The sequence below is a fragment of the Pseudochaenichthys georgianus genome, chromosome 13 (genome assembly GCF_902827115.2).
Source record: "Pseudochaenichthys georgianus chromosome 13, fPseGeo1.2, whole genome shotgun sequence".
Classification (NCBI taxonomy): Eukaryota; Metazoa; Chordata; class Actinopteri; order Perciformes; family Channichthyidae; genus Pseudochaenichthys; species Pseudochaenichthys georgianus.
The window spans coordinates 28,125,081-28,196,390 of NC_047515.1; the positions used below are offsets into that span (position 1 = coordinate 28,125,081).

The window sequence follows — 71,310 nt, forward strand, 5'->3', positions numbered from 1 at the left end:
TCAGTTCAGGAAAATAAAATCAGTTTTCAACCAGACAGCTTTGTACTTTTATCCCCTGCCATCTCAATAAACTTGAGGAAGAATAGTACACACATTCATGCTTATGGGTACCAGCTGAGAGGAGAATGAAAACCGTTGTCACATTTGCATTTTCGCAAACAGGCTACATTTTCACCCAGACAGTCTCATGTGGCATAAACATATGCCCCTTTGCTTAAAACTGCTTCACATGCACCACTGATTCCTCACTTAAATATGGCTCCCATAAAGTGTAACATATCAATAATCATTTAAAGATTCAGCAGTGACAATCAACAAAAACAATTCAGAAAAATATTAAGCAACATATACTGGGCTCAACTATTACAAAATACAAAGTTAAACAATCATAAAATCTAATTTCATACCTCAAGAGTCCTTAAACTGGCTGACGTGACATACTAATAATATATAAATATATTGATATATTGCTTTGTTGAGGTTACACTGCTTAAACATAATGCTAAACTTTAATCAGTAGCTGCAGAAGGCAAGAAAAGCCTCACAGCAACTAAACACAATTAAATTCATCCTTGCAGGAAGGCTCATTCAAGACACTGATGCTAAGTTGAGTCATGGCTCAAGAATTAATCAACTGTGACACAGCTTCAAAATAACTGAGGTGCCACATTATATAGAGTAATAGAGTTTATATGCAAATCCCAAAGAGTCTTATAAAAGGGTTTCTGAAACAAAAGGGCACAAAACTTTAGTACTTAGAAATGTTCCACACTGTATTTCTAATATCCACAGCTCCTCTATTATAAGGCATTCATTACATAAGGGTACTGAATGGAGAAAAAATAAATAACTTTAAAAAGTATTTCCTACATTAAAGTATAGTAATCTAAGGTGATAATTTGATCTCTATACTGCTTTGTTTTCAAGTTGCTATTCGCTCATTGTAACGCTAGGGGCCACCATATGCATGTGTTTTGATAACACACACACACACACACACACACACACACACACACACACACACACACACACACACACACACACACACACACACACACACACACACACACACACACACACACACACACACACACACACACACACACACACACACACACACACACACACACACACACACACACACACACACACTGCCTGCCCTCATTTACAGTACACAGTCACTCTATAGGTGTTCATCTTGGGTGTGTAAAAGGGGAAAAGGAACAGAATACAGATAGAAAATGTCAATCCCACTTAAAAAACACACATAAACCTGTAGTCAAGTTTGTGATTATCTGTTTTGCCTGAGGTGAAAAAAGAAACCCCAACAAAATAGCCAAACACAAACTAGTTGAAGAAGTAGTGCTGTGTGTGTTTAGTTAGTATACACACCACACCTGAGTCTAACGCATGGTCCAACACGTCACAATCTGTTTATAGAAAGCAGTTACTGCAGAAAAATAAAGCAGCGTTTATGTGCCTCTGTGTGTATATTTGAATAAACAGACGGTCTCAATAGTGTAAGACGGAAAGTTTACACGTGGCCAAAATGACTGTCTGATCTGTCCTCCACGATCCAATGCACTTACAGAAACGCAAATAAAACAGGTTTTGTCAAAGTATAAAGTGATTTAACAGCTGCTTTAATAACCACATTTCAAGTTGTGAACGTTGAATGTTAAAATACTCTTTTTTCCTTTTCAGATAGACCTAGAGTCTAAAATAAAGTATTATTGATCTATGGGCAACAGCAATGACTATAGTTAGTAGAGTTCAAATTGTACCAAGTGTTAGTTTAGTTGCACCAAGGAAAGCTAACTGAAGCGTAATTATCTGCAGTTAAAGACATGAACACTGATTTTAAACAGATTTACAGTAACTGTTGGCAGGGCTCGTGTCAAATCTGTTTCTAAAAAAATGTTGTTTCCTGAAGCGTTGCTCTCTGCTGTTGGGTTTACAATAACGTACAGACGGAGATAAGCAGTCCAGGTTAGGGCAAACGACAGGTTCTGGTTCATTTAAAAAAAAACAAAATGGTTGGGGATATTGCTGACAACACCCGAGTTGTGTCCTTATAAATAAATTGTCATGTAAACCTACTGGAAAGGTATACATATGTGTAATAAAGATAGAACTGATCTACTGTTGTATTGGAAGTTAATCGACTGTCCTTTGTATTTCTACTCTTTGTATTATCACAGGAACACACCTCTTTTCAGTCAAAAAAATCGGGTGATTTATTCACCGGGAGGAGTCGAACATACCGCTTCAGATATGTCAGCTGTGCCTCAGTCAGGGGGGGGCAAACAAATGTTTGGTCACATGTTTGATTTGTGGTAGGCCTTGAAAGCTCACAGCTGGGCCGTTTCTCAATGTCGAGTAAAACTGCTGCAGAGCCACTATTTCAAGTATACTACGTCATCGAGTGGCACAGAAGGACTGTTTAAATGCATGTTAAATGCCCAGCATTCTGCGCCACTCTAGAGTGGCGCAGAATGCTGGGCATTTAACATTAATTCTTACCGAGAAGACCAGCCTCACACTTGTCAAAGTTTGCTTCTCTGACTTGGTGGAGAGGCATGGGTTGTAAGTATATGAATGTGAAATGTGTTTATATATAGGGGTTGGGACACTTTTCCCCTTAATTTCATTGCCCAACCATTTCTGTTTCGGGCCTGAAATTGTTCTTGTACATCTTTTACATTTAAGTTATTCATATTCTGTGAACAATGTATTTTATTTTGTTAATAAAGTCCCTATCTTTCAAATTGAAACTGCTCTGCTTGCTAACTTGTATTTGTTGATACCATACTTACTATAGGGATGAATACATCATTATTAAAGCTAATTAACTATAGATTCACTATAAGATCACCATAGCCAACTCTATAGTATTACTATAGTAATTTTCTGTAGTGTGTTCCAAAAAACCATAGAAATAATATATAAAGCACTATAGTGATACTACATAAAACTCAATAGTATAGCTATAATAATGTCCTATAGTGGCTGAAAAACCATAGAAATACTACAGGAAACACTATAGTATAACTGTAACTTCACTATAAGATCACCATAGCCAACTCTATAGTATTACTAAAGTAATTCTCTATAGTGTGTCCCAAAACACCATAGAAATACTATCGCAGTTTTTTGTGGTATTTCTATAGTAATTCTCAATAGTAATACTATAGTGTTTTTTCGTAAGGGCTATGACGTAGTATACTTGAAATAATGGCTCAGCAGCAGGTATACTCGACATTGAGAAACGGCCCTGGTTGGGCTTGTAGTCCTTTTAAAATGGCCGCTCACCATCAACAAATGTCCAAAAGGGGTGGCTTTGAAATAAGGCCCTACACCACGTATACTGAGCATGTGACACCAGTGTAAACAGATAATTCATCTAAGACTGACTTAAAGTGACACTTTCTGAGTTTTCTTTGCAAGTTATTTAGGGTTATATCAAAGTCCATTTAAAAAAAGTGACTACAATAAGTGTAATATAATAATTCATGAGCTAAAACTAGTCGCAGTATCAATTCAGTCAAGGTGCAGAACAGTTACCAGCATTAACAGTCTCAGATGATCATACAGTGATCAAACTGCAGTTTAAAGTGCAGGCTTTAGTACTCGCTAGTCTGCCTTTGTCTCAGCAGCAGGGGGCGCTGCCGCTGAAGACAGCAGTCTGGCAGCTCCGCCCTGAGGCTCCATCGGCCCTTCGCCACCTCCTTCCTCCTCATCCTCCCTCTCCAGCCCCAGTGGAGCCTGTCTTTGTGCCACAGCGTGCCTGGAGCGGGCCCTGTGCCTGCGAGGGTGGAGGAAGAGTGCCGGGTCCGGCATGGCTGTGGGCTCAGCGGGGCCCGTCACTTTCTCTATGGGAACACACTCCCGGGAACGCTCCACTCTCAAAGACGACCTGACGCTTTTACGCTTGGGTTTAACCACGGGAGAGGAAGGGGAGGCTCCCGAAGGCCTCTGAGGAGAGACAGAGATCTGCTCGGCACAGTACTGGGCCCCCTGACTGTTGGCCCGTGCGAGGAGTCCCTGCCTCTGCTGCATTCGCTGGCGATGCAGTTTCTGGCGGGCACCATGCAGCTGGAAGGAGAGGTACGCTGCTGCCTCTGTTTGTTTCTGCAGCTCCGTGTTCAGGATGGTTGAACAGTGGCTGCGGTGTTTCAGCTCCTCCAGGAAATGGCGCTCCTTTTCCTTGAGATTGGCTCTGAGGACTCCCACCAAAGTCCCTTTGTGACTCAGCTCCTGACTCAGCTCTCCAAAGGTGCACTCCTCCTCGTCCAGACGGCTTTCCACGTCCCAACAACGGTTCTCCAGCAACTCCTCCTCCTCCTGCAACTCTGACACACAGAAGGACCAGAAATGTAAACAGACCTATAGGTCTAAAAATAAGAGTTTCTATACATGTGTAACTGAAAAATGGGCCTACATTTGGGCATACATAAATACATTGTGTACCTATCTTTCAAGAGATGAAGAATTACCGAGGTGTAAAATGAGTTGAATGCTCTATCTACAACCTACTACATTTTACAACAAAATCAGCACTTGTATATAGAAACCCTAGACAGCAGCACATACAGTTTAAACACGTGTATGGTATTACCCTGGAGCAGTTTATGGTATTAAACTGAGCATTTGTCGTGCCGCACAAGCTCTAATCCCATGCACATATGATTATAGAGGCGATGCCTTCTGTGCTAGAAAACAGATAAACGTTGGAGTCACTGTTGACTGGCTCTGGAAATGTTCAGCTAAGAGATTCATTATTTTAAATTGGAAGGAGTGTAAACCATGTTCTTATATGGATTTGTGACTGGAGGAACACACGTATCTGCTGAACATGGATCGGCCACATTGCCTGTTAAAAGACTTTGATATTGGTATTGCTGTCTTTTGAATGTCTTTGCATAATGTCTGATCAAATAGATTGTCCTGATCATATGCTGTCTTTGAGTCACGCTATAAAAATATGGAGTAGTTAATGAGGCCAAGTCTGAGAATTTGGGATATCACCAAATTGCTCACATAGTCTGAAACAGATACTCAAAAAATAGAAACATTTAGTTGCATAAGTGCTGTTTAGGAGCTGGAAATGACACATTTATGAAAGAGTAATCTCTATCCCACTCCAAAATGACAGCCCGCTGAGCAATATTTCATCTTAATTCCCTTCATGCTTAGGGATTTGTTTTAAGATGGACTCAAACTATACGCATTCTTATTTTAAATTAACAAAACTGTCATAGTATCCAAAATGATTTCTAAAATTCTTTGGAACAGCAACTCAAAAATCCTTTCAATTTGGACTTTGCATTTCTGTTCTCATGGAAATGTTCAATATCTAAATACATTTCGCATTATGGAAGGGGGAAAATGTGAAAACATGAAAGCATTCATATAGGTTGAGGGAGACCAGCTAGCCAGAACAATTTTGTTGTAGACATCTATTATTTGTATACATAGAGCAAGGTGTAGGCATGCTGCACCACAGATCAATAAGACACCATACTGTGTTTTATATATTTATATATATGTGATACAAACAAAAAATTCCACTTCCTCAATTCCATAACATCAACTACATTTCTCTAAATAGGACAAACCATCACATGAGGCTTCCTTTCACCATGAACTTCAACCTCATCAAGGTCAGATTTAATGCTGAAGTCTGCTTATTATTTTTGCTTCTGTAGACAACATGTGTGCTCTGAGGCATATCCCCCAGAGGAGAGGGAAGTATGAATGAAAAGCCAATGCAGCAACCTCAGGGCTGACTTAGTGGAGGATTACATCCACAGGAGCTGGCACTGAGGCCTCTGCAGATAGAAATAGGTCAGGTTTTCAGGGCAGGAGACTCCCAAAGGCTGCAGGGAGGTTTGGTGAGGCCTGCAGGTGAAACTATGATCCATATTAGGCTTCGTACATGGATAACATCTTTGAGTTTGATGCTGCTTTATCTTATGCTTCATGATATTTCCCTTGCTCTAGCTGTCTCTTATTTTCTGCCTATATAACTTTTCTTTATTGTACCGAGTGATACTTTAGCGTGTTCTATTTCCCATATCCATCCTCAATCTCCAGGATGAATCCTCTGAGGACCGATCAGTCTCAGGTTTTCTGTCGCCCATCACCACACCCAGGTTGAGCTCATATGCTAAGTATAGACTACAGTACCTAATGTGATATTAATATCCTTCCATACGTCTCCTCCACGTCTGCAGCTGACCGCATCCTGCCGCTTTGTCTTTTCCCCTTAATTGCCCTCTTTGCTACCTCTTAATACCTCTCTCCTTCCACCTCTTCCTCTCTCCTTTTCCTGGCTCTACGTCTCTATTGTTCTCAGCAAAGTCTTGTAAATGGACCCTCCCTCTGGGACAACAAGGAAAAACGAGAGCAGGGAAAGAAAAAGAGGATGAATCAATTTGTCAGGGTGGGAGGAGAGCAGAGCGCTGTGCTGTATTGATGGATCTGGGGATAACCTGTCCTGGAAAAGGAGATGGGGTCTAATGGCTCAGTAATGCAGCCACACACGAACCCCCCACATTCATTTCTACAAGCACACACACATTCACACAGCCTTTTGACTTCTCTTCCCCTGCTCTGTCTCTAATTTGGTGTGACAAAATGGTGCCTACTGCTTCCCTGCATCCAGACAACACTGACAGTCTTTGCAGCTGTCTGCATCGGCGAGGGTTGACTGATTTTAAGAGAAATATTGAATAACTGTGAATATTTTTGACTGATGTTGCAATTTATTTACAATATTTGGGGAACTTATAATATATTTTTTACCAAACATTTTAGATTTCTTTAGACTGTTAGATTAGAATATACGATGTGTGTAAAGTATACTCCATTTCCATAAATTCTCATACATTTTCCGCCCTAGCCTTTTTATAGTGAGAATGTGCAGCTCCCCTTTAGCGCTGACAAATCATTTTTTATTTAAACCAAAGAAACACAGATACAGCCATGAGAGACAGAGAGATAGACAGAGAGAGAGAGACAGAAATGGAGAGGAGGGTGGCTGACAGGGATCCATTCCCTGGGGGATGGGAGGGTGGAGAGGACAGAGGTGGCAGAGAGGGATGCAGGCTGTGGTGGATAGGGGGTTGAGGTTGAGTGCGGCCAAAACAAACAAGCCCAAAGAGATGCAAACATGTCTGTTTTTCTATCTTAAGTGCAGAATGAGAGAAAAATATAAACATCAAAGTTTTTTTTTTTAACATACCTATTGGATTCCTTCCTTGAGGCTTCACCTCTAGATCGCTTGTCAACTCTGAAAAACACAAAACCACAGGAGAGAGCCGTTACATAAGACAGAAATACAGTTACACTTAAATGCAGATGTTGAGATGTCTTATTAAAGCTGTATGCTGATATTTTTTTGTGTGCTGCATAACAGATGCTTGATGCAGTTTTCCAGCATATTTTAATAGGGCTCTGTCGTGCCGAGAGATAGGGAGTCAGAGGCGGTGCAAGGAAGAGGAGAGTAACTCAGGTCATGTTGTCCGGTTGCAGTCCGGGAAGAAGAGAGAGAAGCCAGGAGGGCACACAATATATATAGACAACACCTAACATGTCCGTGTGGAAACAAAACTCCAACTGTAGTTCCATGTGTGAATTATGAACCCCAGTGTATTAATGAGTGGTCACTACAGCTCATACATGTGAAGCTAAATCTGAAACTTTACATCATTAGGCGCTTTCACACCACAGTACTTTTCCAACAAAGGTTCATGAGAACTTAGTTCATGAGAACTCTTTAGTTTTCTTTTGTCTTGCCATAAGTTAGTGTCTCTGAATTGTGCACTGGGCTAATGCTAATGCTAATGCGAGAATAATAAAATCGCGGCTTCAGAAAACTTTTTTGGAGTTTTACGGGAGGTGGTTTGCATTCCGCCCAGCCAATCAGACATAGGAACCTTTTTCTCCCACGAAAGTCCCTGCTCTCTAGCAGGGACGGAAAAGGGGGTAAAAAAGGTTCTCATTAACTAATTTTAGTTCCGGCTCTTTTTGGTGTGAACTTCGGAACTATATCGGAACTAAAGTGGGAAAAGTACTGCGGTGTGAACGCGCCTAAAGACTGTAAAGTCCTGTTAAATTACTTGTCACAGTCTGTGGAAAATCTCACTTTACTGCAACCTCAATACGACATAATACCGTTAGCTGTGCAATCCTTTTCAAGAGGAATGCAAACCAAACAAATACCCAAAAAAAAGAAAAAAAACTAGTCAAGCAGAGCTGCTTTTGTCACAACATCTGTTGACACTGGAACATACTGTAGATGAAGTATGTGGTCATAGCCTACATGGCGTTTGTCTGAGAACCAATAATAATAAATGTGATTTATCTTATAGGAAGATATCAAAATGTTATGTCAGGATTATTCTGACCAAAATAATAGTAATATAAAAGTATCCCAATAATCATCAAAATATGGAATCTACTGAAATTACTTTACTTTACATGTTTAACAAACCAATATGTTATTGAATTCTAAATCGGACACACATATTTTTTTTGTGAAAAACAAACATTCTAAAAGTCATATTTCCTATGCTCCCCATGCAGAAAAAAAACCAAAAAACCATTGTGTGAGTTTGTTCTTTCTTACATCATGTAAGAAAGAACAAACTCACACAATGGTTTTTTGTTTTTTTTAATCCTGTATTTTTTTTTAAATAAACCTCTTTTTAGTTTCTATGTTATGAAAGCTAACAACACAGCTTTTACAAGACACACATGTGAAGGATATTTATGTTCATCCTGATCAGTTATAAAATCATACATCGTCTCATGCCGAATTTCTTATAACATTTGTGTCAAAAGTTTTTACTTTCCTTTGAGTGTCGTGTTTCTTCTGATATACTGTGTGTCATGTTGACGACTCACATTAGTCGATGGCCTTTGCATCCATTTGTCTTGTGCAATGAGAAAAAAACAACACTCAGCAGCTTGCTTGCCTCAATGCTAGATTGGAAAATAAATCCATGATTATCTGACTTTTTTTTTAGAGAGCTCAATGAGAGAATCTCCTCCAACATGATTAGGATTATCCAAATATTCCATGATATGATATCTGGCATGCTGGCATTTTTAAATGCTGAATGGATTATATCTCATGTCAGTGCATTACATCAACTAAAGAGTTTAGGTTTTTGAGAAGATAATGTACCAGACTGGTGCTCAGTTTTTCGAAGGGTTGGATTGTCCCTGATAAAAAATATATATATTTAGCTTAAAGTGTATGACAGGTTGTCTGACTGCTGGTCGTGACTGGCCTGTCGGTCATTTCAAATGTCATTTAGGACTACAGGGAAATCTCTACATTTCGCATTCAGCTCACACTCAAACAGCAGTGTTTGTGGTTCCAGATTAGATTAATGAAGCATGGATTTGTTCATTTCAGAAACTTGAGTGTTCAATCAGCCATTAAACTAGTTTAATTAAAAACATCCTTTAAATCTATGAATATCAACTAAATATTTTACTTCTAATTTTACTGGTGATATAAATCAGACTCTAGAACAGCATGTGTTATTATTCCCAGCCTTTCTGCTCCTATTGTCACACCCTTTCTCTCTGCAGTCAGCATTACACGCCCACCCATGCAGCTGGCATGAAGAGAAGAAGACAGATAGGGAGGAAAGGGCGGATAGAGGAACTCCGACAGGCATAGAAAGAAAGCCTGATTGCTGTTTATGTAGTGAATTGATTGCAAAATATGGGAGACTTTGAGAGGTCCTGTCATCTATCATTATCCTCTTTCAGAACTGCCCTGACACATGTCAATCAATCAGAAAAAGAACAGCATACTATAGAAATACAAATCATAGAAATGAGAAAAAGCTATAAAAGATGTCATCAATTGACTGTGAGGAAACACCAGATACAGGATTACACATTTTTATTTAAATCTATACTTGCTAAAAAACAAAAAAGACTAAACTATGCAGACATTGAAAAACAAACAAATAATGTGCCAATTGTGCTTTATTAAAAAAGCTTTATATCAAGCAAGGCTAAAAAGGTAGGTGTTGACTTGATGAGGGTAATTTAACTGCAGAAAGTCGGCTACAGGAATGATGTCTTGAAGAAACAGTTTCACAATGAAAAGGAGGAGCTCAGCACATCCCGAGCTTGGTATGTTTGGTAGTTCTGTCTTATCTCCGACAGCCTCACTGAGCATTCAAGGCTCTGTTTCGTGGTTCGACCTTGAATGTTGCATATCTTGAACGACACATACACACACACCTCATTGATTTCTATGACGCACAACTAACACATTATATTAAAAGAAAAATGACCAAAACAAAGACAGATATTGACTTCCTGATTGTTCAAGGAGAGAGAAGTATAAGAGCCTTTAAGTGGATGAGAAGGAGAGTTGAGGACAATAAAGGCGGTCAGCGGTATAGAGGCAGAGCTAATATGCTCGGCAACATGGGCAGATCAACCTTGCCGTCTCCTTCCAGGCTGCACATTATTGAGCTGGCAGCAAACGCCTACCACAACTGCTGACTGCATTATCCTATCAGAAGCTCCTAGCCCCAATACTGTCCAGCATTACCGCATTGTATATCTTTGAACCTCTTTAAACAGTTACAAAACTGAGATAATTACAATTATATGTGAACCATGGTCTCAAAACTAACACATCCTCAAGTAGGCCTCTCTGGGACTTAAGAATAAATACTTAATCTGGGAGAAAAAAGTGATTGGCAGCATCAAGCGAGATTTACTCTGAAATACTGACTAGCTCTGCACTACCATCAGGCCTCAACAAAATCCATGCTATGCTAATTAGACACAAACCCAACAACAAAGTGTACAACTTAAAAACCTAAAATGTGTAAAAGATATGAGCAAGAAAAAGTATATGGTCTCTGAAGTAACAGAGACTCCCAAATGTTCTGGCTTCACTGTCAACTGTGAAAGAAACAGCAAAGTGTGCATATGCACATATTATACTGTGAAATAACAATCAGAAGTACTAATACAAGACTTTACTGATGCACGTTAAAGAGGACCTATGCATTCTGGGCTTCCTCCTTTCCTGTAGTGTGTTATGTGGGTTTGTGTGCACGCAAATGGTCTACAAAGGCTCAAATCCGAAGGATACAAAATAAAATGCAAAGAGTAAAAAGTAAGCAGTTTATCTCCCACAAAGGAGTTTTTACTTGTATGTGGGTAGAGTCGTAGGACAGAGGGTGTCGTATGCTGTACACACTGTTGAATATTTGTTGTTGAAAGGGGCAAAACACAATAAACTCCCCTTACCCAAGCATATAGTGGCGATTTAATCTTCATTTGGACACAAAACAGTCATTTGCATGCAAAAGCTTTTAACAGATGTTCCCTGAGCATGATCGTTTCATAAGAAGCTCTAAAGATGCTCTGCAGAAAGAGATGTGGTGTATTGATGTCCCTGCTTAAGAAATCCCATAAAAAAACCTTTGAGGAATGTGGAAATTAAAGGCTGTGTTAGATAAAAACTCTGCAGTGCAGATTCAGGATTTCAGCGGCTTCAGGACAAAGATTTATATTTGTGTTGGAGGTTTTTTTCTAAGGAAATATGTTTTCTACTAGGAATATGTAGTGAACTCTCTTGAGACATCTCAAGACACACTTTTTATTACAAAAAAGATTGTCTTTCTGAAGGTCAAGTTCAGACAAACATTGCTTTGATTTTTTGGATATGAACACTCACATATACATGGATAACAATATAAAAATGTGTGACATGAATCTGTCTTCATGTGTTAGTCCCTTTCTCTCCACACACATAATACACGTATTAACGTGCACATTATTATTTTTGGACCAGATGTGATTGTGCAGCAAAGCTACAAAGTGATTGAGGGGGTCGTTTTCTACATAACTGGTCGCATTGGCTCTGAGCCAGCTCGCCCTATCCATCTCCATCACACACACTCACATACAAACACCACACACACACACACACACACACACACACACACACACACACACACACACACACACACACACACACACACACACACACACACACACACACACACACACACACACACACACACACACACACACACACACACACACACACACACACACACACACACACACACACACACACACACACACACACACACACACACACACACACAGTAGCAGCAGCAGTGTGACCCTCGGCCTCACCTGAGCATCGCTTCTGCAGGGAGAGGATCTCCAGGTGGAGGCCGTGCAGTAAAGTGAGGTGTTCCTGTCTCAGGAACACGATGCTCCTCTCCACACTTCCTATCTGCTTTGACAGGCTGTTCTCTTCACCCATGGTCGCTTCTGCAGGGACAGAGGGAGAAAATCAGAAGGATGGGACTGAGAGGTGTTTGTGTTAGCTCCACCATCCATTTCAGCTTCAAAATACTCCCTTTTCCAATCCAACAATAAACTGTAAAACTGCTGAATGTCACTTTCCCACTGGGAACATTGCTTATGTCAGCCACAGAGAGGGAAGTTCTGTATTGAGGTCAAGTGGAAGCTATACATAAGGTAGACATAGCAGAAAACATGCACTAACAATCAGGATGCAGCTTAGTAGACAATGATGACGACTTATCATTAGGTCTGTAGTCGTTGCGAAAATCTATTTTACCGTGTTACGTGCCAAAATCGACTAAATATGGTTAGCAGCTGTTATAGAGCGTCCTCGGATCCGGGCATGCTGGCCTCCACTGCTGCTCCAAATCCTGTGGGCTGCGGCATCCACCCAAACACATGTTATCTGAAGCCTTAACGCGCTTTTCAGCAGCATGTGACGCCGCTGCATCAGAGGACGGAGAGGCTGGAGAGCTGCGTAAAAATGCAAAACCAGCTCGCTGCATGGCACCGCGATCCTCTGGCGAAACCGCTCCCCGCTGCAACCCCGAGCAGCATCAGGAAGAGGAGGATTTGGAAACGCAAAAATCCCACCGATAAAGTGCGCAGATCATTATTATTTTGTTAACAATGAGCACCTTTTATTCTTCTTCCTCGGCCCCAGACAGAGGCATGGAGCTGCTGTGGACGGATGCTGAGCTGGGGATGATGAAAACAAGAGACCGTGGGCAGAACACGCGAGATCATCGTACGACAGACTAAAGACAGCTGATTGGAGGAGCAGCCCCCTCCACCACCCCCCAACCCCCTCCATCAGCTGCACCCTCACCCTGAAGAGGATCAATATAAAGCAAGGGACATTCAATACTGTTATAAGTCATTGGGAAACAAAGGACAGAATTTAAATACAATAAAATACAAGGTGACCTGTACATTTTGGTTTACTTACTGTAATTCAGTCAGCTATAAGACTGTTGGTGTGATTTTACATTCTGTCTGTGTTGGAAAAGGGTCCTGATTTCCAAAGTAAAAGTACAAAAGTATTATTATGAAAATGTACAAAATGTTAAAGTACTCATTGTGCACAATGACGACCCATTACAATATAATGTACATTTAGATAATACTACACTTCTGCATTATACCATATTGTATAGGCTACGTACAAAGAAACGAGTGAGTAGTGGACTAAAAAGTACAACATTTGAATCTGACATGTAGAGAAGAAGTATAAAGTAGCATTAATGGAAATACAAAAAAAAAAGTAATATGTAAAAAAATAACTGATGTACAATACTTAGATGTACTTAGTTACCACCACTGCATTCTGGTAACAGTACTTTTACAATAAGGAGTAGGTTCACTCCACCGCTATTTAGTATTCACAAGTATTTATTAGTCTAGACCTTTTTGACTTGAGTATTGTTCATTACATAAACCTAAAAGCTGCTTACAGATGTCAGACAAATGAATTTAACTGAAAACCTTCTGCATGTGTCAATGACAGAAAAACACATTGTTGTTCTTGTGTGTATTTTTAATTTTGACATTGAACAAAAAATGTTAATATATAAACATATAAATTGGAGCTTTAATTACAAAACAATCAGCCAAAACATGAAAAAATAAAAGCTGTTATATTTACAATTCAAGGCATAATTCAGTAAAACGTGACACTTTAATGCTCTGAGTAAAGAGGAGGATTTTGCTTTCACAACCTTACAGGGTCGACTGTTTCAGTATTCGGATGTTTCAGGTCTTAGACATGAGGCACAGTGTCAATAGTCTTCACTGTTGTTATGAATTTTCTTTTTTCATACTTAACAATAGACAATATTTCACCAACCACCATAAAGTTAAAAAGAAGCCTATAAATGAACAAGCAACGGCATAAAACTGGTATGATTTGTTGGGTGTGATAAAGAATCAGATTCTGGGAGATCAATGCAGTCAACATTAACTGTGTATAATGAGAAATGGGGATATGGCAACACAACTTAATAACTGCTGCCACTTTCTCCTAAAATGTTCTTGTGTTCACTACCCACAAATATAACACCATATAATAATCCTGCGGCCTGGGGCCAATCATAATTTAAAGTTCAGACTTCATTGATATATTTCATCACAATTCCTAAAATGCACAACATCGTGTATAATTCCAATTCCAATACAACTTTAAAACATTCACAAATATGAGCTCAGTTGTGAGAAGGAACTTCAAATTTCAACTGGTGTCTTCACTACAAACAAAAAGTAAAGCTGCCTGAAGCATTGAAAAATTATTTAAAAAAACGAAATTGCAAATCCACATTCACAATATAATTTCACAAGGCAGTTACTTTTGATCCTAATATCACTCACGACAACACTAATCAAAATGTAACGCCTCCCTCCGAATCAGTGCCGTTTCTTTAGTGAATTGATGTCTTAATTTTAACGTTGACAGATTTAAAGGCTGTGTGTGTCATTTTGTGAGCTATATTTACAACATGTTTCTCAGCATGACCCTCTCGGTCATTATGTTTGCAATGTGATTGGACAGGCTGGATTTAGGTGTTTGAACATGATCGGTTCAAAATGACTATGAGCATCCTCCATTGGACGTTAGTTAATGTAAATGTAAGACCCACATCGGCACAGTGCCTCACAAACAACACGACTCACGCAATCATGTCAGTTTCACTATAATCAAAACATTCAATAACTTCTTTTTAGTACAAATAAATTACAAAATACCCCCAAAACAATGATTTCACAAAAAAAAAACACAAAGCAAAACATAAATGGCTGCAGATTTTTTTCATGCTGTATGAGCACTGGGATGCTGTGAATAGTGGTTAGAGCAGCCGTGTGTGAGGTTTGCTGTAATCACAGATCTCAGGACCAGGATTGATTTCTGTATTTCTTCAGGCATATAAAGAGGCAGGAGGCCCACGTCTACAAAGACGTTACGAAACAAAGACACCTCTGATGTTCTTGAGAGGGGATGTGGAGGAGTGTGCTGTCCCCTAAAGGCCAAATGAAGAAAAACATCTCCGCCTGTCTGAAAACTCCTACGGCAAACTCACTTCACCAAGAACACCATATATTAAAAACATTCAAAACATTTGTGTCAGTATCTTGGAGCAATTCTTATGGTCATTCAGCGTCTACTGTTTCCATTTCACAGGTTTCAAGGAGTGAAAAATACAGCAGATTATATTTTAAGAATGAGGGTTATACTGGAAATATATGTATAATATACATTTAAATCCTGCTAATCTTTCGTGCTAACTTCTTTGTCTTTTATTATGCTGCTGTAACACTAAAAACAATAAAGATTTATCTTATGCACGACATATTTGTTGCTGTTTGGTTCATGATTTTTTATTTACTTTTCCTATTTTAATACAATTTGGCAAAAGCATTCACAACCTTAAGTGTTTGGTTACAATATAACAAGCTGTACTGCATTTTGTGATCGATCCTGATCTGTTTTATGTAGGCCTACATGTTACTTCAAAGTATTCACCATATTACTGTTTCTATCCTGCTTGATATGCTTGCAGAGAAATACCGTTTGTATGTACAATTTGTTTTTGTTTTAAAAAATAACTGAAAACTGACAGCAAACTTGTGTAAGAATGAGCCAAATCATTGTTAAAAGCTTTCTGAGGTAGCAGGCAGTTTTTCGGTAGAGGACGTGTTGGATTAAAAAAGACTTTTGCGGAGAGAGATGTGAACAAACCCACAACAGTATCATATAATGTATAAATAAAATGTTATTGTTAAGATATTTGCTATGGAAATATAAAGGATTGTTGGCCGGTTTGTGTAATGAACAGTGTGTCTTCACTTAAGCTACATTTTAGAACAGATTTAGCTTAAACACTCTGTGGGAAATAAGGCGTTGGATGTTGTTTTTCAAGGCATGACATAAACCTCCATTTACCTTTAGAGAGCCAATACTGGCACAGAGATGATTAAACCACACATAAATACACAAGCCTACATTTAAAACAACAACTAAATGTTTCTTTAACATATTGACCTGTGTAATCTGTGTTTGATGTCAGGACATTTAAGTACTACTTGTGTGCATGTACCTATACAGTATCAGAGATTAAAAATATTTCCTATAGCTTTAGGTATATTACACACAAACTGCCAAATCTCAGCCACAGGGCGTTAACATACAATGAGTCTGTGTATTTATCATAATCCTTCCCCTCTTCTCTACATATCCTTCTCCTTCTTGTTCTCCCGGGTGCTGCTCTTCAAAAAGTCGCTCCTGAGTAGCCGACAGAACAGCACGATATTCATGACCGTCATGACGGCCATGCCGACGCTGCCCAGAGTGTAGGCCATGAGCGGCACGTTGTCCCTGTTGAGCACCAGCCAGCGGGTCATCCAGGCCAGCGTGTTGATGCGGAACACCACGTACGTGCCCAGGTTGATGATGCTGTTGACGCGGTACAGCGTGCTCGTGGCGTTGCCGGCCATACGCAGCATTTGCCTGAGGTGGAGGAACACAGAGTTTATCTCCACCATCAGGGCCACCACGGAGAAGCCCACGTAGCGGCAGGTGAGCACGGAGAAGCCGAAACAGGTGATCACCTGCAGAGGAAGAACAGAGGAGGAAGAGGAAGGTTAATATTAGTTTGGCAGAGCATAGAACCAAAAGTGCATACATTTTCTATGTGTATAATGCATTATAATATTTTGATAGCACTGTCAAAATATAGTTGTCTTGATTAAAAAAAGCGTAAATTATAAATATTCATAACTCTTTATAACAATATAAGAAAGATTTTATAATACAGATATATGTTTTTTATATAATTGTGATACTTGACAAAAAAGTAATAATGTCATGATAATTGTAATAAAACATAATGACGGAGTGACCCTCTGCACTTATCTAAAGGTTAGTGATATAAGAAGATCATAATGCATTATAAGTACTTTTATGATGCATTATGGGCAAATAAAGATGCGGGTATGCTACTCCATGCTTAGCCTCCCCGTCACCGGACACCTCTATTTGGTCGTTTTTTTTTCTCCTCTCTTCATTTTCCCCTCCTTACTTGTCGAATCCCACTTCTGACACCACTTGTGAACGACGTCACTTGAGCGGCCCGACCAAGTAAGGAGACAGAGGCAGAACGTCTTGATACAACCCGGTGTGGGTATTTATTCATCAGTTGGTGCCTGGTCGCCCACATCAATATTTCACAATGACTGTCTCCCACACTATTTCCCCCCAAATGAGCCCAACATGCCACCCTTTATAGCCTCACCCATCGGCCCGTACCATCCAAAAGGGGTGGCATGTGCAGAGATGGTCAGCTCAGATAAGGACCGTAGTTATTCACAAAACATCCTTTACTGGAGAATGACAAACATCCTTTACTTACATTCTATTTAATTACGGTATGAAAAGAAAACCCGTTCTAAACTAACACGCCAAATGTACCTAATAACAAATCACCCCCGCCTCCAACCTGCTCCTTTGACCCCATCCGGAACGATAAAAAGGACCCGCTGTTTCCCCGGGGACCCTTTACGATGACGGACCTTGGGACCGGAGACGGGAGAGCAGGCGGAGGTGAGTGTTATGATGTTGACTGTTATAGGAGTAACCTGTACCATTAATGCACCTTATATATCGTGACCTTTACACACTAAACATATCCCTTGCACATAATCTCAACCGCTGTCAATCTACACAAACCAACACTTTTGGCGCTCTTGCTATAACTCCCCTTTCTTTCCAGGTGGAGCCGAGAGCCCGACCAGCGTCTGCCAGACGACATCACAATTTAATACAGTTGACTCATTTAATACCCACTACATCAATGAACAGTATAAAATGTGCAAATAGGCAATGTTTGACTGTACTGTGCAAATCCCCATGTGCAAGATTACACAGCCCGAAGCCGTGGCGAAGTTACCTTCGTCACATTTCCTTCCCCCTCTCCCCAGGAAGCACAGTGTTCTAACCGTTTTGGCTTCGGGACAACCAGTCAGCTACCAGGTTTGACTTCCCCGGCCGGTACCTGACCGTAAAGTTATACGGCTGCAAGGCAAGGTACCACCCGGCGATACGCATGTTTGCGTCCTTCATCTTGTGAAGCCATTGAAGTGCACGATGGTCTGTCTCCAGGATGAACTGCCGTCCGAGAAGGTAGTACCTCAGGGAGTCGATGGCCCACTTCATCGCCAGGCACTCCTTTTCAATGGTCGAGTACCTTGTCTCCCTGTCCAACAGCTTCCGACTGAGGAAAACCACCGGTTTCAGCTCCCCATCCACTTCCTGTAGCAATACCGCTCCAAGGCCTACCCCTGAGGCATCTGTCTGAAGGGTGAATAGCTGTTCAAAGTCTGGTGAGTGAAGGACCGACTCAGTGGTAATGGCTTGCTTCAGATCCTTGAAAGCTCTGTCACAGTCCTCGTTCCAGCGGACTTTGGCTGGCACCGAGGCCTTGGTGAGGTTGGTCAACACCACTGCTCTTTCTGACAGCTGAGGGATGAACTTCCGGTACCAATTGACCAACCCCAAGAAGGACTTTACCTTCTTCTTTGTGGTTGGCACGGGGTAGGCGGTAATCGCTTCGATCTTACTCAGTTGTGGGCGGATGACACCTCCCCCAATGACGTAGCCCAGGTACTCCACCTCTTCCTTGGCAAAGGCGCATTTACGGGGGTTGATGGTCAGTCCAGCAGCTTGGATCGCATGGAGGACCTGTTGTAGGTGATCCCTGTGTTCTTCCCATGTTTGGCTGAAGATCACGACATCGTCCAAGTAAGCTGCGGAAAATGTTGCAAACTCCCGCAGTACTTGGTCCATGAGCCTCTGGAAGGTCGCAGGGGCACCATGCAGTCCAAAGGGCATTACCCGGAACTGGAACAGTCCAAACGGGGTAGTAAAGGCCGTCAGCAGCTTGGCCTCCGGTGCCAGTGCCACCTGCCAGTACCCCTTGGTGAGGTCCAATGTGGTGATGAACTTTGCTCGTCCCACCCTCTCTAACAACTCGTCGATTCTTGGCATGGGGTATGGGTCAAACTTCGAGATGCTGTTAAGATATCTGAAGTCAATGCAAAATCGTAACGAGCCATCTTTCTTTGGTACAAGCACCACTGGACTGCACCACTCACTGGTTGACACTTCGATGATCCCCAGCTCTAACATCAGCTTTATCTCCTTCTTCAGGGCCAGCACCAACCGTTCAGGGATACGGTAGCTTTTCTTTCGGCTGGGAGCAGTCTCCCTGAGGTAGATGTTGTGCTGGACCCGATTGGTGAAACCAGGCTGCTCGGTGAAAAGCTCTGGATCCAATAGCTCTTTGATTTCTTCTTGCTGGACCGATAGGAGATGTGTTACATCCAATAGACCTGGTTCAGGTAGGTCCGTGGGGAAAAACTGCTCCTCCACCTCCTCTTCCCCCACTGGCTGTATGAAAAAGTGTTGCGATGCGGTGTCTGGTGGATCTTGGAATCCTTTTAGCAGGTTGATATGAAACGTCTGGTGCTTCTTGGTTCTGTCCGGCATATGGATTTCATAGTTGACTGTTCCGACCTGTCTGGTGACCTCATATGGGCCCTGCCATCTAGCCAGCAGCTTGCTCTCACTGGAAGGTAACAGCAACAGCACCTTCTGCCCAGGTTGAAACACTCTTTCTCTGGCCTTCTGGTCATACCAGGTTCTCTGAGTCTTTTGGGCATTCATCAGGTTCCCCTTGGCCAGGGCTGCCATTTTCTCCAACCGCTCCCTCATCTTGACCACGTAGGATACAATGTTTTCACCGGCAGGCTTCGGATTCTCCCAGTGGTCTTTAAGCAGATCCAGGGGACCTCTCACCTCATGTCCATACAGCAGTTCAAAAGGTGAGAACCCGGTTGAGGATTGTGGCACCTCCCGGTAGGCGAAGAGGAGGTATGGCAACCACTGGTCCCAGTCGGCACCTGTCTCTGAAACAAACTTGCGCAGCATGCTCTTCAAGGTCTGGTTGTATCGCTCGACAAGGCCGTCCGTTTGGGGGTGATAAGGGGTGGTCTTAATGCCCTTTACTCCTAGCAGCTGATACACCTGCTTCAGTAACTTGGAGAGAAAGTTTGTGCCGCAGTCCGTAAGTATCTCTCTGGCTATGCCTACCCTAGAGAATAACTGTAGTAGGCAATTCGCCACATACCTGGCTTTAACAGATCTCAGGGGAAACACTTCGGGGTAGCGGGTAGCATAGTCACAAATTACCAGTATGTAGCGGTTACCCGCTGCACTTCTCTCTAAAGGCCCAACTACATCCATACCTATTCTTTCAAACGGAGTTTCAATTATGGGCAAGGGCTGTAACGGGGCTTTAGCTACCCTTTGCCTAGATGTAATCTGGCAGGTCTCACAGGCCTGGCAAAACTGGGACAGCTGGGTGTACAGGCCTGGCCAGGCAAACCGACGACCCACTCTGCACAGTGTTTTATTAAATGCCATGTGCCCTGCCCAAGGAACTGAGTGGCCGAGTTCCATTACCGTGTTTCGGAGTAACTGGGGTAAAGCTAATGCTTCAATCTCACCCTGACGGCGGTACATAATACCCTGTTTAATGAGGTAAATAGCATCCTCCTTAAATCCTGCATCTGCTGTTTTTACACCATCAACCTCTGACACTTTCTCAAACCACTGTGTAAGGGAAGGGTCCTTCCTCTGTAGCTCACCTACATCGGGGGGAATCTGAATGTCTAGCGGGTGACTAGGTACAGGGAGCTCTATGCTTTCCCTAGGGGCCGCCAAAAATTTGTCCCTGCGTTTCTGCGCTTTGGACAGGCGCTGCTTGTTTGTACCTGCCTTGAGCTCAGAATTATAAAATGGTAGCTCACCAAGGGTCGCCTTTGCCGTCTGCGCCCTTGTAGCGACATTACACATCCTAATCTGGGTGTCTGAGTTTACCTTGAACTCCCCATCGGAGGGATTGGGCTTCCCGGGCACTTCTACACTCTGGGGATCCAAGGGAATGACTGGTGGAGGAACTGATAGGGCACTTGGTGATGGCTGTTCTTGCACAAGATCTAGCAATGTTGGAACATCCAGGCCTAAAATGACTGCATAAGGCAGCTTGGGTGCTAGTGCCACCGGAAGAAGGAAAGTCTGCCCCCCGACAGTCAACTACACCTCGGCGGTGGGGTAAGGCTTTTCATCGCCGTGGATGCAACTGATGGTAGCTTTATCAGGGGCCCACTGATCCCTGCCAACAAGACTTGACCTCACCACTGTCTGGAAACTGCCACTATCCACCAGTGCTTCCTCACGCTGACCATTGATGAGTACCGGAACTATCCGTGCTTTTTCCTGCCTAACTACTGGCTTCCTGGTGGGTCTCGGAACAGTGCAAAGAAGAGAGGGCTTACTCTGCCTAGCCACTGGGCATGTGGGTCGTGTGTGGCCCACCTCATTACAATGATAGCACCTTACTTCTGGCTGAACCTGCCTCTTAGCATAGGTCATTCGACTTGGCGTGGCTTGCTTGCCGCTGCTATTGCTACCATAGGTGTAACCACTACCCTTTTCACCCCCAAAAGCATTACTTTTGCCCGACGGGTATCGGTTCTGGCAGTTCGCAAAGCTTTTGCTTTCTGTCCTTGCTGAATGAAATACTTCAGCGAGGCGGGACGCTTCCTCCGCAGACTTAGGATCATGTTCCCGGATCCAAACTTCCATCTCTGGGTTCACCATGCGTAGGAACTGTTCAAGGATGAGTATCTCACAAATGTCTTTGATGCTGGACGTCTCAAACCTCACCCACTTGCAGAAGAGGTCCTTCAGTCGGACGTACAGCTCACGTGGGGTCTCGTCCTGTTGGATGTCGAGGGCCCGAAACCTCCGTCTATAGGTGTCAGCGGTGATTTCGTACTTGGCCAGGATTGCTGCTTTGACTTGCTCGTAGTCCTCAGAGTCACTAATGTCCATTAGCACGTACGCACTGCGTGCTTTACCAGTCAGCAGGGGAACCAATCGGACAGCCCATTCTTCTTGGTCCCAACGACAGACCTGGGCCATGCGTTCGAAGGTGGTTAGGAACTGTTCAACGTCTTCATCTGGCCCCAGTGGCCACAACTTCGGCTCGCGGTGAAGCGGTGGTTCTCTCTGACGTCTTGGCGACCTTCGCCTGGATGAAGACGTCTGCTCCCGATCATCACCGAAGTCCCCTCTTCTTCTGGGCCGCTCCTCATCACTGCCTTGCTCTGTTGGCGGCCCCGCTCTCATCTCAGATACCTGGTCTTGAAGCTGCTTCTGAGACTGCATGAGTGCTTTCATCATCTCAGACAGTTCCTCAAACCTGTCCCTTGGTTCACCAGCCGTGGCCCCCTGGTCAACTCCATGCTTAGCCTCCCCGTCACCGGACACCTCTATTTGGTCGTTTTTTTTTCCTCTCTTCATTTTCCCCTCCTTACTTGTCGAATCCCACTTCTGACACCACTTGTGAACGACGTCACTTGAGCGGCCCGACCAAGTAAGGAGACAGAGGCAGAACGTCTTGATACAACCCGGTGTGGGTATTTATTCATCAGTTGGTGCCTGGTCGCCCACATCAATATTTCACAATGACTGTCTCCCACACTATTCCCCCCAAATGAGCCCAACATGCCACCCTTTATAGCCTCACCCATCGGCCCGTACCATCCAAAAGGGGTGGCATGTGCAGAGATGGTCAGCTCAGATAAGGACCGTAGTTATTCACAAAACATCCTTTACTGGAGAATGACAAACATCCTTTACTTACATTCTATTTAATTACGGTATGAAAAGAAAACCCGTTCTAAACTAACACGCCAAATGTACCTAATAACAAATCACCCCCGCCTCCAACCTGCTCCTTTGACCCCATCCGGAACGATAAAAGGACCCGCTGTTTCCCCGGGGACCCTTTACGATGACGGACCTTGGGACCGGAGACGGGAGAGCAGGCGGAGGTGAGTGTTATGATGTTGACTGTTATAGGAGTAACCTGTACCATTAATGCACTTTATATATCGTGACCTCTACACACTAAACATATCCCTTGCACATAATCTCAACCGCTGTCAATCTACACAAACCAACACTTTTGGCGCTCTTGCTATAACTCCCCTTTCTTTCCAGGTGGAGCCGAGAGCCCGACCAGCGTCTGCCAGACGACATCACAATTTAATACAGTTGACTCATTTAATACCCACTACATCAATGAACAGTATAAAATGTGCAAATAGGCAATGTTTGACTGTACTGTGCAAATCCCCATGTGCAAGATTACACAGCCCGAAGCCGTGGCGAAATTACCTTCGTCACAAACAATATAAGAAAGATTTTATAATACAGATATATGTTTTTTATATAATTGTGATACTTGACAAAAAAGTAATAATGTCATGATAATTGTAATAAAACATAATGACGGAGTGACCCTCTGCACTTATCTAAAGGTTAGTGATATAAGAAGATCATAATGCATTATAAGTACTTTTATGATGCATTATGGGCAAATAAAGATGCGGGTATGCTACTATTTGGAGTTTTGAAACTGACAAATTTAATTTGAATTTTTTTAACCGATAACACTATACCATTATGCATTTTTGTTAACAGAGATCAGTTTGACAAGTGGATCAAATGAAAAATAATCAAATATAATATCCTTAAATGAAGGGAATGGTCTTGAGTTTAGATGAAATTGTGACTTTAGGAAAATGTAAATAATTTCCATATTTTAATCATTGTATGCTTTATCTCACCTAAGACAGTAATTTACGTAAGGACCTTGTGGAAGGACACCGCCCACATAACACATTTCTGCTGAGCAGTGCTTATGAAAGTTTATGACTAACATACAAATCTCCACAAGATGGCAGACATCCCTCAAACACAGTCTGACAGAGGCAACTCCACTACTGCCTGCTGCTGACATTACACTGAAGGATCACAGGCGTATGATGTGTGGTGACGATGACGACAGAAGTGAAAGCTGCCGTCTAACACTCACACTGCAGCTGTGTGCAGGCCTTAAATGTGTCTGACAGAAATATGTTCACACAAAAACAGCCTGTGCAGCCAACTCTTCACAGGAGCCGGGACCAACTCTGCACAACACATTCAGCAGCTTCATTCACACTCAGAGCACACTCGCAGTGATGCGGGGGGGGTACTCTGTTCTCCCACAAAGTACTTCTGCTACCTTCTTACAGGACGGCAACTAAAGATTGTTTTTTAAATGTCATTGAATCGGGCAATTAATTTCTAGATACATTGATTAATTGTTTAGGTAAAAAAAAGAGAAAAAAACTCAAAGTAAAGTCAAAAGTATCCAGATACTCAAAATACTCAAGCCTTTGAGTATTTTGTTTCAAAGACTCAAAGGCTTTACTATTAGATGCACAACAGCTACAGTGTAGTTTTGGCAGTATACATCTTAGTTCCTTCCAACAATGCAACAAACAATACTTAAGACATAAAAGGAGATACACAAATAAAATAGTGCAAGACAAAAAGGGTTGCAAGTAAGTAGCAGGAATAGGAAAGAGTATGTAAATATAAAATTGAATAAATAAAACAGAGTGCCAAATTAAATACTGAGTGATACTTTTTTTCTTAAGTATATGTGTAGGAGCCATGAAACATGTTTGTTTTAATATAAGATATTTGTTTAAGCACGATTGATTGATTGTGGCTTGGGTCACATGGAGATGGGCGGCACTCATTATAATCCTGTTCACCTGCGTGAGGTGTGTGTGGAAGAGAGGGTGACACAGGGTCGTTGTACTTTTTGTTGACCGCAAGTTGAAATGATTAATATGATCAATGCTTTGATTAATATAACGATGTACATGTCCAAGGAGAATAAGTTGATCATCCCAGTTTTCATTAAACCACATTATTTTACAACAGAGTGTTTGATCTCAGCAAGTACTTTTTTGTAGCGTGTCACACAATATCAAACAGGCCCGGCCTCAGCCTCTCAGCGACTTTGTTTGTTTCCTGCTGTCGCTATATTTTGTAAGAAACTCAAACACTTAGTTTAATATGATATAAAGCAGGTCATCTCCATATGTGTGAGGATTACAACAGCGGATTTTTCAAATGTAATGATTCTTCTTTCCAATCGGCTAGTTTGATTAGCTAATTTAATAGTTTAAGATCTACCATCTATGCTGCCATGTTTTAAAATCGGGAGTGAATTGTGGAAGTGAGGATAATGAAGATGGGAATTGAAGGAGGAGTGAGAGACTGACCATGAACCGTCAGTCATGGCTCAGTTTTAGAAGCATCTTGTGTGTTGTGTCAGTAGAGATTGTGTGTTGTGTTCAGGTCACCGGATGCTCTCTCTAATGTCAGTCATGCGATACACTGTTGTGCAACAGACCATGTGAGGAAAGTCTGGAGCACAATATCTTGCTACAAAGTAGTCATTATAGTCATTTTTATCCATATAGCGATACATCTAAATTCCCAAATATCTTCAGGGGGCTATAACATCTGAATCGCAGATGTAACCCTCTGTCCTTACAACCCTCACCTACACATAAATAAAAACTCTAACCAAACATTTTTCCAATTGCTAACAGTAAAGTACCTTTGAAAAATCTAATTCAAAATGTCATCACAAGGGTTTGTCGTGGCACAGATCAAGCATGGGGTCCTGGCCACGTCTTGTCAGAGACGTTATCTTGTCATAGACTTAAATGTAAGTCAAGGGGAACATTGAAGTGTATTGTATGGGGTGCTACAGGTCATACAAATTACACATATTCTTGTGTTGCACAGTCAGACATCACCGGCCTCATAAAAAAACATAATTTCATTGTGGATTCTTCTAATGAATAATAAAAACGGATATGAGGAAGGGCAATGACTCACACACACACTCCCAAGATAATAACAGTACCAATCAAAACCTACACCTGTCACGTTATAATGACAGTGATAATGAACGCTTCAACGAACACTTACAGTGACGACAGTGAACGCACCGCACATTGCAAACACAAACCGCCTGCCTCATCAAAATCAGCGTGTTGGGAGGAAAACAGTTATGTCAACAGAACATGTGGCTTTTCAGTATGAAACAAAGGCAAACACACACACACACACACACACACACACACACACACACACACACACACACACACACACACACACACACACACACACACACACACACACACACGTGAGATCACAATGCAGTGTTGGTCATTCTCCAGTGACATTGCACTTGGACAGGTTTCAGCATTACAGGTGATACAGATGCTGAGTCTGAAAAAAACCTGAACATGGCAACGACTAACGGATCTGGTAGCTAATCACGTGTCTGCTGATCATTGCAGTCGATTTAATAATCATTGGATTGGCTTTGGTTCCAAAAAAAGGCTTAAATAAACCAAATTGACTGATTAAAGTTTTTAAAAAAATGAGTTTTCCTTGATTTGTATTTAGCTTACAGCACACTAAAGAAATTAGACTAGCAAATGTTAGTTTATTTTTTATTTAAAGGTGAATATTAAACACCATATGTAGATTAAACCCCTTATTAGCTTACATAGTCAACTATCAGAAGAAAAATAATTCACAAACAAAATAACACCGCGCATTGAATATTTATCCAATATCTTATCAAACATACATAAGAGGACTGCGGTCAAATTATGAAACACGTTATAAGAACTCTAATTGTTTTCAGTTTACAACCCCAATACCTGTAGTAAAAAAAATGCATGAATGAGTGAGGTGTGTTATAAAAACATCCATCCATGTTGGTTCAAACCAAAGCAAAAGCAACGACGGCATGACCTCACAGACCCTCATCTGTTACCCTGAACATGCGATAACAAGACCCTACATCCGGATTAACCTCTATAACATTTAACTTTTATTCAACCAAAGCCACATCACAGTTTAGTGTGGCTTATATGAAGTGTAATCTGACCCAGGAAGATAAGAGGTGATACAACATGGGACGAGGAAGGTCATAAAAAAACTCTTATTCAACGCTAAAATAAGATGATAAGCACAAATTAAGTAACAAAGCTATTTGTTACTTCCTTAGGAGGGAATCCAGTGAAATTCATGTAAATCAATGGCTTACTGACTCACAGCTATATCTGAATGATAAGATGACAGTCTGTAGGTTTTTTAGCAAGACCAACACTGTATCACACTGTGAACCCAAGGTCTATGTGTCTGGGGAGGTCATTCAAACAGTTACACATTTTAAATATCTAGGCATTATCCTTGACACTACTTTATCCTTCAAAAAACAAGTGAGAAAGGTAATGCAAATAACTAAATACAATCTAGCAAACTTTAGATATATAAGAAACTGTTTGATAATACCTGTAGCAAAACTCTATATGACTGCCATGATCCTTCCCCACCTAACATACTGTATGTCCAGCTGGACCCAGGCGAATAGTTTCTGTTACAGTTACAGTTTCAGGCACTTTGGGGCGGAGCCACTGGACTTTGATTGACAGCTGCCAGGAAGCCCGGAGTTGCCAGGTTTGATAAATGCCTGAACTACCAAGAGCCGAGGAGTGACAGCTGCAAGATCAGTTGGACGAGATTGAATGGTAAAGTAGTCCATAAAAAAGTATTATATTCGTAAAGTGTACAGCTAATATATATATATATATATTTATATATATATATATATATATATATATATATCTTAATGAATTTTATATAAAACAATGTATTTTTGAGTGGGCTGTATCTGTCGAAAACTGCTGTCTGCTGTATGCACCTCCCTTACAAAATGAACTATAAATGAATTATAGTATTACTATAGTATACCATAAGAGTTGTATAGTGTCCTTTAGTAAGTTTGTATTTTTCACCAGCTATTGTATTACTATAGTTTTTTCTGTAGTGCCATTTTATTAGCTATAGTAGCCCTATAATATTTCAATAGTAATACTAAGTATCTAGATCTTTGTAGTATTCCTATATTATTTTAAATATTATAACTATAGTATAATATATAGTGTTTCTGTAGTTGTTTTTTGAACACAAGAACACTCCTATAGTAATAGTATGGGTCCTGGCCTATCCTGTCACTTCACAAACAAGCTCTCAAAGTTTTGGACAGAAAACCTAAGCTATACCACCATTGCAAAATCCTGGACAAACATAACCTGCTCAGCTGGGAAAATATTTTAAAACACACTGATGCATGTCTCATTTTTTAAATTCTAAACGGCAAGGCACCCCCACCACTCTGCACTTTTATACAGCAGAAAAATTCAAACAGCAGAACCACAAGGTCTGCCCTAAGAGGGGACTGTGTAGTCCCTCTTAGGTCCAGTTCCTTTGGTAAACACTGTTTCTCTGTGAGGGCACCAACACTCCGGAACACAATACCAATACAGATAAGGAATAACACCTCCTATCATACATTTAACCACAATCATAAGAACTGGCTTTTAAACAATCAAAAATGTGAACACTTTTAACTGTATCAAGGTATGATGATATTTCATCTGTTTGCATGTTTGTTTGTTCCTCTCTATTGTTGTACTGCTGTTCCTATTTATTGTTGTACTGCTATTTATCTATTGTTGTACTGATGTTGTCTGCTGTACTCTATTTAATTATGTTTTTATTTTCTAGTCTTGTTGTGGTCATTTAACATCTTGCCAAGGACAACAGTTGAAAATTAGCCTGCTGGCTAATACTGGCTCATTTACAGCAATGTGAATTAATGTGCACTGTCCTTTAAATAAGTAAAGAAACAAACAAACAAATCACAAAGTATAACTACTCAATAAATATGAAACTATTTCGATTGTCTTTGAGGTTTCATATTTTAAAAACAGGATCTTCTTTTGTCTGCTCTGCACTTGATTAGGTTATTGAAGGTCATGTCTCTTTTATGGTATTTGCTTATCAGCCAATGACATGTATTCGTTACCTAATCTTGGCATAAACGCTGATAGCACTACGTCTCACAGGGCCACGCCATATAACACACAATAAAGTTAGAGCGTTATGTCAAACACAGCTTCTGTAACACATTGCCTTTTCAGGGCTACCAACAGTAAAATGAACACTTACGTGGACAAAAGACTGTGATTTAATCCGACCATACAAGGTCATCATCACCATCATCATCACCATCATCATCACCATCACCATCACCATCACCATCACCATCATCATCATCATCATCATCATCATCATCATGTAACAACGACCCCACGTGGCTGCAGCCATCAGATACCAGCAGAAAGTCAAATCCTGGGCCCTTTCTCATTTCTCTAACTCCCCTCCTCGACTCCTATCCTCGAGACTTAGTCCCGCCCACAGGAGATGCGAGCGGAGGAGCCGAGGAGGGGAAGCAGCAGGCGGTTAGAGAAATGAGAACTCCTCTCCTCTGAGCGGTCATTTTAAAGAGACATCCATTAATGATGACATAAGGCACAGCAGCCCTCAGTCTGATGGACAGATGTGTTCATGATGACTTATATTTACTTTGATTCATTGACAGTGCGGTATAATGAGACAATAACAGGCTACAGATGCGGACACACACACACATATATATATGTATATATTTATATAAATATATACAATTTCAGAATCAAACAGAGCACTCATAATAACGTAACACTATCAGAGACTGGATATATCCCCCCCCCCCTCTCCCCTCTCTCGTCGCAACAATGAGGAAAATAAATTACGGGCCAAAAGTTTTATTTACAAGTATTACAAGTAAGCAGAGGACACCAAACCAACTGAGACCTGTCTGTCCGCTGCATCTACACACACACTGTACCACACACACCTACACATAATCAGGCTACAGCTGTTGTGTATTTTATTATGTGAAGCACTGAATGGTTTTAGAAAAATATCGACTCTTTGTTTGTAGATATCTACTAAACTAAAGCAAATAAAGAGAGTAGGCCTGTTATACTCAGGGCCGCCTTAATGCACGGGCTGACCAGGGGCCTACGGAGATCAGGGGCCTATCATGAGCCAATAAAAAAAGTTTAAAAAAAATGTTACTAAAAAAAAAAAGGTTTTTTATTTCGGATGTTTTTAAAAAACATTTAAATAAACAAAGTCTTGGCTTTCAGAATATGAAACTTTTATTTCCAAAATCACACGATAAATACATTTTTGAAGCTTGTAAAGGGAAGATGACAGCTCTCACTCGCCACTCACTCCTCCTCCCTCCGGCTGACATTATGAATGTAAGCGTAGAGTAATCATAGATAACACGGCAGGGTCCGTTACAGTTTGTTTTCATCTGGTTTCAAATAAACAAAGTCTTGGCTTTCAGAATATTAAAATTGTTTCGGCAAATTCAGATGATAAATACAACGTTGAAGCTTCGGCATAATTACAAGCGGAGAACGGAGTAACTTGACGTCACAGCAGGCATAACAACAGCCGGTGTTTCTCGTGAGTGTTTTCCCCGGGAAACAAACACAATACACACAAACGCAAAAATACACAAACACACACACTCGCGAGCTTCTCCGAGACCAGTAATCCAAACGAAAATATCTTCCCTCCATACTATTTTGATCATTTGCTCCGCTAATCAATCAGATCGATGGATTCCAGAGATTTTTCTCAAACATGATGACTCCGAAACAGTCAGTGGGCACCACTTAACAGCCAATCAGAATGAGAATATGTTTCACATGTGACTTATTCAAATTGCGAGTGATTGAGTGACAGATGAAGGTTGTTTAGGAGAAAAAGTTTGAGAAGAAAAAGTTTGAGAGTGGCGCTCGGGAAAGGAAATTGTTGAGGGAAAAGGAGTTTCGAGACAAGCAGCTATTACAAAAAATGCCGAAGCTTACAGGTTATTTTAAACCTGTAGGCCAGGATGAGGAGGAAGGACAGATGAGTTCTGTACCGAGTGGTAGCGGTGCCGGCCGCGGGGCCTCGGAGCCAAGTAGGCCGTCTGGTTCTGATAGCAATGGAGTAGCGGGAGAGGAAAAACAGACAGGAGGGACATTATCTGTTGGAGGAGAGGACGACGAGGACTTGCTACGTGGAGGGGAGCCAACGGCAACCGGACAAATACATGAGGGAGGCCCGATACGTCACTGATCTGGAGGAGAGGACCAGGCGCGCATAGAGCAGAGTGGAGAAGTGCGATCACAGAGCCTGCCGAGGCTATAAATGACTTTCATTTGTTGTTTAAATAGGGGGCCTACAAAACAGAAATCAAAATCAGAATCAGCCCCAGGGCCTGATGGCAGGTTAAGGTGGGCCTGGTTATACTGAGTGATATATTATATACACTGCTCTGCTTTCTGCACGGACCTCACAGCTGTTCTCACTGTAAACATCGAGTCGCGATGAAAGCAGTTTCTAAAATAATATCCAGGGGATGCATGCAGAGCTGTCATTAGCTGAGATAAGTCCGGCCGTGCGTCACGACTCTTTGAAACATCTCTGTTCCCGGAAATGCATCCGCGAAGGAGCCGTGGAGGACTGTGGAGGACCCATCAGTGTATCCTCGGTTAGAGCTCCTCCAGAGAGGCTCCTCGATGCTCGATGCTCGGTCCTCAACGTGCATTTAGAGAAATTAGATGTCCTTCAACATGGCGCACTAAAATTAATTTCCGGGTCACTACCGGAGGACCGAGGAGTCGAGGAGGGGGATTTGATGAAATGAGAAAGGGCCCTGGTTTATCTCTCAGCAACACGAGGCCTCTATTATGTATACATTAAAGGAATATTTCACCCCAATATGAACATTTGTATATAAATTACTCATCCTTCAATTTATACCCTGAATTCTCAAAGAAAATGTTTGTTCTAGCATGCCTCGAAGGTAAAATCAGAAGAAGTTAACTGAAAAAAGAACGTATAGATTTGAATGAATGGGGGCCATGTTTCACATAATCTGTTTACAAACTCACAAAAAAACTCCTAATATAAATATATATAGGCCTAACATTTAAATTAAAAAAAGAAACCCTCTTAAAGTTTTAGGAAAATATAAATCTGAACACCTCAAACACTTGGCAAACCTTATCTTCTAGTCTCAAGGGTCTCAACCCTGAATGTCTCATGCAGCCCGGTGTCAATAAACTCATTGACCTGTTGTTACATAGAGTAATGAGGGTGGGGCTTAGGTTCAAACGGGTTGGAAGAGGAGCAGTTATTAAACCTTTGGACTGCACTTAGTATATGCATTAACCTCCTGTTTATAGCCTCCTGTTTGAACCCAACAAAGCGTGAAAACAAGGCGATGGTGTTTATTTCCTGCTTTGTCTCCCTGTGGGCTCAATTAGATGTTCTCTGCACCCTGGTGAGGGACCTCTTCATACCACTTTCAGGGGGGAAATATTGGGCGCTAAGACAGTATGAACATGTAGGCAAGCATGCACAAGGTAGTTTAGAGATATTTCTTTCATACCTGTACAAACATTGTATGCGTCTCACAGAAGCATATCAGCTTTAGTTGAGCTCCATGTATATGGAGGCTAACATGATTAAGATTAAGATTAAGATGGACTTTTATTAATCCCTCGTGGGGAAATTGTTTCTCTGCATTTGACCCATCCTAGTGTTAGGAGCAGGGTGCTGCCATTTTGAACGGCGCCCGGGGAGCAGTGTGGGGAACGGTGCCTTGCTCAGGGACACCTCGGTAGCACTTGGTCTTGCCTGGACTTGAACTGGTGACCTTCCAGTTGCCAAGCCAAGCCCTATCGACTTCGCCACCACCGCCCCATGATCTGTCCGTGAAGCCCATTATGTGCTCGAGTACAGGCTGGAACAAGTTATCTCACAGACTGTATATGGGTGGCGGTCTGAATGTGCAGGTAGCATTATGATTACCCCCATCAAGGAGGTGATGTTTTTTTTCCGGCTCAGTTTGTCTGTCTCTCATTTGTTTTTCAGCAATATTATTACAATATTAAAACTACTAATCTGATTTTATTGACACTTGGAACAAGTTTGTTGCATGGGCCAAAGAAGAACCAATACATTTCAGAGCAGATCCTTGCAACAGAAGGTATGTTTACATTTCGTAACACTTCAAATGAGGTGTTTGTGCTCCATGGATGTGCTGTCAGATAATCTGAAAAAGGTGTCTCAAATCCAAGCAAAAACAGCCATGAATGTGTTGTGAAGCTCAGAGCGAAAACATATAACACAACTTATTTGTAGCATCTTTTTAGTTTTCACATTACAACTTAAAGCTCATGAACGTACCAATTTCCGAAGAACAACCTCCCAATGTTGGGATCATCCGAGGAGCATGTGAATAGACCACCTGCATTTGCAAAGGTCTGCGCTCTCCAAGTGCCATTCTGATAAACATATTTAAACAAAATTATAGTATGACCTTCTCTGTCAGGGAAGGATCCGCAGGAAGCCGCAGTCAGAGCTGAGCGCCATACATCTGAAGTGGAACTACCGGTTAAACCTATACATCAGCCCTCTCCGTCTCCTCTTTTCACCCCGAGGCTGAACTTTTGCAGATATTACCTTCACACACACATTTATACACTTCTTGATGCTGCGGATATTCACATGCCATACATCCTTTTATATAACATTAGCTTGTCCCTTCTCCACGTCACTCACTTTTTATTCCTATAGTCAAAGCGGCGAATATAAAGGTTATTAAAGGACTTCAATGTCAAACCAGTTTTCTCTGCCTCTGGCTGAGAATTTCAAGTTCAGTACCTGCACAGTATGTGTTTGTTTGTTTTTTACAGGTAGTGTTGAATGATAATTGAACCAGGTCAGAAAAACAAAAACAAAGAGGTGGTTAGGATGGTTCAGGAGTCATTAGAGTTCACAGGAGCCAAACACAGACTATTACAGTTTGTCTATGTACATGCAAGATGTATTCGAAAACTTCACTTAAAGGATAGGTAAGTTTGAGAAACCGGCTCGAGATACACTTTTAATGCAATATTGGTCAAGCAGAGCTTCCTTAATACGGGTCGTAAATCGATGGGAAATGGCTGATGGGGAGGAAAGTAATAGGTAGCTCTATAGAGAGATAATAGCCGTCTGGTGATGGGAGGGCATTACAAAAGTCTATGAGAGGAAATAGAGAAAATTATGTGAAGCTTGAACATGTGACAGTAATGATCACACACACACACACGCACGCACGCACGCACGCACGCACGCACGCACGCACGCACGCACGCACGCACGCACGCACGCACGCACGCACGCACGCACGCACACACACACACACACACACACACACACACACACACACACACACACACACACACACACACACACACACACACACACACACACACACACACACACACACACACACACACACACACAGTAGAATGCTGAGGGATTGTGGTCATAACTTGTATCATGTGACCTGTCAGCGGACAGCAGCACAGCTATCTCACTGTCACAAACATGTGGTCAGAAATGTTTGTCAAACAAAGTTACACAGACCAAAGAAAAAGTATTAGCATAGCATAATTTGAGACTTCAGCCTCACCTGAGACACCAGGGAGAGGCTCTGTGGTGGTAATGAGTGTGTTTAAGTGAATAGTAGTCACTTAAAGTAGTATTCAGTCAGTGGTTGTGAAGGGAGGTACTCTGTTTTGCGTTGCCTTGGGATACTACTATGTATTAGCCACTACATCACTGCTGAAAGTGGCCAAGCTAAGATTCCCATGCTCTTATTAGGACCAGGAAGTACCGGGAAGCTCTGGAGAACAAATTACTTTCCCCGAGGTTCATGGGTTGTAAATATTTTTCAAGATCTGATACTGTGATACTTTTACCCTATGTTAACTAAATGTATGCCACTATACACACTGCTAAAAATGGAAGAATTTCAATCATATTAATATTATATCTGATTCTTATAATATTCCCTTATTTTGCTCCGAAAATACAGTATAAAAAAGGAACGGTTTGGCACTTTAGGACCATATGTTTATTTTCCAGCAAAGCAAGGCTAACCAGCTGTTGGATCCAGCTAACATATGAGTGTCACTCTTTTTAGCAATTATACATAAAATATACAAAATAATAATTTTCATAGCACTATCAAAGCCAGCATTCTGGCATACAAAAAAATGGAGGTAGCTCAGATTTGCTTTGAACCAACAGAATATAACAAAAGGACTCTGAAATGGTTAACTGCACTTCATACAGATGTTTAATGTGAGGTTGTTTCTGCACTCTACTCTCATGCTTGCACGCCCGCCCACACTGCTTTTAGATTCATACGCACATGCTCTGGTATTCCTGCTGCAGCTGGATATCAGCCAAGTTTGTTCTCTATCTTTTGAATGCTGTGCTTTTACGCCATGAGGTGTGTCACTCAGGGGGGTGAAACCTACAGCTCATACTGTATGTTGCCCCACCTAGCTTTCCAGCAATGACAAATGGTTAAGTGTAAATTCCCTCTGCTTTGACAACCTGCTGATGGACGGATGCAATGACAAACAACATTCCTGGTTGTTATGCCAACTGCAAACAAATGCCAACTTCCCTTTACAGCCTCCTTGGAAAGCATGGCACGTGTATAAGAGTTTGTAACACAACTGCTCTTTCCTGCTATATACTGTTCCCGTTTAATGAAGATGATGTAAAATAAACTGCTCTGCTTCAGGGTGGTTGGCACCTGTATCTGAACAGTTTATTTCTACTTCACACTGATAACCTGATATTCTTTGCCTTGATAAGCACTTTGGCGAGATCAGAATGTTTGCCGTTAATGCTCCTACACACTGCCCTCTTTTATATTATCTCAAGATTCACCAAAAACATAATTTTCTTTGTTGAATTATCCAACTAAAATGTTTTGTTCTTCAGTCTTTACGGTCTAAAAAAGGTTTCCATTAGTCAAATATATATTGCTCAATAGTGTGGAGCTTAAATGGCTGCTTTATGGACTCTCAATACATACGGTTATGAAAAATGCAAACATAATGCTTGTGAAACCTCATTGTATACTTTACTGCTGTGTTTATTACATTATGTCAGCAAATATATTTTCCACATGACACACACAGATATCCTGAAAGTTCACAGCAATGTTCAGGCTTCTTATAGTCCACAGTGATTGTTAAGTGTCTCACAGCTGCATTTCTGTGGTTGATAAAGAGACAGGACGCTGCCTGCATCAATCTATGCATTTTGTTTTGCTTGTTGCCTTTGCTTTAGATAAGTGTGGAGTGTTTCTAAAACTAAAACAATGGACAAGGAAACGTACCAATGTCAGATAGTCATACCACGAGAAAAACACAAAAACGAGATACAATACTACCAGAGCACGGAGGCCCTTATTGGTTCGTAGCCATGTGAGGGGGTGGTACAAGCTGCAGAGAGTAGGTGGACGAGGGGGGATGGGGGAGATGTTCGGAGCTCATGCTAAGACAGGGGGTTGAGAACAAGGCAGTGTGTGTGATCTATGGAGTGGAGCTGCTGCACAGAAATGTTTTGAGGGGGTGCACGCATTTGAGGGAGCCCTCTCAGGAAGCAGGAGGTTTGGCGAGTGTGAGTGTGTGTGTGTGTGTGTGTGTGTGTGTGTGTGTGTGTGTGTGTGTGTGTGTGTGTGTGTGTGTGTGTGTGTGTGTGTGTGTGTGTGTGTGTGTGTGTGTGTGTGTGTGTGTGTGTGTGTGTGTGTGTGTGTGTCTTGGGGGCCTGAGGTTCATGTGGGGACCAAATGTCTGTCCTCCTGTCAGGATATCCACAGAAAAGAGGGGTTTCTGGGGCACCCCGCCAAAAAGACGAGACTTTTGAAACACACATCCCAAATCTTTCTTCGCAAATGAACCCTCATGTACATGTTTTACTTTATATTTTTGCAATACAGGTCCCCATGTGCCATCATCCTCCTCACTATGTGGTTTAAAAATACATTGTCTTGTTCAAGAATTTCATAATAATTGTATATCTTGCAAAAAGGTCAGCAAAAACTGCGGATTCCAGGAAATAACCTCTTATCGTGTGGTTTCTCGCACTAAAGCGGCAGAGCCCACAGATTGAGGATGGCTGGAAATATATATTTTTTAGGCTGGCAAGCCAAAACAAAAACTTACAATAAAAACTGAATCAGATACTTCTATAAAATATCAAGAGGCCCCAGCTGTTTAACAACACAAAACTACACTTCCACTCTCCAAATTATTTCCCAATGCTCTCGTCAATGCAAGATTAACTGGAGGAAGTGCAACCATCAGGATACAGGCCAGCTGAGCTTCGGATATGATAGAATAAACATTGCCATTTAACAATGGAGTCTTCAATCCAAACAAGGCTTGAGGGATTACAAATCTGCCCACTACAGGCTATGTGCGTGTACTGCAGCACTCTCACATTATGGTGGTCTTTAGACAGCCATCAGCTAGTATAATTAAGTAGCTGGAAAAACAAAAAAAGGGATAAGTGAAAAGGCCAAGAGACAGAAACAGGTGCACAGGATAATAAGATAATAATAATAAGATAATAATAAGATAATAAGAGTTGAAGACATGGAGCTCCGTGGCATTCCTTTGAGATGTGATGTCATCATGGCAGACAACCAAATACAGTATGTTCCTGCTACTGAAAGTGACATTCCCTGTTGGGTATGTCACTGGAGACAGCTTCACGCTCCTCCCACAAATATCTATTTTCATGCATGGTAAACTGAGACATGTAACTCATATCTGAAGTTGGTACAAGAAGAACCTTCATGAGGGAAAATGTGTCTGAGGGTGAACAAGACTATCTAAGAGGATCCTCAGGTTATAAGGAAACCAAAACATAGGAATGTGTCCAGGCCTGTCACGATAAATACTTTTATTAGACAATATATTGGCCCGGAAATGATTTAGCAATTTTTTTAGACGATATGCAGAAATTGGAATTGAAATGTGAAGAAATATTTAAATATCCCAAACAAAAATGAGATAACAAAAATAAAACTGCACAACCATCACAATAAATAAAATGGTCTGTAAATAAAAATTGGCTAATAGTGGTAGAGAAAACCCTGCAGTTCAACATGTTGGTTTAATGCAAGTGACATTTCTATATACAGATATGCAATATCAGGGGGTCATCAAAACGGCTGTAAAGGTGGGGCAACATAAATATTACTTTCGCAGAAGCTTCTAGGTTTGTTCAAACAAACCCATTAACCTCAGGAAATGGAAATAATTAACAGTTATGTATTTAATTGTTTTTATTACAGGTCTGGGTGATTATTGCAAATCAGGAAATAGCAGAAGGCAGTGGAGAAATGAATTACTTCCCAAGGGTGTGGCAGAAATTTTAAATATTTCCATGTGTATAAGAGCAACTTGTGTCTTTAGATTTAAGTATTCCCTGACACTAATTGGAGTAAGGATGATGACATCTTACACAACTAAATCCCTGTAGGTAGCATAGTGGAGAGAGCCTATACTGCTTGGAGACCATGGAGATGTGATTGGTAACAACCCTGATCCAAATATAGCTGATTAACCCCTGCAGCCCTGATCTGTTTTTAAGGAGTGTTGGCCTTGGCCCCTTTCTACAAAGATAATTGAATTCGGCCTAATCCGATAGGGATGAGAGACATTTGAAGAAGGAAACGGCAAACATGCTTCAAAACTTCCAACCCCTGTGTGAGGGTAAAGGGAAAGCAGCAGAGCAAGACTAATACTCATAGTTTCTACTGTGTATTATTGATAAGTAGCTAAAAAAGTGAACATTGGATGGACATACTGCTTTGCACATAGTTTTATTCTTCATGGAAAAAATGATCTGCCCTTCTGCTTGGGATCTGTCTCTTCTGGCTTGTATTTTTTAATTACAAGCTCAATTTTTCCAAGAGTCATGGACAAACACGGCTGAAACAGACTCAATATGGGGAGAGGCTATATTTTTTTTTTACAAGATTGGCAAACAAACCTTTATTTTACATTATCCGTGTAGTAAGTACCCCTCAAGCAAAACAGACACATTTATTTTAACTTTAAATGTATTGTACTTTTTGGAGCCATGGACATTACATTTCTCTGACAATATATGTAGAACGTACATTTCTCTCTGCACCCTATTTCTGGCAGAACTATCAGGACTTCCTGTTTTTCAAAGGAAGCACAAGGTTGTGGCTGACAGGATCTCATCAGGCATGAGTGACTGTGGCAGCAGGACCCATGCTCCTCAGGCAGAAGTAAGAAGCTGTAATCTCCCCTTCACTCAATAAGACATTAAATGGAATGTTTGACTTTATTATTTCTCCTTGTTGGCGGCACCAGGGATCAACCAAACTCCTGTTACCCCTCATGCTATTTCACTATATGCTGTTCTAACAGAGGAAACCCTCAGAGTTGATTACAAAAATGGAGACGCAAAGAAAATAATAAAAATATATACTTCTGAGCAGACAAACACTAAAGAAAGAGGTAAAGATCCAACAGAGCATGAGATCAGATGTGAGAAATTGCATCTTCTCTCAATCCTCTAAATCCTCTAAAGGCTGCCTTAACTAAATTATTACTCGTTTTTAACTGTCAAAGTCAAAGTCAGCTTTATTGTCAATAATTCTACATGTTGTACATCCAAAAATCTCGAAATATCGTTTCTCGAGGTCCTACAGTGTGATATATATACATCAAACAACAACAAAAAAACAAAAAGGGCCGAGATAACCGGTGTTCAGCGGAGATGGCAGAAAAGTGACTGGTGCTGGATGAGGAAGGTTGGTTGTGTGTGTGTGTGTGTGTGTGTGTGTGTGTGTGTGTGTGTGTGTGTGTGTGTGTGTGTGTGTGTGTGTGTGTGTGTGTGTGTGTGTGTGTGTGTGTGTGTGTGTGTTGGGGGGTTAGAGTCCAGGACCATTTGGGGCAGGGGAGAAAGGTCGGAGGCAGGGTGGAGAGTGCAGGGGAGAGATGTCAGAGAGGGGGAGAGAGGGAGGGAGGGAGGGAGGGAGGGGAGAGATTTCAGCATCCTGACCGCCTGGTGGAGGAAGCTGTTCCCCAGCCTGATGGTGCCTGAGCTGAGGCTGTGGAACCTTCTTTCTGAAGGCAGGAGGCTGAAGAGGCTGTTGGAGGGGTGGGTGGAGTCACCCACAATGCTGAGTGCTTTGCGGGTGAGGCAGGTGTTGTATATGTCCTGTAGTGAGGGGAGCGAGGCACCGATGATCCTCTGGGCAACTGCCACTAACATTTACAAAAATGCCTGACCGGTGTAACCACAACTGTGAAATGTAACCTTATTTTTACACTTGAAGATAAATAACACCTTATTATTTAGTCTTCAAGTCATCAATTGTCTGTATTGTTGTGTTATGGTTCACATCTGTCACCTTGTGCCTCAGCATACAATAATAAAACACAATTTGTTATCAATTGTTGACACGGTGTTAAAAATGTTCCACTGACGACACACCTCCTGTTCCTTCTAGATGTGTCCCTCTTATGAACCACCTTGTTTGTTCAGTCACACATAAAAGCTTTACATGCAGCATGGTATACGTGATGTTTGCGCAGTAAGAACACATTATTATACAGTTGTACTATACTTAAGTGAATCAATTCATCTCCATTTATTGTTTTATTGTGCCTCAGAGGGATTGTTTCTCTTCAATTACATCCCAGCCTTTACATTTTTAGTTTGTATATGTCAGTGTCATGTGTGCAGGCAAAAGGTAGATTGTTCTCTTATATTGTAAGGAAATGGGATTCAAGGGTGAGATTAGTGTGCGGCTGAAACAAGGGGGAGATTAACTAGAGATTAACCTCTCAAGATGACCAGCACACTTACATTTGCAGCATTTAAGCCCTGACTTGGTTGACATTTTAGAAAGCTATGTGAAAATCCAGTAGCAACCATTGGTACAGAAGGGAAAAAAAGAGAGTATAGGGAAAGAGTCAGCTCGCTAAGAAACACAGAAAGCCATGTTGTGAAGAAGAAGTGTCTGTCTATCCCACACTCTACAACCGGAGACCAGCTGGCCAGACCAAAGCATCCATTCAGTAGGCTTACAGGAAGTGAAAGAGGGAAAAAAACAAGATTTCAGAAAAAAAGACAATACAACTATCTATTCTGTTAGTGCCACCAACAACTGGGTGGTTTGTGAGTTGGTTTCCACAACTAATTCTGAGTGACTCGTGGCGTTTTCACCAGTGAAACACAAAAAGTGATAAGGTGTACCTTAAACATTATTTAGAAACAAAAAGGACGCCTCGTGACACTCACAGCCAGGCTACAATTATTATCTTCATCACGTTCATTGCAAGCTCTCAATTGTCTCCCAACAATGAAAACTTAATTTGGCGGTCCATCAAGGTGGCCAACGTTTTACTTGTAAAAAAGTTATTTAAAGCCAATCAATCAAAAATGGAAAGTTTACCAGTAAACAGCACGACATACGCAAGAATGTATGATTATAGGCAAGACCAGGAACTCCAGAACAGCACCAGAGATAAAGATGTAGTACATTGTTGTACACACTTGGTGAGATAAGTGGAAAGAAACAGTTCGGTAAATCTATTGTATCACGTACAGAACTCATATGTGCTTGATGAAATAGTGAGCTTTGCAAGAAATCTTGTAAACATTAACTAACTTTATTTTATGTGCTAAAGCGCAAATAATGTATTTTTTATTTGTCAAGCGGTGTTTTTGTTGCAAAGAAATCAGGTCTTATGAAACCACTTTTAGACTACCAAAACTACCAAAACCACTCAAACGGTGCATCAGTTCATGACATGTTTAGCTTGTTTTCAGGCATAGGATCAGCCTCAATGTTTGTGTGTTTTCAAAGAAGGGTTTCCATTAACACAACAAGTGGTTTAATATGTAAATCTGCATTGAAAATATCTATCAGAGAGTATTGCAAGGCCTAGATGTTGCTCTTGAGTTTTATCTATCAGTTTGCATTTATATAAACTGTACGTCAGTATAATAAGTAAGCCGTTTTACCAATGTTTTAAGCATCTGGAACTTGATGAGCCACATACTTCTTTATCCTAATTCTGCCATAAAATAATTCCACATACTTGGTGTTGAAAACATGCTTACATTAACATCAAAACACACGAATAAATTGTGGCTGCAAGACTTTGAAAACCACACTGATCCTGTTTGAAACTCTTCCAATAAAAGTTTAAATAAACAGCTCTCAAGAGAAAAGCAATATATTACAATAACAAGACGAGAGCATAGCAACAGAAGGCAATCTAAACATCAGCATTGTGTTGGATGTAGGTAAATCATCCATATGCAGAGAAAGAAAATATTCACTCTGGATGTGGTTCTATATGTTCACTTCAGGTTGTTTTCCCTGATGTTCAAAGGCAGGAATGGGGGGAGGGTTTACTGATCTGACCCTGAGGGAATGAACTCCCAACAGACTAGCCTGCTGAGGGTCCTCATGTCATGAAGAAGACGGGTCTAATGGGAATTTCCTAGTAACTGTGGTTAAGTGGATGGCAAAACACTGAGAAATAAGGGTGGAGTTCATCTTTCTCAAAGCATGACAGAGAGTTGAATGCTTGGCGTGGGGGCTGTCACACCGGAAACATCGTCTCTTTGTTCCTCCCTCACTTGTCCTTTGTCACTTAACAAGAAAGACGGGTATTTTCTCTTTTCCATGCATGTGCTTCCGACAGGTGTGTTGGGGGTTTGCCGCTTAATTTAACTATGCAGTGAGTACTGTGCATTGAATGCAAAGGAGGATTAAGTCAAAGTACATCGTTTCTCACAGAGATGCAAAAGTTAAGTTTGGTCAGTGACGGTCAAGGTGAAACATTGGTTAGGTTTGTTTGTTTGTCAGCATCAACACTAGATTCTCATGAATCTGGGAGGAAGGGTCTAGCATGGGCCAAGGGAGAACCCATAATATTTTTGAGTAGATCCGAATCACAAAATGGGAAATTTGGCCTCGTGGAGGTTCTGGTTCTAGTTCTAGTTTTGATCTGGGACAGTAATGCTTGAAAGACCTACCACAATGTGGTGAAAGAGAATCTCCCAGGACTGATTCAGCTTCTGGTTCAACACCATGTCAAGGAAGTCACAGATGAAGTAGCCTGTTGGGAAAGAGAGCATTTAGCCGATGTTAATGACAATCTTTAAGTTTAGCAATTCATTTATGAATGATTCATTTAACTAAAGAAGCCTTGAGCATATCGAGTCATTGGGGGGGCCACACTGCTTCCATGACGACAACCACGGTGCGTCTTGGAAAGAGGCTATTCATATCCACTCCTTCCCCACCACCAGCCGTATCCATGGTTACAGCTATTCACAATGCTGAACAATGATGAAGGGGATGAAGGGGTGACTGGATTTAAGCTAATTGTATTGGAAATTTGACACCAAGACCCTTTTGACATGTTTGGATTGTCTCACCATACATAAATGTACTTGCTTTCAGCCTCAGGACGAAATATTGTCTAAATATATTGGAGGGAACTCCAGGCCGATGTCTCTTTTTAATAGCTTGTTATTTACAAGAGTTCATGTTCGGGTCAAGTTTAGCTATAAACAGTCAATTAGAGCAGCATGTGACTTGTTAAATTAAAGAGCCAATACACATACACTTCTTTGCCGATGTGTTTTAACATGGAATAATTAATTACTGTATTATACAGTACAATACTTTGTATTTAAACATAAAGGTGTAACAAAGAATCACTTTGTTTTTAAGAATAGTATTACTCTTTATGTTCAACCTAGGCATGATGCCAATGCACAGTTAATGTCTACACAGAGAACAAAGGAATTGGAAGCTACTTGACTTTCCCTTAGCTAACAAGCAAAGCATGAACAGTAAGAAAAGAAGGTTAAATCATCCAAAGCAATAGATTCAGGGTTTTTTCATTCGAGATCATGTGGGGTGACAGCCATTGGCATGTTTACATTAAACCAGTTAGACAACCACCGGGTTTCAGGCTCATGCAACACAACCTTAACCTTAACCTGGTTAAGCCTGAACCTGGAGTAACTGTAATGTAATGCATGTAAACATCTCATCAATGTGGCCTTTTCCCACCAGTCTGTGTAAACTTCACTTTCGAAGCATGGTCCATCATTCATTGTGAATACTTGTTTATACTATATCAACTAAATGTGCCCATGGAAAAATAATGACTATGAGCATCTTATTTTCTGTATTTGATATTAGATAAAGCTGCAAAGAGATATCAATTAGTTTCAACGTTATTAAATAAATTGCCACATAAGTTCATAATCAATTAATCTGTTTGAATAATTTCAAAGAAAGAAAAAACTCAAGATCATTTTAATTCAAGCTTCTAAAATGTGAATATTGTCTCGTTTGTTTTTCACTTCTCTGACTGTAAACTGAATAGACAGATTCCTCTACAGCAAATAAAAAAAGGTTTTGGTTGAACTCTTAGTATTAAAAGTAACTTACTTTTATAGTCTATGGGTGAAACACCACCATTTAACGAGTATCTATCTCTAACGCTGTTATACAAAGCAACACAGGGAATGGTGAGTATTAAAGCCCCTTGACAAAAGGATCACACACTTCTGGGCTGTGCAAGACATTGTTCTCAGCATTGAACAAGGTCTTCATTCAACAAGTGGAGAGTCATCGTTGCAAGGTTATCAGCGTGGTATCCCAGTGAGAACAGGTCGAATGCACAAATCCGGAGAACAAAACTCCTCACTACAACTTGCTGAGGCCTCAGAATCACACCACATCTTCAGTGGGAGGGCCGGGAGAAAAACTCCACTTGTTTTCCATGAATGACTCCCCTTTCTGTAACCACTGGCATCTGACAAGCACCACCCGCATAAATCAACTGACTTTTTGCCCAAGTTACAAGTGAGGTCACGTGACTGTACGGGGTTACGCCTGGTGCCAACTAGGACTGATAATAATGCCCTCCATTGATCCATCACTGTCCCTTGCTTTGCCAGCTTCCAGGGCTGGGCTTCCTGAAAGAATGTCAAACATCCTGGGAATCCTCGGGGAGCTCTTGTTGACCGGCACACTTCCAATAAATGTCTGGATTTAAGAGGACCCACGTGCCAAGAAATGTTTTTGAATACTTTAAGGGTTCATGAGAAATGGTAAAGGCAGGATGAATATCTATTTTAAAAGATGTGAGGTTGCATGCACACTTAAATGTAATACATCTTTATGATATTAAGCAAAATCCAATCAAGCAAGAGTTTCTAATTGTGTGTATATTACACAACCAAGACAAATGAGTTTTAGTCAAGCAAAGAGAAAGTGTAGATGGGTTCAAAGTCCAGTTAAAGGGAGGGTACACACACAACCTGAATCACAGACCAGAAACAATCATCTCCATCTCTAATGGCTTAGTTGTGAGAAAAGTTTGACTTTAGTAAACAAAGACCAGTAAACAGCAACAAGTTAATATTTACAATGTCAGTGAAATGTAGAAACAATGAACTGCCTATATTTGCTGACAAAAGTCAGAGCACATTTCAACACTGAGGTGTAACAAGTCTCAATTTTGAAAGGTGTTGCTGCACTTTTCCAACTGATTAAAATAATAATGAATTGCCAGGTCAAGACTTGTTCTAGTCAGTTAAAATAATGATTCACATGCTTTTGGACCTATAACTTCCACTGACACCGTGTGGGAAAGGAGATGGCCAGGCATGGATGAAGTCACTTCCTCATTTCCCCTTATGGTGGCAGCAGCACCCATGGGTGCACCACATCTGAGCCTTCTCTTCACCAACACAAGCCCATTCAGACACGTGTTATTTTTTATAAAACGTATTTTATCAAGCAGATTTAATTTTCCATAATATTGTCCATGAATCAATGCTTTGTTATACTGATGTTATCTGCATATTGTGTTTAATTTATTTTGTAAAAGGTGATAAACAAATCAACTGTTTGTATTTATATGAACACTGTGCCAGGGGCGGACTGGCCATCGGGACGTTCGGGACGAATCCCGATGGGCCGGTACTGAAGTGGGCCGGTCGGACGATGTGGGCCGGCCGGTAACCGGCAGGGCTCGACATTAAATGGCCCGCTGGCCCGGAAGCACTATTTAGACACCCCGGGCCAGCATAACGTACTTTCCACTTGCCGGCTCGGGCCACTAAAAATATTGCTTTTAAAAAACGTCCTGTGGTATTGGTATTTTGACTAGCAATTTACTTAAATTGTTTCGTTTAGCAACGCTACAACATAGCGTTCCGTGAGTCGGTTGTCGTTGTTGTTGGGTGAAAAGCAAACAGCTGTTTGCTGCGGAGCAGGCTCCCGTGAGCGGGAGCGCACTGCTTCACTACAGACCACAGACTATCGTGCCACCTAACCATTCGCCAAATGTTTTTAATACCAGCGGTAACCGGCCAAGCGCCGGGCAAAAAACAATCTTCAAATAAAGGAGAGTGACAGGGAGTATGAGAAGAAGAGGGAGAGAAAGAAGAGGGAGAGAAAGTTTCAGCCAGCTTGATCGATGGAGTTGGCTGCAGTGACGCGTCCTAAAACCCTTTTATAATCTATCGATTAGATTTATGATTCGAAAATTATAAAAGTAGGGTAGACATGTGGAGATTATCCGGCTGAACAAAACGTGCATTTATCAAACAGGTTTGTTTTCCACAGACCTTATTTCCAGCTATTTTCCAAAACCCTTGTCGAGGGAACCAGCAGCTTACTTCCTGGTTTCAGGACGCGTCACTGCACCTCTCAATATGATGCCAATATAAACAAGGTCTTCTGTCGGCTCTGTACATCAATGCCGACCTATGCTGACAAGTAAGTGAAGAGTAGACAATATAAAGAAATTGGCGAAATGTCCCAGCAGTTTAGGATAATGAAGGTTCTAATCAAATCTATTACATATAGCCATTACATGTCTAACTCCTAATGACAGGAAGGCAGAAAGTGCATTATACAAATAATAATAATAGCAGCATTTGTTTAACAATGACCACAATATCATTATTTTTAATAAACCAAATATGAACAATTGAGGAAAATGAGGAAGAACTGATGATTAAAATGTTGTAGTACAAGTAGTAATGTAGTTAGTGCATACATTACTATTGCAACACATGTGTTAATTTTTCTTCATTATTAGTCGATTTTTTTTGTTGGACGAATGCTCCGGGCCAGTGGTTACAATGGTGGGGCCAGTGACAATACAAGTCCACCGGCCCGGAGGTAGACATTATTTACCCTTAATGTCTACCGCTAGTAAATTGTCTACCCCCCAGTCCCCGTCCCCGTCGACAATTTACTAGCGGTATTTAGGCCTACTTGCGGTACCGTGGTGGGCCGGTGGTACCGAAGTGGGCCGGTCGAGAGTCCCGGGCTGATTTGTAGTCCCAGTCCGCCCCTGCACTGTGCTGACAGTCTACTTACCGATCGATAACGACACCAAGGCGTGAGAAAACACAGAGTGAGTTTCTATCAAATCTTCGGCCATCTGTGGGTGGCGGAAAAAGCTGAAAAGACGAACACAAGTGCAAAAAAACTTGATGTAAGAGTGATGTTTTTACTATTCATGAGCCAACTTCATATCAATAGTTATTGGTTGAGGATTTTTTTTTTTATTGGAAGCGTCTCGGTGGTCTGCAGAAGTAAACATTATCATAATAATGTAAAACTATGTGTAGTAGCCTAATCAACAAATCCAGGACACATGGGAACAAAAAGTCCATTAAGGGTCTCCATGCTGGCATGTCAAAAATAAAGGTTAATAATGAATAATATAAATCTTTACTAATCAAACAACCTTAAATGAAGGCTAAATATATTAAAGGCACGTTTTTTAAGACAACCGCGCAAAAGTCCAGCATCCGTTTATGAAACCATGCTCGCATGATAACCCTTTTCTCGCAGTCAGCACCTTATGTAAACAAAACAGTTTAGTGGGATTTTACTCACCATAACACTGCCCATATCGCAGTGATAAAGCTGTGCACGAAGGATGTAGAGATGTTTCTCCATTTCAATGCATTCCTGCAGGCAGACTCAGGCATGGGCAGTTTACTGACACCAGCATTGACCAGCCTAAAAAACCCGACCGAGACCCCGGTGGTTAGGATCACTGAACTCAACTCCATTGCTCAAAGATTTGTTGAATGAAGACTTAACATGCAACGATTGTCCCCAATGTGAGTGGTATCAACGCGCGCGTCTTGTTGTCCAGCCAGAAAAAATACGAGACAATCACACCAGGGTATTTCCAATTCCAATACCTCACTGGCTCAAAAGAAAAACGTGTTTCTTCCACGGTTTTTGTCCAGAGAAAGAAAGCGTGGACGAGTCTGTGGACGTATGTTTATGATATGTTTTCGGTGATAGTCCTAACAAAGAGAGATGTGCAGCCACCGGTGTGCCCGGTGGAGGTGGGTGGGGAACGTCAGTGTGAAGCCGGGTGTACAGTTGTGAAACAGTTTTGTTGTAAAACCTCATCCCTGCTTGTGTAACTTTTGACATCAACAGAAAGGACTTCCCCGCCCTACTACAAAGGGGCGCGGCAGAGAGCACGTTCTGTGTGTTGTGTTACCTTCAGGTGCTGTCGAAAATACGTTCATCTGTTTTGTGTTGGGTGAACATTAAAGCAACCTGTCTTGGTGTTTTCTTGCATAACCATGATTACATGCAAACAATTAGACTAGAAAATAATAACTTGAGTCAGGGTTGGGAATTAATAAATATTTGCTTCCTCTTCCTTTTCAAGTAGCCTATTTTTGTTAAATATATAAATATTGTTTGACAATTTATTAAAATAAAATAAAAGACTGTTCTACCAATACGGTATTCTGTTAACAAAATTGTATTTGTTTTAATCGGTTCGAAATAGAGATGGAAAAGAGTTATATTTGACCAATTGTAATGAATAGTATTCTTCATAGTATACTTTTTATTGTTGTATTGTAATTGTTTTCTATTCCTTATTTATGATATCATATTGATTTAATCTCAATTAATATACTTGGCAGTAAAAAAACATTCTGATTCTGATCAAATTAACTATAAGAAATAGTGAAAATAAATCAGTTGTAGAAGTAGAAGAGCGACACAATTTTGTCAATAATGTGCCACTTATTGAACAGGGGATTTTCAAACGTTTATTTAATCAAGTAGGCGTACAAGTTTTTTTGTTTTTTTTATCCTAATGGGACTTCCTAGTAAAAATTAAGGTAAAAATAAATACATGTTAAGTTATCCTAATATATTGATTTTGGAATGAATACTTACTGTACAGCTGCTTGTATTGTAAAGGCATTGTAAGGTCACACCGTTTTTTAGAATATTTCAAAAATCAAGCCAGAAGATACCCAGCCCTGGTGAAGACACCCCTTTCCTAAAACGGGTTGGCCCTGACTGCAGCAGGGCCGGGATCAGTGATGAAGTCCCCTTCAGTTTAAAAGCCTGAAATACCTGTTGATATTTTAAGCCTTATCCTCCCTTTGATTTCATTTGATTATAATTTTCAAAATGATGTCCAAAAACACAAAATAGACTTGTTATTGGACAATGCAGCTTGCTCATAACAAAAAATAAATATAGTCAATTATTATTTTATTTTAGCACTTTTAACTTTTAGCTTGAATAAAAAAAACAGCTACCATGGTTTCGTTACGATGTATATGTCTTGCAGACATACCACAATGCACTACAAATTAGGATAGGACTAAGAAAGCTGCATTGAACGGGGAGCACTTGAAGGCAACATGCTTTTAACCCACCTCTACCATTCACAAACCACCGTGGGTTTGTGGGAATAGTAGTTTGTTATACCTGAACATAAAAAATATATGGCAGGACATGCTACTTTAAATCAGCAGAACAACTATCATACAGTATTGTATAATATCATAATGTGTGACGGTACACCGTTCAATCTAAAGCCTGGCCATGAACGTGAATGACTCTTGACATATTTGGCGCCACAGCGCCACCGTCCGCTTAAAGGTCAATTAAATAACACTATTCCACTCAGCTGACATCATTGTCAAGTCATTCTTATGTCAGCATGTGAATGTGTGTTTTGTCATAATAAAGCCTGTAGCCTAAATGGAAATTATAAGGGCAAATATTATCTGATGGTTGCGGGATTGGGATACACATTCTGTCAAGAAAAAACCTCTGTCCTGTGCCGTACTTTAACGTAGTAATGTTCATGTGTGTACATAGACTGTTAAAACACTGGAGTATAAGGAATGAATAGACACAAAATTAAAGTTGAGAATAAAACAGAACACACATTATTATATATCTTAAATGTATTTCTGCATTTATTTTCACTTACATAATATATAGGCTACTTATTAATTTCTGTGTCTGTGCGTGTTTCAGACAATGTTGTTCTTGGTAGCCTTAGCTAGCATATGTTGTCTTCTGCTATGCTGTTGTTGAATATGGAGAAAATGTCCCCACCACTGTTTCTAACAAAGTGAAGCCCATGGTAATGAACGAAAACCCTCACAGATCAGTAGAAAGCATCGATTGATTAATAATGGGGATGTAATGCTTTGCTCAAGGTTACAGTTGCATGCAAAAACCCTGTCACAACAGTGCTGCTGTCACTTCATACATCAAATGCTTTTATGAGTATCTTAGATTACTAATTTGATTACGGAAATACTAATTCGAGTAACTGGGCATATATATATATATATAATATTCAGACAAATGTATTACATGAAAATAGGATTTCATGCTCATTGTTTAGAGTTATTCTAAGGCTTACTCATTGGGAACTCACAGAAAGATCAAACTGTTGAGATGTCTGCCTGTTTAACACACTTTGACCAACAGGGAGGTTCAGATGAAGCCTCATGAGATGAACCCTTTTGAGAACCAATTGGCTGGAAAGCTAAAGCTTCAAAAGGCTTTATCTCGCTAGTTATACGTGTCACATTATAAGTTTAATAAAGTTAAGGCCCAAGATTATATGGTTTTTAATTTACAACGATTAGACAAAATTGGCTTGGTTCCTGTCCATTACTCTTACAAATAGGCAGTTGTCCTTAAACGTATTGATATATGATGTACATCACGCTATTTTCAATCTTATAATGACTGTATTAAGGTATCACATTAAGTATAATATCTAAACGTTTTTTTTTAATATACACCAATCCAAAAACATTCTTGTGTATCAACAGTTAAAATAAAAGGGGTATAATTGTTTTCCTCTGAATGGATTTGGTGTGATCCCTCTCTGTTAAGGTTTGGATTGTTTGTTGTGGGAGGAGCTCGCGGGGATCACATGACTCCGGCTAGATGTCATGCGGGCAGTTCTCCTCTGCTCGCTATTGAATGACACACGTAACACTGCCGAGGAACAGTTTGAAGCTAATTGTATCTTCTCTCACTGGCCGAGGAACAGTTTGAAGCTAATTGTATCTTCTCTCACTGGCGTCAGATCGAAGAAAAATACGTGAGTACATCTTCATGGAGGTTTCACGTTTCAGTGGTTAATGTAGTTGAATGAGGGACATACATTAAGAGGTATGTGCGATGCTTAGTGTTATTTACGCCTTTTATCACTTGATGTATTATGAGTTTCACAGCGTGGAAACAGAAATCAGTCAGAATTGTGCATGCTGATGCTTTTTATTGGTATGTTAACCAAGGCAAGGCAATGCAATTTTATTTATATAGCACATTTCAGCACGCGACAATTCAAAGTGCTTTACAAAATAAAAACAAAAGACATTTAAGAATAAATACAGAATAAACACATTATTAAATGGCATTTAAAAACAGGCATAAAAAAGCAAAGATAATGAAATAAATAAATAAACACAGCAGGTACAGAATACATGAATAAAAGGCATACTGCAGTGTGAGTATGAACATGTTAGTTGTTTATCATACGTTTACTATTACTGTTTGCATGTCTTTGTCCTTAAAGGTTGCATAGTAGTCTATGACATTTACACAACAAGCACAGTAACCACAAAACAAAGGCATTCAAACATCTATATTTAGTCCCACAAAGAAAATATGTAAGAATCAACAACAACGAAGGAGCCAATAGTGCCATAAAGAGGCTTCCATGTTTGTTTAGTCAATTTATTGAACATGTCAGAAACAAAACAAATATATAACAATAATATATATATATTCTCCTTTTTTTCTTTTTTCACTCAGATTAATAATTATAACAAAGTACCAAAAAAAAAAAATAATAACAAACAAAAAAAAAAAAAAAAAATAATAATAATAATAATAATAATTTTCAGATAGTCTCTGTTCATGTTCAACAGGGGCAAGAAGAAGCTTAAAAAACTTTTCTGGTCCTACCCCCTCTAACATATATTTTTCTTATAAAACATTAGGTCATCGTCATCAGCGACATGTTTGTCTTGTTAATCTTTTTTTTTTTTTTTTACAAAACAATCAGAAAGAAATTACTTTTTACAATTACAAGAAATAACAAGAAATGAGATTTTACAGGTCCTGTTCATAACCATTAATGATTAGACTCCTAAATAATACTTTCATTTTAGATAGACTTGTACAATATTTCAGTGCATCGTTACAGTTATTCCACAGACTAACACCATTCCATAGATTCATATATGGTTATTTTGGCCCATTAAAATAAAGAGTAAAACAAACAACAATGACATATTGTTCCTTGAAGGTAAAGTAATCTCAATAAACTCTTCAGCGCCTACTGTGTCGCCTTTACTAAACATGCTCATACATGCCAACCTTTCCAAATCCAAAAGAGGTAGGTTTGCGCGCAGCAAATGTACACGCCCAAATTAGGTAATCAGAAGAAATGGAACCCCAGTAATTACATGTATAAACCATTATATTTAACATATATTGCATCATTTTATGGATTTTTCAGAAAAAGTGGTAGTTTGGTAAACGGTGACATTAACGACATGTTTGGTCTGTAAAATGCACGAAAAGTGAAAGAATGGGAGATAAATATCCCAAAGTCTCCACATTTTATTATATTTGTTGTGTGTTTGTGGTCCTCTTTCAGTTGAGACACTGTAGGTGAAGGATGCTTCAGGAAAAGACCAAACACTGGATGTCTTTCAGTCGCCAACATGTGTTTTCGAGACACTGATATTAACGGGGAAACCCTGCAGGACTCAAATGCCTCGTCTCTGTTCCCTTAAACTCATTTGGGAGTGATTACCCATCAGCCCGAAAGGCAGCGTTACCCCCGGTCTGCACGTTGTTTCTCTTTCAGAAACACAGAGGACTGTTTGTATGATGGGATCACAGACACACTGCAAACGGTGTCCGCCAAAAGTCGAGTCCAGTGTCTATGTAGTGTCATTTTTATTTGTTATAGTTGGGGAAGATTGAAAATCGGTAGGGAAAGTCAGCTAAGTCGGTAGGCGGTAGAAACATGTCAAAAGCGGTAGACTACACCCAAAGGCAAAGCCAGGATCCTTAACTATAGTCCTGTTTTCTTAATGGGTGTTGCAGGAATGAATCACGGCCAAGAACCAGGTGAAGGAGCAGACCAGGATGTGGTGACGGGGCTGGTTTGTCAGGAGGCTGACCTCAAAGATGGACAGTAAGTCACTCGCTTTTTCTTCCTGAAAAAATATCAGTTTTTAGATATAACACCACTATCAGATTGTTCTGAACTGTTTCCCATCTTCCATCTTTTGTGTTTTAAAGGATGAAGGAGGTGAAAGTGGGGGATCAGGAGGTGCTGCTGGTCCGGACTCAGGGTCAGTACAGTGCTGTTGGAAGCCGGTGCTCTCATTACAATGCTCCTCTCATCAAAGGTAAACATTCAATCCCTTTTACCCTTAGTTGATTTATGCTTTATGAAATGTTTTGCATTGAATTTAAGAAATGACAATTGCATGTTCTCTGATGATTCAGGAGCACTGGTTGGTGACCGAGTGAGATGTCCGTTTCATGGTGCTTGCTTTAATGTCAGAACCGGAGATATCGAAGAGTATCCAGGTCTGGACTCTCTGCCCAGTTATAAGGTAAATGTGTTGGTAGGGTTTGAGCTTTATTAATAACTTACAGTTTTAAAAAAATCGAATTTCTGATGATTTACCTGAACATTATTTTCATGTAACTACTACAAAAAATACCATTTAACAAATATGGATATTTTAAAAACAAAGCATCTAGTCCAGGGGTGTCCAAACTTTTTTCACCGAGGGCCACATGCATACAAATATACGAGGGGCTGGGCCACTTATAGAGGTGAGGTATATTGCCTCATAAGTCAAGTTATAAATCAGCAAAATCAATCAAATGTAGGTCAATTATGCTTGTTAGTTGAATATGCTTTATGAAAACCAACAGCCTACATCTCAGCTCTCTATAGGGTTTCATTTATCTTGTTGGCAGCTCATTCCTTAAAACAGGAGCCTCAGATTGATTATAATAAGAGGAAATAGGAAGGGTACATTTCAAACTTGTTATGTAAATAAGTCACTAGGCTTTTTTCTTATCAACTTAGATTTGTTAGAAATTGTTTTCAACTTTAATTGACTGAATGTATTTGAAACATTTGGCTTATTAACTCATGAATACTACTGTGTAATATATGTTTACATATATATTTGAGAAGTACAATATAAGACAAGAACAAGTTTAATTTCATTATACTTTTTGAATTAGCTGAGGGCCGATTCAAAATGTAGTTTGGACACCTCTGATCTAGTCCCTTCGCTCTGAGTAGAGAAGACACAAAGATGAGAGATTAGATGTCTCAGTTGCTCAGCAGGTCGACACCCACTGAGTATTTCCCAAACAGTGGACTGTTTGTCAGCTATTATCACACATTGCATGCATGATTATGAATGCACATTCATGTTAAACACAATGTTGAGCACCTGGTCTTTTAATGAAAATGCTGCCAGGAAAGCGGAAACATGATTTATTCCAGATTTTCTTCATCACCAGATGTTACTATTGTTTTCAATACCTGCCGATAATCATTATCCCCGACACAGGATTATGTTTTTTAAGACATATGCCCCCCACTGTGCTATGATCTACACTTGTGATAAAGAAAGTCAAGCTGTACCTAAAACTCTGTCTTTTTTTGTTTCAAAGGTAAAAGTTAAGGATGGCAAGGTGTATGTTTCCATCAACAAAAATGTAAGTAATGGCAAGTTAAATAGATATTACGAGGCTTCCTTTCCTTTTGTGTTTAAATACGTTTTTTGTAATCATCTATGACTTTTTTCTGTCCCTTAGTCTCTGAAGTTGACGAAGAGGGTGAAGGAGATGTGCAGCATGGTGCCGGGCATCAAACACACTATTCTGCTCATAGGAGGAGGTAAGGCATAAAAACAAGTAGTGAATAATAAATACATTTTTGGGGGGCTCACAAATCATTACTAGTAGGATTGTAAAAGAGACTAGTGCTCAAGTCAATGTCTTGGTTTAGTGCTGCCATAAGCTCCTTCTCTGTAACCTCTAAAGAATTACACACTGAATAAGGATTGTGTTACTTCAGGCCCTGCCTCCCTGGTTTGTGCTGAAACTCTACGACAGAACTGTTACCAGGGTCGAATCATTATGGTAACCAAAGACAACATACCTCCATTTGACAAGCCCAAACTGAGTAAGGTGAGCGCTCAATCAGAGAGGAGAGGTTACGTAGATACTTCTGTCAGTTTTTGTTGACAACTTGTATCTAGTTGGGAGTTTTTAACAGAAATGGCCTTTCTCTTTCAGGCTATGAATGTGGACAGCAGCAGCATCCTCCTCCGACCGAGTGACTTCTATCAGCAGTATGGGATTGAAGTGTGGACACAGAAGGAGGTGAGAAACGTTGATTTGTTATCACCATCTAAATGGAAAACGGATTCTCTTGTTAAGAAAATGTTTTGTGTTGCAGGCGGTGTCGGTGGATACGGCTGATAAGGCGGTGAAGTTGAGCGACGGCACTTTGCAGCACTACGACCAACTCCTCATCTCAACTGGCTGTAGGTGAGAATCAACATCCAGTTCCTCAAACAGAGGATTGTTTTTCATCCCCCAGTTGTTGTTTTGTCACACACAGGTTTCATAATTAGCTGGACACATAAGGAAATGGTTACTTCCAAGTCTTTGTTTTGTTCACAGAGCACGGCCGCTCGACTGTCCTGGATGGGACCTGAAGGGTGTGACGTTACTGCAAAGATATGAAGACGCCAAAGAGATTCACAACGCCTGTCTGGGCCAGAAAGCTGTCGTAATCGGAGCCTCCTTCATAGGTTACCAGATTCTGTTTCTCTTTACGTGCTTTATAACATTCAATAATTATTAACCTTGTGCACGGCCAACTTGCTCGATATTAAATCTGCTATGGCTATATTTACTAGAGCAAGAGAAATCTACTTTACAACACATGGAGTCACACCAGTATTTCAGACTGCTGCTGACATGTTTTTTATTCACACAATAGGTATGGAGGTGGCGTCCTACTTATCAGACAAAGCTGCCAGCGTGGCCGTGGTTGGCCCCTCCAGATACCCGTTCGAGAAATCTCTGGGGCCAGAGATTGGCAAAATGAGTATGCAAGTAAGAAACAGTAAAATAATGATGTAGTGTTACTGAATGTGATGTTACTAGCCTTAATTCAACTGAACAAACTTTAAAACACAGTTTCTTCTTTTAAGATGTTGGAGGAACAAAATGTAAAGTTTTGTATGAACGAGAGAGTCACTGAGATCCAAGGGGAGAACGGCAAGGTAACTTTACTTCTAATGAGAAGAGGCAGACATGTTTTCTTGCAGCTAGATAGCTCAGGTGTCACTTATTACATAATCAATCATTTAGATATAATCTATTGTCAGCGATGGTGAGGTGGGAAAAAAGGCTATTTTTATTGATACAAAAGAAAAGTGTATATTCTATTGTAGATCCCTTAATGAGTATTTTCTTCCAGGTGAAGGGGGTGCTGCTGAAGAGTGGTCGAGTCCTGGAGGCGGATGTGGTGATTGTTGGAATTGGTATATTGTTATTTTTATTTTAAAGTGTTTGACTAAATGTGTTTTTATTAATATTTTAACATAAATCAAGTTTAGGGCTATATTAAAAGCAAACCTTTTGTTTTTCAGGTGTAATCCCAAATTCAGATTTCTTGCTGGGAAGCGAGTTGGAAGTGAATTCGGGGAAAGCTGTGATTGTTGACAAGGTAACGGTTCAGTCAAAATGTAATATTGACATAACTAATGAATCATAAACATGACTTTTAATAGCTTTAATTGCTTGTTTGGGCAAACATTCATATTTGATATTGTGTCCTGCTGAATGAGATGATTGGTTCTATACACATTGCCTGTACTGTACATGTCTATCTAAATGTCAGGCTGCTGCTTTGAACTCCTTTCTCTTTTCTAATAGTTCATGAGGACCAATATACCAGATATTTTTAGCGCTGGAGATGTTACGTCTTTCCCTCTGAGCATCCGAGGAGACCAAAGGGTCAACGTCGGTCACTGGCAAATGTCACAAGCTCAAGGTAAGAAACCAACGTTCAGATAATCACAGATTCATATTGTGCTGCAAGTTGACAATACTTTCCTGTTGAAATAGTTCTGCATTGGGCATCATTTTTACAATCCTTAATAATTTGATGCATGGTTTTTATGTTATCATGCACATATTGTTTTTTTTCACCCTCAGGAAGAGTAGCGGCCCTAAACATGCTGAAGAAACAAACCAAATGCGAGTCTGTTCCTTTCTTCTGGACTGTGTTACTTGGGAAGAGTATACGATACACAGGTAGAGTAATTTACTGAGGAAAATATCACCCCTGCAACATAATACTTTAATATATATAAAATATAATACATCTTCATACAAAACCCTAATACTGTCTCATTTCCCCTTTTCATTTCCTCATTCTAGGCTATGGAGAAGGCTACACAGAAATCATATTCAAAGGCAAAGTGGAAGAGAGGAAGTTCCTGGCATTTTACATCAAGTGAGCAGCTGTTGAATAGCTTCTGATGCAGCTTAATATACATGTATGCTATTTCTGCTTAACTTTTTTCATTTGTGCTTTACCAGAGACGATGAGGTGGTAGCTGCAGCCAGTTTGATGTTCGACCCCGCGGTGGCTCGTCTTGCTGAGCTGATGGCGATGGGCCACGTCTTCACAAAGGCACAGGCTCAGTGAGTGTCATCCTGCATTTACACAAACTGGATGTGTTTAAATACTGTATACACATTTAATACATGAAGTCATTATGAATTCTGCAGACGCAATAATGTCATCGGAGAGTAAATGTTGTTCTTATTTTGGCCACCTGGGGGCAGCAGAACCATACTGTGAACACATCAACCTTTTAAGTTCATATCGCAAACCTGTGAACAAGTGTTGCTTATTTATTTACACATCCAGCAGATATGGAGAAACATTATCATTCATTTAGAGTCATGTTTGTATCTACAGCTACAACAACTAGTTGATTTATCGATAAGTCGATCGACAAAAAAATTATTAATTTAATTTGTTTTCAACCTCTTAAACATGGAGATTTCCTGCTTAGTAAAACATTGAACAATATTTTAGACTCACAGAACAAGGCATTTAAAGACATAATCTTGGAGTTAACATGATTATATACATTGTGTTATTTTCCAGTTTGTAGAGTCAGAGCTTTTCACTGAGAAGAATCGAGAAGAAAAAAAATATGCATGAGAGTGAACCTAAACATATATAGTTGTATTGGCGGTTATAAAACCAAAGCAATAGGCTGAAAGATGCTAAGACAGTCTGCAATGTTGTTGGTTGTTCAATACAAGTTGCATATCTCATTTTCAACATAGTCATTTGATCGTCTGATAATATGTTTTTAATATATTTATAATAGCAGCCAGATATTATTCTCAACTTGTACAGAGACTCTAGGGATGCTTAAACCTGAGCTGAATCAGAAGTGTGTATGTGTTCATGTAAACTATACATAGGGGTATAACATATTAGGTTACTTCATGTTCTACATATATATTACCCCAAATCACAGATCAACACTTATAACCTGGATACTTTTCTTGCTAAATAACTTTTTTCTCAGAGCCGATGACCTGAGCTGGCTGCAGATGTAAGCAGAGGCCTGCTGTTTCCAGGAGAAACACGTTGCAGCGACGCAGGATGTCGCCTTTCTCTTTCTTGTTTCCTTTCTCAATGAAACCGTGCCGAATTGGATTGATCCATTTACTGCCTGGATGAAAGCCAACCAGACCTCCGCTCCTTATCAGAGCCGCAAGAAAATCTTTTTGTACTTTGTGCAATTTGAATAATCTTGTTTTTGTGTAACGAGCTAGCAGTTTGCTTGAGATAGAAAGGTTACCCGTTTTTATTTCAAGTTTAAATACAACTCTGCACACAATTTTGAACTCCTTTTCAGTATAGTCAAAGTAATATAATACAAGTAGTCATATATTTCATACTATTATATCCACAATTATGGAAACACACACACCACTCTATTTGTTTGTCACAATATATTCATGAGTTACTATTTTAAGATCTAAAATACAAAAGTCAGTTTAAACACTTGCTCAGCAAATGAAGATATTGATAATTAAGCCCTTTTTATTTAATTTGTTGGCAGTACCTCTGTTTAGTTGTCACTTCAATACTTGAATTAATAATACATATTTATAGCAGAGATGTAGCTTATTGTTTATCATATAACTTGAACTTCAAAGAAAGTTAAAGCACTTTGTGTAATCTTTACTTTCATTTAAAAATATATCTGAACGCTTGTGGTACATCACTAAAGCTCAGGTATTAAACAAATCTGTTGGATGTCTGTTACATACTCGCCGTGTTTTCTGTCCGGGATAATCTTCCTGAAAATGTTTGTCACAATGACTATAATAAATTATTGCTTAACCTTTGCTGATTCAGTGTATTTCAATTGTTATACTCAAACTATAGCTTTTTTAATTGTGATAGAATAAAACATGTAATCATCTTCATCTGCTTGTGCTGTTGTGAGAGTTAATGTATCATTTTATAAACCTCCCACTAACAGCACGAAGGGCCACTTATCATCCCGTCAGTTCAAGTTCATCTTTTGTGTTGCACAATGACAGCAGTACAGTGGGGCACAAATACTGTCATTATGCTTTTATTGTTATTTTACTTTTTTTGTGTACATTTACTTTCACTTTATTCAAATAAGTTAAATCATAGGAAAAGTAAAAAAACAATTACAAAATGTTTTTCTTTAGTATCTGGACACATAATTATTATAATATTACTTTGACAGTGTTATCTTGTCAAACAACTAAACAATGTCATCATGTAGAATGTAGAGGACACACATCAAATGATTACTCTTACATATTACTGATTTAAATAAGGATGGCTATTTGTCCCCCCCCCCCCCCCTCTGTGGGACTACTAAAGGTATTTTGATTCTCATCTTCATTTGCTTGTTTTGGAGCATTGTGTCACAGAGGATCCCAGTTTGTCAGCCAGCAGGAATGGGTTGAGGTGGCAGTACTGAGGAAAACAAAGTTAATGGTCACTTTGACATGCGACTGAAACAAATCTTCAAGCTTTCATTGCGTCGTTTCTACAAAGAGTTATTGTTTCTGTTAAACGTATGCAACCTGTGATCAATTTGATTCCTGCATATAACATGTATGTCAACGTTTCTTGCTTCCAACATGCATTCAGTAATAAAACGTTCAAAATTAAAGCATTTCAGTCACAGTTTATCCAGAACATCATCTACCTGTGGTGTTGATGCTGAGCTGGACTCTGGTTGATCTGAAATCTGGATTTTGAAATCCGAAAAGAAACGAGATCTCTGGAGGATTTCTGCCATCTCACCATTTACCTCCACTGCCACATCTTTCTGCAAATTGCACAAAACAAAACATTGACCTAATCTTTCCAACAACTGGATTTGTTTCTTTGAAATTAGAAAGTATGACACATATATTATTATATAATAATAATATTATTATTTTATAATAATAATATTATTATTTTATTAATGGAAAAACTAGCCAAAGTTAAACATTGATAAAGCGATTAAATGTTATCTCGTTTTACTGTCTGGCCTTCTTATGTGGGACTTGTATTGTACCTTGAAGCAGTGTGAGGAATCAAAGTCCAGCTGATCTGGGAACTCTGCCACAGTTCCTCTGTAGGTCACTGTTGCCTCAGACAGGACCGACCCTTTGGGCAGCTTAAAGAGTCGATAAGTGCCTGAAGCATAACTGATGTCACCTGCAAAATGAAGAGCGGACTCTATTGTAGAGTGAAATTATCACCACCTGTCATTAAAGGTTAATGTTGCTTTATTGTTACCTGCTTTTGCTTTGAGCTCACAGTTGTAGATTGCAATCTGGCTGGCTGAAACAAGGCAGGGAGTGCTGAAACCTACGCTGTGTGCCAGTGAGATTAGATCTTGCCAAAACAGAGATCCACCCATTCCTTCACCTAGGACAGGAATCAAAGATCACAGACAGAGGACATTGTGTGTCAGGTGTGCAGGTATTCTGCTGTTTAACATTGAATTCTTAATAATTATGCATTTAATTTACCCCACAAGACTGCATCTTCCTTCATGTGGTCAGGAACGACTTTGCTGGCATACATGTCACTATAGTACATTTCACCCCCCTCCTGTTAAAGTGAGTCAACAGAACCATAACAAGTGCACACCATTTTTTTTTACACATCAATGTTGTTGGAATATCATGACTAACCTTTAGGACATTGTAGGCCTGCTTCAGCACTGCTCTTTTATCAGGACACAAACAGAGTACACAGTTGGATCTGGATGAATTGGAAAGAAAAAAATAGATTTGTTTAGCAACTACTCAAAGCTGTTTTATTGTAACAAACCATAAAGTCACAGACAGATCCTCAAGAAGGGCTTTAAACGTACAGCACAACATCCATTGAGTCACTCTGTACGCCAGCTTCATTGAGCTTCTCCATGTACCCCTGGACAAAAGTGATGTTGGGCTTCTCATGGCCGAACTTCTTCTGGTGATACTCAATGTACTGACGGGATGCTGTGATCTAAAGAAATGCAATTTAATTAAATGGAAAGCACAGACATCAAGTGTCAAATATCGTGTGAAGATGCATGTGTGATCACCAGCTCCTCCGTCATATCGACGCCTGTCACATGTCCACTCGGTCCGACCAGTTTACTGAAGGCGTAGCAGTCTCTGCCGGAGCCGCTGCCGAGGTCCAGGACTCTGCAGCCCTCAAGCTTCGCTGGAAAGGGAAGGCCACAACCGAAGAATCTGGAGAAACATTATTGTTGATGGCAAGAGTGTATAACTACAAAATCCATGTGCATTGATGGGAAGATGCTATAGAGATATTTGTGTTATGTAAAGGATGACAACAGACTATGAATGACCAGAAAGAAAGCGTTTCACTCTTCTGGATGTCATTTTTAACAACTAAATTGAAGCCAATCAGGATTACATTCATAGGCGGTGCGCGAGGCTCAGGTTTGGGAAGGCTAAATAACTTTTTTTACCTGACGCTGCCCGCCTCTGGCGTCTATAGAAAAGAGATCAACTCAGTGTGCGGAGTTTAAATCTCTCAAGTCATATTACAGGATAAAGGAAATACAGTTTAAACTGCCGTATGCAGAGAAGAAGCCGACGTGTCGCACTTATCATTCATATTACATCATCAATCAGATCATCGACCATATAATATCATAATATATCATATATTTCCTTATCTGAGTCAGCTTCTCGAGCCGTATCTGGCCGTGCAACACTTACAGTGTCACATACTGTATGCAGAATTATTATTTTAAGCAACACATTAGGTTAACGAAACACTCGAGTCAAATATAATTAAAGTCCGATCTCGTGTCTTAGATGGGGCAGTGATATCATAAAACTATACGCTTTCAAACACTCGGTAGGCCTAGTTATTTTTTAACCAGTTGTTCTGTATTCACCTTGCAGGTGCAACTCTGTGGCTTGTATCCTGGATTATGTGTTTAAGTCATGGATGTTTAAAGCTCATATTTGTCTAATATTAGTTTACTTTTCATTAATGAAGTATGACGCTGCGCTGTCAGTACACTTGTCCCTGTTTGTGATTGGTCAAATGTAGCTAACCCCGCCCCTTTCACGTGAACGCGCTCTCAGCTGGTGAGAGAAACCCTGGTTTGATTTACCGAGTTGATAACCAGCGTCTGACCGGTTAGCGAGATCTCGTTTGTTGTTGTTAGTTTGTTTGTTACTCAAACATATCCAGGGTATGTTGAACTGGCTTCGAAGTACAGGGCACAGGTGGCTAGCAGCGTTAATGTCAAAGACACAGACATTATACATTATATTTGTATTTTACCAGGATGCAGGGACACACATATTTGGGAAGGTTTAGCCTTCCCTAGCCTACAGCACCCGCCGCCCCTAATTACATTTTAGTGATGTGTGAATCACAGTGGCAAAGGGTGCAATAAAGGATGATGTTTTTTTCTGCAACATGCTTTCTCATGTGTTTTTAGAGAGGTTCAATAAGGTGTGTGTGTGTGTGTGTGTGTGTGTGTGTGTGTGTGTGTGTGTGTGTGTGTGTGTGTGTGTGTGTGTGTGTGTGTGTGTGTGTGTGTGTGTGTGTGTGTGTGTGTGTGTGTGTGTGTGTGTGTGTGTGTGTGTGTGTGTGTGTGTGTGTGTGTGTGTGTGTGTGTGTGTGTGTGTGGTTTGATATTCCGGTTATTTCTGAAAATACAGACGATACAAAATTGCACATCATACCTTTTGGTCACCTCGGGGTGAACCAGGCTCAGGGCATCAGTGACACTCCTTGGCACCGGGCGGCAGGACAAATTGCAGGAGGCTACGCTTGTTTGCAAATCACCAGACGACTCCAGTCGACTGCCATAGTACTTCTGTATATAGAATGGTCAGCTTGTGGTAAACAACTTAACAACTGCTTTACCATTTGAATACATTATTTTACAGAAATGCTTCCAAATCAGGTACTTGTACCAGGGGGGCACTTACGCAGTTACTAGGTACATATATAATGATGAATGTAAATATAATGATGCTCATTTTTATTTGTCAATGAAACACGACTGAACGACCAGGCCGTTATGTAATGTCAGAACAAATCTGAACTTTGCGCTGAAGTCTGAAACAAACTAATGTACCTTTACGTTTTCCCTCACGTCCTCACAAGCCGACATTATGTCCGACAGCAGTAACAATCATGAAGAAGTAGGTGTAGACTTTGTGAAAAACAATCGCTATGTTGTATGAATGACAATTTACATGTGGTCTAGCCTTTGACTGTTTTAAGTGGGTCAGACCTGCCCCCATTCCAATGATGATCAGTAGGCTACACTCTTCCGGTTATTATTTCACAATAAAAGTGGATTACCAAAAAGCAAACCAAATATTTTAATATCTACAATAAAAGTAACGTAGAAACATAAAGCAAATACTTTCGCGGCAAGATAAAAGTGTTCAAACTATTCTTCCAATTTTAAACAAATGAAAACACATTAATACTTATTATTAAATTTGACACTGCATTGTTCATCTTCATATTTTTATAGTTAGAATGTTATGTTTGTATACAATGTTCATAATTAGGCCACCAAATCAAATATAGAATGACAAATATGAAAGCCCACTTACATCATATGTTTTCCTTCATCCATGATATTATTTTGTGTAAATTGAATGTGTTATTAACTTTTCCAACAGATTAAAAAAAAATACATGATGTAAACATTATGTTGAAATCCCTTTGAAATCCCGTGGGCTTCACTCCAACACTGCAGGTGGCAGTCGTGCGCCGGAAACGGGATCATCCGGGTACTTGCAAAATTGCGCTTGTCCAACGTTTGCGTACATTTTCGACGTAGATCTCTAGCCGCTAAATGGGAAGAAGAACGTATATCCGGCGTACGATTGACTGTGAATCCCACTGAACTGCGTCCATCGTGTGGCCGCCGTCGTGTTTTATAAAGACAGTCAACACAACAGAGCACCTGGAAAAAGGAACAATACAACTTTGAAAGAGAAATGATGTGGTAGTTGATTGTCTGTGGAACACGGCTGTCTGCAACGCTAAGAAATCCCACAGGTAGTGAAGTGAGTGTTATTTTCGTTGTGTTACTTATCACACAGTCGTTAGCTTGTGTGCTAGTGTTGGCTAACTTACCGCTTCAGACACGCATGGCCTTGATGACCAACTTCATTGTTCTGTAACTTGGTGTAAGCTGTGTTTTAAATAACAGCCAATTAGATTTGTAAAAGTCACCGAATCGAGTAATGAGTCAAGTCTGCCGTTATTTTGAAGTTGTGCACAACGTTACAGTTTCTTCCGTACTAGAAGCCATGTTGAGCTAACGGCTATCTTACTAGTTGAATGGTACAACTGTTAGCATTTTTAGATTATGTGCAATAGTGTTATATGTATTTGTGGCAAAAGAAAAGGATCTGTTTGTCTCACATCGTCAAGATTACATTTAATACAATCTATAAGGATTTCTCAAATATTGCATGGGTTATATAATGTGCGTATATTGTTACAGAGCCAGGGACCACTCTATACTGATCAGAGGTGGTAGAAGTACTCACATCTAGTACTAATGTAAAAGTAGAAGTAACAGAGAGCAGGAACACTCTGTTACTAGTAAAATTAATCACAATTCAGATTTTCAATTTCAGAATTATATATATCATGTTTTGATTATAACTATTGATGCAATAGTCTTTATCACAGCTGGTAAAGGTGGAGCTAATTTGAATTCCTTTGGCTTTTATGAGTGATACATTCTCTTAACGGCAGAACATTGTTTATCTTACTCATTTAATTAATTAATTAATTAATTACATTTTAATTTATAACAAATAAACGTGTACAACACATTCAGGATCAGAATATGTTTATTGATGAAACTGTTTGTTTTCAGGTGTGAGACACCATGGCTGCTACCTTCCCCTACAGAGGGGTCCCTGGAGGGATGCCACCGGGTGTTCCCCCTCCCATAACTGTCCCGGACTACATGTCTGAGGAAAAGCTGCAGGAGAAAGGTACGTTGGCTCTCTATTAGTACAGAAAGTCTACATTTTTGTTAAAAACTGCAATGTTTATGTTTCAAGTGGTGGTGATTCATTTTGTTGTCATTGTCCTCCCACTCAACAGCAAGAAAATGGCAGCACTTGCAGGCAAAGCGCTACTCAGAAAAGAGAAAGTTTGGCTTTGTGGATGCCCAGAAGGAAGACATGCCACCTGAGCATGTCCGCAAGATCATCAGGGACCATGGAGACATGACCAACAGAAAGTTTCGCCATGACAAGAGGGTGTACCTCGGGTAAAGAAAACAATCGGATCAGTCAACATGTCAATAAAAAATAGGTTTTCTTTGCTAGCTGACAAACTTCTTGAGATGTACTCTATGTGGAAAGTAATGGACATATAATCTTAAACAGATTTTTTTGGTGCACACGTTTTTTTTGTTAATTGGTTAGGAAGGTTTATCACTACCGTAGCTTATCATGTTTGTTTTGCTTGAACAGTGCCCTCAAGTACATGCCCCATGCAGTGCTGAAGCTGCTGGAAAACATGCCTATGCCCTGGGAACAGATCAGAGACGTGCCTGTCCTCTACCACATTACCGGAGCTATTTCCTTTGTGAATGAAATCCCTTGGGTCATAGAGCCGGTCTACATCGCACAGTGGGGGTAAGTGAAAGCTTGATGCTATTCCGTTATCATTTTTGTTGGACATGAAACTAAATGTGCACATTTAGTTTATAATAAATATATCTAATAATTGTTGTCATTTATCCTCCTCACAGCACTATGTGGATCATGATGCGACGTGAGAAGCGTGATCGTCGTCACTTCAAGCGGATGCGATTTCCTCCATTTGATGATGAGGAGCCGCCGCTGGATTATGCAGACAACATCCTTGATGTCGAACCACTGGAGGCGATCCAGATGGAGCTGGACAATGAGGAGGACTCTCCTGTTGCAGAGTGGCTCTATGATCACCAACCCCTCAAAGACGCAAACAAGTAAGCCCTCATGTCATTCTTTACAGACAAACATTTAAAGTTCATATTTAGATGATGTGTAGCCAGCAGAATTGAAATTAGTGTTAATTTCGTTGACTAAAACTATGACGAAATATGTTCGTCAACGACCTTTTTTTCCATGACGAAAACGAGACGATGACGAGACGGCAACAACAGCAGTAAACAATAACTGTAACGAAATCATCATGCAATATCGTTGACGAAAAGTGACGATACGGAAATGTAGTTTACTAAATAAAAACTATGCCAAAATCTCTCTTTACTGTTGTTGACGAAAAATGAGGAGACGAAATATTATCAAAGATAACGTTACATCTCTGATAGTCAGTTTTTCTCCCAGCAGTTCCATTTCCGGTGCTGCGGCAGTTCAGCAGCTGTGTGTGTCTGTTAGTGCTGGGGGGAAACGATTATTTTGAAAACGATTAATCGGGCGATTATTTGATCGATTAGTCGACTAATCTAACGATTATTTTTCTGTTGTTCAATTCATAAAAAAGCGAAAAATGCTAATGGACATTGGCACAGAACTCAAGATAAAAGTACCCTTATTACTTATCGTAGCTGCACATACAAGATATCCGATTAAAGCTGAGACTCCACAGATTATGTAGGTATATAGTATCATCACTGAGTGATCCGGACTTGCGACAGAGGAAGCAAATGCAGTCATCACAACACGTACCTTTACAGAGCTTCTAGGGAGATCGTGTCACCACCGTAGCTGTCAATCTGATCAAAAGACGTGTTCAATGGCATTAAAATGAGAAAAAACGCGGCTGAATCGGTTAATCCATAGGTTTTTAACGTCTATGTATAAAAAGAAATGATTTAATTTATAATCCATAATTCCATTTTAATGTAAAAATCGGAGAGCTAATGGTAGCCACCACAGCTAGAACTGCTTGTTGCTGTGGGTGACCCACGTGTGTGTAGCGACGCGGAAATATGTCGTCGACGATATTTTGAAGTCGACGCGTCGCTACAGCACTAGTCTCTGTGCTGCGCGCGGCGGTACATTTGAATTACACCGGGCAGCGGCACACTGTGAACTGTCAGGAAGACTCGGGTCTAACTCATGGTCCAACTAACCTTATTTAACAGAAAATAAAATGGCAACAACAGGGCTTGGGAGCAGTGGTCGCACTCGCGTTAACCGAAGACCACTCCCCGCCAGTGCGAGTGATTCATAAATTGTGCACTCGACGGATAATAATGGATTATGACGGAAATGTTACGATCCTGTCCGTCAAAATTACTGACAATGAAAAAGTCTAAAGCCACCAGTGCTTGGGAGAAAGAAACTATGTGATATTTGGGCCCATTTTCGCTACAATGAGGTGGAGAAAAAAAGCGAATGCATTGTTTTATCAGAAGGGAAGCAATGTGGCCATAACACAGCTGGTAAAAACACCACAAACCTGACCAGATACTCTCTGCAAAGCTGCTTTCTTAATCATTCAACCTGCTTTTCATCAAATAAGGACAATATATAATCTTATTGTAAAATACGTTTGACTAAAATGACAAATTATTGGTTTTCGCTAGACTAGTTTGACTGAAATGTTCTATATAATCCGATGACTAAAAAAAGACAACCGTTTTGATTGACAAAAAGTAGACTAAAATAATTAGTTTTCTTTGACTAAAATAAGACTAAAGTGCTCAGACTTTTCGTTGACTAAAACTTGACTAAATAAAAACAGGATGAAGGTGACTAAATATGACTAAAACTAAAAAGGAAATTTAACACAGGACTAAGACTAAAACTAAATTAAAAAATAGCTGACGAAATTAACACTAATTGAAATGACACTATTTTCCTCTTCAGGTTTGTCAATGGCACCACCTACCGTCGCTGGCAGTTCACACTGCCTATGATGTCCACACTGTACCGCCTGGCCAATCAGCTGCTCACAGACCTGGTGGATTTCAACTACTTCTACCTGTTTGACCTCAAGGCCTTCTTCACTTCCAAGGCCTTGAATATGGCCATCCCTGGAGGACCGAAGTTTGAGCCACTTGTCAGAGACATCAACCTTCAGTAAGTGCCTCTTGCCTTTTAAAATAAATTAAGATCTTTAGACTCAATACTGTTTTTTATTTAGCAGATGTTGCGCTTACTTCGAATGACCACAACTTGCATGTTCATGTAAAACATCTTTTTTTTCTTTTTCTTTCTTCATCCTGCTTTTTTCCGCATGTTTCTTGAAATTATTTGACTATTTAAGTTAAAATACTTTGTATGATATATGTTCTATGTATCATTTTATATGATTTGTGACTAAGTTTATCCTTCTGTGTCTTCTGCAGGGATGAAGACTGGAATGAGTTCAATGACATCAACAAGATCATCATCCGACAGCCTATCAGGACAGAGTACAAAATCGCTTTCCCCTACTTGTACAACAACTTGCCGCACTATGTCCACCTAACCTGGTAAGAAATGGATGAATGGATGAGTTATTTCTTATAGATGTAAACAAATAGTCGATGTAACTCTATAAATAAATAAAACATGAAGTGTCAGTATTGAGTTAAAACCGATGACTTTACCCTTACAGGTATCATACGCCCAACGTGGTGTTCATCAAGACGGAGGATCCAGATCTCCCAGCGTTCTACTTCGACCCGCTGATCAACCCAATTTCCCACAGACACTCTGTCAAGGTAAGTTTGGATAATTGTGGCTAATCATCCATATTTGGCAGCTGTGAAAAAGATAACTTTTATTCGCAATGAAATTAGAGAAGTAGATTTTGAACAAAATCCTCTTACAAAGGCGCACTTGCATTGGTCTGCTTGCCTGTGCGTAAGAACTGGAGGAATATTAAAATGAATGGTGACTTTATATCTTACTGGCTGCAGTAGCAGTTGGCCTCTTCATCGTACAGACATTATTTGAAGTTAAGAGTTTAAACTGATAAGTGGTTAAAGTATCTGCAGAAGTATCTGTTCTATTTAAAAGTAAAGATTCTTGAACTCACTTTTCTTTTTAAAATGTCCTGCACCTCCAGAGTCAGGAACCTCTGCCTGATGATGACGAGGAGTTTGAGCTTCCTGAGTATGTGGAGCCCCTCCTCAAGGAGACCCCACTCTACACAGACAACACAGCCAATGGCATCGCTCTGCTGTGGGCACCGAGACCCTTCAACCTCAGATCTGGCCGCACAAGGCGTGCCATTGATATCCCCCTGATCAAGAACTGGTGAGCAAAATACCAACATGTTGAGAGGAATGTAGGATGACTCGCAGATTGCAAAGAGCTGGGTTTGCCATGTGGGAAATGAAATGTTTTGTGTATCTCATAAATTCTAAATTGTTGTTGTTAATTTTCTCCAGGTATCGTGAGCACTGCCCTGCAGGACAGCCAGTGAAAGTGCGTGTGTCCTACCAGAAACTTCTCAAGTACTATGTGCTCAATGCTCTCAAACACAGACCACCCAAAGCCCAGAAGAAGAGGTGAGCATCATTGGAAACTATTTTGATTTCCCTTTTAACCCATATTAATGCGAAAGGGTTTTTGCTCATCAATTGTTTTTTGTAAAAAAGATTTTCCATCTGTTGTATTTCAGGTATCTGTTCCGCTCCTTCAAGGCCACCAAGTTCTTCCAGTCCACCAAGCTGGACTGGGTGGAGGTCGGTCTGCAGGTCTGTCGTCAGGGTTACAACATGCTCAATCTGCTTATCCATCGTAAGAACCTCAACTACCTGCATCTGGACTACAACTTCAACCTGAAGCCTGTCAAGACACTGACCACAAAGGTACAATCTCCAGAGCAGAACTACCTGTTGTTGTTGTTGTTGACATTGTATGTGCGCAGTGTGGGTCAAATGTAGCTTTAATTATGTTTTATTGCACTTCTGTTGGAAGCTTAAAAACAAATATTTACAATCTGATGGTCAAAATCTAGTAAATCCACATTTCTACATGTATTTCAGTTTTGATATCAAGCTGAGTTGTACACACTTTGTTAAGTGACGTTAAAGTTATTACCCAGATAAGTAATTACTTATTATAATCTACCTGTTGTGCTGATGGATGACCTTTTTGTTTTGAGTTTGTAATG

General features: G+C 40.3%; 5 protein-coding genes and 1 long non-coding RNA gene across 9 annotated transcripts in view; 3 read left to right on the forward strand and 3 right to left on the reverse strand.

The window, feature by feature from the left end:
* Window positions 1–1,107: 1,107 nt before the first annotated feature.
* On the reverse strand, window positions 1,108–13,276 carry ccdc92ba (coiled-coil domain containing 92Ba). Of its 2 annotated transcripts, none has more exons than XM_034098095.2 (4): window positions 13,011–13,276; window positions 12,196–12,336; window positions 7,247–7,294; window positions 1,108–4,352 (listed from the first exon to the last, which is right to left on the reverse strand). In XM_034098095.2, the coding sequence occupies exons 1-4, from the start codon at window positions 13,117–13,119 to the stop codon at window positions 3,634–3,636; spliced, it is 1,017 nt and encodes a 338-aa protein (XP_033953986.1). In that variant the 5' UTR covers window positions 13,120–13,276; the 3' UTR covers window positions 1,108–3,633. The 2 variants fall into 2 exon arrangements, with proteins under 2 accessions (XP_033953986.1, XP_033953987.1); XM_034098096.2 differs by having other exon boundaries at window positions 12,650–13,090.
* On the forward strand, window positions 4,288–13,116 carry LOC117457853 (uncharacterized). The gene is made up of 3 exons (XR_004553368.2): window positions 4,288–4,376; window positions 5,612–5,663; window positions 13,037–13,116. It is a non-coding gene; the product is annotated as an uncharacterized lncRNA (long non-coding RNA).
* Window positions 13,277–13,913: 637 nt separating the features above from the next.
* tlcd2 (TLC domain containing 2) lies at window positions 13,914–48,656 on the reverse strand. The gene is made up of 4 exons (XM_034098195.1): window positions 48,171–48,656; window positions 47,646–47,728; window positions 43,265–43,347; window positions 13,914–16,971 (listed from the first exon to the last, which is right to left on the reverse strand). Exons 1-4 carry the CDS (start codon window positions 48,347–48,349, stop codon window positions 16,591–16,593), a joined length of 726 nt encoding a protein of 241 aa, XP_033954086.1. The 5' UTR covers window positions 48,350–48,656; the 3' UTR covers window positions 13,914–16,590.
* A 2,866-nt stretch (window positions 48,657–51,522) lies between these two features.
* Window positions 51,523–60,206, forward strand: aifm4 (apoptosis inducing factor mitochondria associated 4). Of its 2 annotated transcripts, none has more exons than XM_034098126.2 (19): window positions 51,523–51,678; window positions 53,700–53,790; window positions 53,898–54,007; window positions 54,108–54,229; window positions 55,302–55,346; window positions 55,446–55,527; window positions 55,708–55,820; window positions 55,929–56,015; window positions 56,092–56,183; window positions 56,319–56,449; window positions 56,641–56,756; window positions 56,855–56,926; window positions 57,124–57,187; window positions 57,296–57,372; window positions 57,582–57,699; window positions 57,864–57,962; window positions 58,089–58,164; window positions 58,251–58,355; window positions 59,261–60,206. In XM_034098126.2, exons 2-19 carry the CDS (start codon window positions 53,702–53,704, stop codon window positions 59,289–59,291), a joined length of 1,629 nt encoding a protein of 542 aa, XP_033954017.1. In that variant the 5' UTR covers window positions 51,523–51,678; window positions 53,700–53,701; the 3' UTR covers window positions 59,292–60,206. The 2 variants fall into 2 exon arrangements, with proteins under 2 accessions (XP_033954017.1, XP_033954018.1); XM_034098127.2 differs by having other exon boundaries at window positions 51,524–51,678; window positions 54,108–54,217.
* Window positions 60,207–60,306: 100 nt separating this feature from the next.
* On the reverse strand, window positions 60,307–64,513 carry LOC117457874 (arsenite methyltransferase). The gene is made up of 10 exons (XM_034098128.1): window positions 64,343–64,513; window positions 63,945–64,078; window positions 62,315–62,465; window positions 62,099–62,235; window positions 61,917–61,986; window positions 61,752–61,833; window positions 61,516–61,647; window positions 61,292–61,434; window positions 60,935–61,057; window positions 60,307–60,699 (listed from the first exon to the last, which is right to left on the reverse strand). Exons 1-10 carry the CDS (start codon window positions 64,376–64,378, stop codon window positions 60,622–60,624), a joined length of 1,086 nt encoding a protein of 361 aa, XP_033954019.1. The 5' UTR covers window positions 64,379–64,513; the 3' UTR covers window positions 60,307–60,621.
* Window positions 64,514–65,110: 597 nt separating this feature from the next.
* The window catches only part of prpf8 (pre-mRNA processing factor 8), a 19,975-nt gene continuing 13,775 nt past the window's right edge, over window positions 65,111–71,310 (forward strand). The window contains exons 1-11 of one of the 2 annotated variants that reach the window (XM_034096757.2): window positions 65,111–65,291; window positions 66,116–66,236; window positions 66,349–66,517; window positions 66,723–66,887; window positions 67,004–67,222; window positions 69,072–69,284; window positions 69,554–69,679; window positions 69,805–69,910; window positions 70,258–70,448; window positions 70,583–70,702; window positions 70,816–71,005. In XM_034096757.2, the coding sequence (XP_033952648.1) occupies window positions 66,128–66,236; window positions 66,349–66,517; window positions 66,723–66,887; window positions 67,004–67,222; window positions 69,072–69,284; window positions 69,554–69,679; window positions 69,805–69,910; window positions 70,258–70,448; window positions 70,583–70,702; window positions 70,816–71,005 (1,608 nt within the window). In that variant the 5' untranslated portion in view covers window positions 65,111–65,291; window positions 66,116–66,127. The remainder of the gene's footprint in view (window positions 65,292–66,115; window positions 66,237–66,348; window positions 66,518–66,722; window positions 66,888–67,003; window positions 67,223–69,071; window positions 69,285–69,553; window positions 69,680–69,804; window positions 69,911–70,257; window positions 70,449–70,582; window positions 70,703–70,815; window positions 71,006–71,310) is intronic. The other variant, XM_034096758.2, reaches the window with a different exon arrangement.

Bases quoted from the DNA above. Each gene is read 5' to 3' on its own strand.
- aifm4 (XM_034098126.2), top strand. From the start codon at position 53,702: ATGAATCACGGCCAAGAACCAGGTGAAGGAGCAGACCAGGATGTGGTG. The intron at 55,528-55,707 runs GTAAGGCATAAA...GTGTTACTTCAG, and splicing joins TATTCTGCTCATAGGAGGAG to GCCCTGCCTCCCTGGTTTGT. The intron at 56,184-56,318 runs GTGAGAATCAAC...TTTTGTTCACAG, and splicing joins CTCATCTCAACTGGCTGTAG to AGCACGGCCGCTCGACTGTC.
- LOC117457874 (XM_034098128.1), bottom strand. From the start codon at position 64,378: ATGTCGGCTTGTGAGGACGTGAGGGAAAACGTAAAG. The intron at 61,987-62,098 runs GTACGTTTAAAG...CAATTCATCCAG, and splicing joins GACTCAATGGATGTTGTGCT to ATCCAACTGTGTACTCTGTT. The intron at 61,435-61,515 runs GTAACAATAAAG...TTCATTTTGCAG, and splicing joins TGAGCTCAAAGCAAAAGCAG to GTGACATCAGTTATGCTTCA.
- tlcd2 (XM_034098195.1), bottom strand. From the start codon at position 48,349: ATGGAGTTGAGTTCAGTGATCCTAACCACCGGGGTCTCGGTCGGGTTT. The intron at 47,729-48,170 runs GTGAGTAAAATC...TCGTCTTTTCAG, and splicing joins GCGATATGGGCAGTGTTATG to CTTTTTCCGCCACCCACAGA. The intron at 43,348-47,645 runs GTAAGTAGACTG...CTTTCCCAACAG, and splicing joins CTTGGTGTCGTTATCGATCG to GCTACTTCATCTGTGACTTC.
- ccdc92ba (XM_034098095.2), bottom strand. From the start codon at position 13,119: ATGATCTCGCGTGTTCTGCCCACGGTCTCTTGTTTTCATCATCCCCAG. The intron at 7,295-12,195 runs GTGAGGCCGAGG...TGTGTTTTTCAG, and splicing joins CCTGCAGAAGCGATGCTCAG to AGTTGACAAGCGATCTAGAG. The intron at 4,353-7,246 runs GTATGTTAAAAA...TCTGTGTGTCAG, and splicing joins TCAAGGAAGGAATCCAATAG to AGTTGCAGGAGGAGGAGGAG.